This window comes from Solenopsis invicta, chromosome 11 (genome assembly GCF_016802725.1).
Source record: "Solenopsis invicta isolate M01_SB chromosome 11, UNIL_Sinv_3.0, whole genome shotgun sequence".
NCBI lineage: Eukaryota > Metazoa > Arthropoda > Insecta > Hymenoptera > Formicidae > Solenopsis > Solenopsis invicta.
The window spans coordinates 15,309,866-15,381,954 of record NC_052674.1 but is presented as its reverse complement, the minus strand read 5'-3'; the positions used below and the strand labels follow the sequence as shown (position 1 = coordinate 15,381,954).

At 37.6% G+C, this 72,089-nt stretch overlaps 5 protein-coding genes across 5 annotated transcripts; 2 read left to right on the top strand and 3 right to left on the bottom strand.

Annotated features, from left to right (window-relative positions):
* The first annotated feature begins 15,261 nt into the window (after window positions 1-15,261).
* On the top strand, window positions 15,262-17,189 carry LOC120356857. Its single transcript, XM_039455229.1, has 2 exons — window positions 15,262-15,639; window positions 15,723-17,189. Exons 1-2 carry the CDS (start codon window positions 15,599-15,601, stop codon window positions 16,309-16,311), a joined length of 630 nt encoding a protein of 209 aa, XP_039311163.1. The 5' UTR covers window positions 15,262-15,598; the 3' UTR covers window positions 16,312-17,189.
* A 26,213-nt stretch (window positions 17,190-43,402) lies between these two features.
* On the bottom strand, window positions 43,403-44,548 carry LOC120358926. The gene has a single exon (XM_039454809.1). The coding sequence runs from the start codon at window positions 44,546-44,548 to the stop codon at window positions 43,403-43,405; it is 1,146 nt and encodes a 381-aa protein (XP_039310743.1).
* A 16,156-nt stretch (window positions 44,549-60,704) lies between these two features.
* Window positions 60,705-61,487, bottom strand: LOC120358925 (uncharacterized protein K02A2.6-like). Its single transcript, XM_039454808.1, has one exon. It carries the CDS (start codon window positions 61,485-61,487, stop codon window positions 60,705-60,707), a length of 783 nt encoding a protein of 260 aa, XP_039310742.1.
* An 881-nt stretch (window positions 61,488-62,368) lies between these two features.
* LOC105202134 (uncharacterized protein K02A2.6-like) lies at window positions 62,369-65,451 on the bottom strand. Its single transcript, XM_011170522.1, has 5 exons — window positions 65,123-65,451; window positions 64,846-65,068; window positions 64,627-64,679; window positions 64,436-64,578; window positions 62,369-62,916 (listed from the first exon to the last, which is right to left on the bottom strand). Exons 1-5 carry the CDS (start codon window positions 65,449-65,451, stop codon window positions 62,369-62,371), a joined length of 1,296 nt encoding a protein of 431 aa, XP_011168824.1.
* A 3,524-nt stretch (window positions 65,452-68,975) lies between these two features.
* On the top strand, window positions 68,976-69,611 carry LOC120358924 (secreted RxLR effector protein 161-like). Its single transcript, XM_039454807.1, has one exon. It carries the CDS (start codon window positions 68,976-68,978, stop codon window positions 69,609-69,611), a length of 636 nt encoding a protein of 211 aa, XP_039310741.1.
* The last annotated feature ends 2,478 nt before the right edge of the window (window positions 69,612-72,089 follow it).

The following is a 72,089-nucleotide window of genomic DNA, read 5'->3' as shown; positions in this document are numbered from 1 at the left end:
AAATATATAATGTATATAAATTAAACTTCCATGAAAAGGAATAAGCCTTACACCTGCAATTCTTATAGAAATAATACTGACGGTATTAAATTGGTTAGTGATAGTAGTATGACTATGAGAGTTCTAACCCAGGTGCTCCGAGGGGGGGTGAGGTGCGCGGGGGAAATGTGGGTGCGGGGTAATGACGTCACCCCGGGACTTACCGTTATCTGTTTACATAAACAGAGATAACCGTCATAATATCTATGTAGATAGTAATAACCATATTTGTTTATGTAAATAGATAGCCTTAGGGGGGGGGGACCCTCGGTGTCTGAGTTAGAACTCTCATAATATATATTTATAATTCGCGTCGCGGGCCTGACGTCACCCGCGGACCTAAAATTCGCGGCGCGCGGGCCTGACGTGGCGTTCGCTGAACTGTCCGCCGCCGCGCGCACAAAGAAATAAATTTGCTCACTCCCCTCGACCTCCACTTCGTACTCACCTGTAAAGGTGGTGGTGCTCGAAGAGGATTACCCGGGGAGGCTGTCCGTGGGAACGAACTCCTTGAAGAAGACGTTCATCCACGTGCCCCACGTCATTTTTCTCACTCACAATGTTTGCTAATCGAGAGCACGGCTACGACTGAGGAACAAAGGGCTGTGCAAGAGCATCCTCCGTCGCACTGCGTATTTACAATTAATCGCATGTATATAGAATGACGAGTATCTTTTATACGTTCCCCGATATGTGGGGGTGGATTTTCATGAAACGATGATTCAAGGGATCGATTGCCGCTGCATGACGCAAGCTTAGACAAAGAAGATGTGGATAGGTAGGCAAAATATCGATGCGAATATAACCCGTTGTCAAATACACGATCCCCCGATATGGGGGAGGGGGCGGGGGTAGATTTGTTGGCAAAACGATTCAAGACAGGTATCAACCGCCGCTGCATGATGCAAGCTTAGACAAAGAAGTTGCAAACGTCGGTGTGAACATCCCTCGATATGTAGGATAGATTTTTATGAAACGATGATTCAAAACAGGCACGGACAGGTTGCATTAAACAAATTGCGAGGCAATGACGATGCTTCCCCCAGTTGAATAAAGGGACAAAGGAGTTGCAGATAAAATATATAATAAGTCAATTAGCGCTCAGACCTCAGTAGATGTCTTGGAAGCATACCGAATCGGCCGCAATATGCAGTGGTAAAAATGGCTGAGCGTATCGAAGACGTTGAGTTCGAAAATGTTGGGAACATAGATAATAATATGGACATTGATAATGATTCGTTCGAAAATATGCGAATGAATTTTGAGAATTTAATAGACGAAGAATCTGACGAAGAGTTACCTATGATAATGATTGCAATCAAAGTGAACATCCTGAGAATTTTGTGGAAAGAGTCATGTCAAATGCGCAAATCCATGCTTTGAATCAGAGTACAAAATATTGTATGATTCATGTTTATTATACATCGTATGATTCTCGATCACTGTGTGCAACGTGCATGATTGAAAGGGCGCAATACACATGGAGAGTAATGCGCATTATTCGAGATCATGAAACAGGTTCTTTTATTGCGCTAAACGGTCGATCTTGTACCAACTGCAGGCGATCAATGTTTGTGAAGATTCCATGTGACATGTGCCCAATATGTGTGTCTACACAATAAGAAAGACATTTATTATCAGTCAACGCATAGATGTCGATTTTTGAAGCAAAGTTTGCACAAGATCAATATCGCGTTCAAAGCATCAATCGATACTGTAATCGATCGTATAAACTATATACGTGCAAGTGCTGCTTGACATTTTATAGTGCGTGTTAATAATTAAAAAATGGAAAATAGTGAGCAAGTGGAACGCGAACTGCTCGAGCAATGCTCGCAGGTCGCAAATTTAGCAGAATGTTTTACGTGGTTGCAACGATGCGACGAGTGCCTTGCACAGCTCGAAGAATGTTGTAGTAGTGCCAAACGTCCACGGCTCACCGTCGGCTCTAAACAATCCATAGTGGCGAGAATCGCGCGACTCGCGGGTGCAAAAGCGCAGTTAGAAAAGCGTTTCATGCACTTTGGTGGTGGTGATGGGCACGCTAGTAGTAGCGCCGATGACAAAAAATCGCTTGTGTGGCGCGAGATCGACGTTGCGTTTGAGTCACGTATTCTTACGGGTGCTGTAATAAACGCGGATTATATTGAGCCGCGACATTTCTTGGAAGACGCTAGTGATTTAGTGATCGAGCAAGTGCGAGACGCTATCGCGAAACATGGAAGTGTAAAAGTGAACACTGTATTCAACGGTGAATTTGTAAACATTTGTGACGATCGCGATAATAAAAGTCTCGCGACGAAAAACTATGAATTGTACAGAGCATCAAATTTGCGCGAGTGGTATGAACGACGCGTTATTGAAGTAATAGTAGCAATGCTCGACGAGTTTCAGGAACGCGATAGTGGTTGGGCGTTACACCGAATACAGAACTTGATGGTGAATATAAACAAACTTAATCCTATGCACGCGGGATGTTGTATCAAAATGCCGATGGAAGCAAGTGACAAACATGCGGTAATTAATGTGCAATCGAAAGACAATGCTTGTTTTGCGTGGTCGGTGGTGGCTGCCCTATACTCCGCCAAAAATCATGCCGACCGGGAATCGTCGTATCCGCATTATTCGACTGTTTTAAAGTTTAACGATATACAATTTCCAATGAAAGTGAAAGACATTGGAAAATTTGAACGATTAAACGACGTGTCGGTGAACGTGTACGGTACCGAACTTGATAGAAAAGAAAAGATACAGTACGTTGTACCGTTACGTCTGACTGAAGATAAAAAGGAGAAACACATCAATCTTTTTTACGTGGAAGATAAACATGACGTCACCCACGGCCACTTTGCGTGGATTAAGAACCTGTCGCGACTGGTCAGCTCACAACTAAACAAACATAATGGAAGAAAGTACATTTGCGATCGGTAAGTGTAATAATAAAAAAATAAAAAAAAAGTTCACACTTTTAATTATTGTTTAGTATTGTTTAGTAAACAAAAAAATAATTTGTTTATTACAGATGCCTGCATTACTTCCACTCTGAAGAAAAATTGCAGTCGCATGTAGTGGAGTGCAAGAAAATAAATGACTGCGCCATCATTCTACCGAGAGAGGACCAGAAATGGCTAGAATTCGACTCATACAACAACAAGGAGCGCGTCCCCTTTGTAATTTACGCCGATTTGGAGTGCGTATTGAGGAAGATGGAGAATGAAACAGAGAACACGTTGAGTTTCGCGTATCAACATCACAAGGTATTTAGCATAGCTTACTATGTTAAATGCTCGTTCGACGACGCGTTATCAAAGTATCGCTTTCGCCGCGATAAGGACTGTATCGCGTGGTTCGCGAAAGAATTAGAAAATTTGGCGCATGACATGAAAGCCCGAATATCCAGGGATGGGAAGTAACTCGTTACTTGTAACGAAGTTACAGTTAGAGTTACCTGTTTTTGGTAACTGTAACTTAACTTCGTTACTTTTTTTCAACTGTAACTATAAACTTAACTTAGTTACATTATTTGTGTAACTAGTAACTAAATTAATAGTTATTTTTATAGTTACTTTATATATTTCAAACTCATTTGCCAATTTAGATAGCATTTGCAAACATCACCCGAGTGGCGTCGTGTATCATTTTATCTTTATTTAACAATCGGTAAACAACAAGGATAAAATGATATATATGAGGGTACTCAACTGATGTTTTCAAACGCAGCTTTAATGTAATTGGTGATTGGTTAGACCTAAAAGATTACACTAATAGCAGTAAGCGCTCACTCAACCACTGAGTTTGCTGAACGCAGCCACTGTTGCTCGATGCAGTGACAATTCTATGTTCTATGCTTCTTATGTGATCCGAGAGAGATGATATGATGAGAGATGATGTGATCCGAGAAAAAGTTCTGTCTAGAAAGATACACGTGACAATGAACGGTTATATGTTATACATTTGGCAGCCCCGTACCAGTAGTCATAGGTTACAAGTTATTTACATGTAGATACACGATTGTATGTACATACAGTCGTGAGCTAAAAGATTGAAACACATTTTCTTCGATGGTTTTTAAAATATAGACTTGCTCATCGAACGGCGAACGTAATTGGTTCTTACTTGTGGATTCAACCAATTATGTTCGCCGATCGAGGAGCAAGTCTACATTCTATAAACCATCCAAGAAAACGTGTTGCAACCTTTTAGCTCACGACTGTACTTGTAGGGCCCGGATATTCAAGTACGATTCCGGGATGCTCGCGAAGAATCACTGCGTGTTGTGTGATCGTCTGGCTGGTCTATCGTGTACATACGTGTGATAATCAGCCAGCAGAGAATTGGTTACTAAGAATGCCTTTGAGTCTAAATTCTATACTTAGTCTTAAAGTTAGTTTATAATAGCCGTTACCATAAGAAATTGATCAATCATAGTCAATTATTCTTTTATAAATCAACTATGATTGACCAATTTCTTACGATTACGGCTATTATAAACCAACCTTTATCCTCAAAAAATTTAGAACATAATTCACATAGTTTTCATCTGTACATATAGGTAATTAATATTTAATATATGTAAACATGTCACATGCAAATTATGCGTCGTCAATAAAGACTATAATAAAGACTTAAGCCTTTAGCCTTAAGAAATTGGCCAAACACAATCGATTATTCTTCTATAAATCAATTATTATTGGTTAATTTCTTAAGGTTAAAGGCTTAAGTCTCTATTGTAGATAACGCTTTACACAATTAAAGATAGAAAAGACTTTACGTGGATGCTCTTCAGTAAAAGTCTCGTATTTAAATTATTAATGTTTTATAATATTACCAAAAAAAAACAGAAAAGTAACTGAAAAGTAACTTTAAGTTACTTTTTCAATAACTGTAACTGTAACGAGTTATTTTTTAAAGTCAGTAACTTGTAACGGTAACTAGTTATTTTTTGGAAGACAGAAACTGTAACTGTAACTAGTTATTTTTACAAAGTAACTTTCCCAAGCCTGCGAATATCCATCAATGTTCCAATGGAACAATTAACAAGACAGCAACAAGAGGCATTCTTGAACGCGACGAAGTGCCATATATGCGAAAAACCGTTTGTATCAGATAAGCGCCTTATCCGTAACGAGTGGCTTGATAATCAACGGGTGCACGATCATTGTCATCTGACCGGCAAGTACCGTGGTCCCGCTCATAATAAATGTAATCTAAATTATAAGAATACGTACGTTATTCCAATCGTTTTTCATAATTTGAGCGGTTACGACGCGCATTTTATAATAAAAGAAATTTCTACCGCGTTCGAAGGCAAGATTGATCTACTACCGGTAAATAAAGAAAAATATATTTCTTTTACTAAACATGTCGCAGCTACTGGCGTAGGAACAAAATCAGGCGAAGTACGAAATTGTATACGATTTCGATTCATTGATTCATATAAATTCTTAAGTTCGAGTCTCGAAAAATTGGCGTCATTTCTAAATATTGAACAATTAAAAATTACTCGTTCTGAATTTTCATCGTTATCGAACGAGGATTTCGAATTGCTCACACGCAAAGGTGTCTTTCCGTACGAGTACGTTGATAATGTCGACAAACTTTTAGAAACGCGTTTACCTCCGCGTGAATCGTTCTACAGTTCACTCACCGAGCAGACGGTATCAGAGCATGATTACGCTCATGCCGAGAACGTATGGCAGCGGTTCGCAATTGAAACCCTGGGCGAATACAGCGATTTATATTTGAAAACGGATGTTTTATTATTAGCCGACATTTTTGAAAACTTTCGTGATAAAAGCATGCAGAGTTACGGTCTAGACCCTGCGCATTACTATACATTACCAGGCTATACATGGGATGCAATGTTGAAAAAAACTGGTATAAGATTCGAATTGCTTACGGACATAGAAATGGTACTTTACGTGGAACGTGGGATCCGTGGCGGATTAAGTCAATGTTCGGGCAGATATGCAAAGGCCAATAATAAGTACATGAAATCGTACGATCCGTCAAAACCATCAATATATTGTCAATATTACGATGTGAATAATCTTTATGGATGGGCAATGTGCCAACCGTTGCCATACGGTGAATTTAAATGGGTCGAAAACGTTGAAAATTTTGATGTAAACGCGATCGCATTGGACTCTAACACCGGGTATATATTGGAAGTCGACCTTGCATATGAGAATCATCTGCACGATCGACACAGTGACCTACCGTTCTGTCCTTCGAGCGATAAGCCTCCAGGGTCAAGGCAAAGTAAGCTTTTAGCGACAGTGCATGATAAAGAGCGTTACGTCATCCACTACCGCAATCTTCAACAGTGCACGCGTCACGGGCTTCGAATCGTAAAGATACATCGCGTACTTCAATTCGCTCAATCCACTTGGCTCAGAAATTATATAGAACTAAATACAGAATTTCGAACAAACGCGAAAAACGATTTTGAGAAAAATTTATATAAATTAATGAATAATGCAGTTTTCGGTAAAACAATGGAAAATGTACGTAATCATGCTGATATTAAATTAGTAACGCAATGGGAAGGCCGTTACGGGGCAGAGGCCATGATCGCTGCTCCGAATTTTCATAGTCGCAGCGTTTTCACAGAAAATCTGGTTGCCATAGAAATGCGTAAACTCTCGGTAAAATTTAACAAACCCATATATGTCGGCATGTGTATTCTCGACATTTCAAAAACCTGCCTTTACGAATTTTACTACGATTATATGCTACCATTGTATCAAGATAAATGTCAGATACTCTACACAGACACAGACAGCATGGTGATGGCCATCGAGTGCGATGATGTGTACATGGACATGAAACGTGATATCGCGAGATACGATACAAGCGATTATCCCGCGGACAATGTATATAATATGCCTCTCGTTAATAAGAAGGTTCCCGGGCTAATGAAGGATGAGAATTGCGGCATGATTATGACTGAATTTGTAGGGCTAAGAGCGAAAATGTATGCTGTGAGAGTAGAAGGGAAAAGACATACGAAAAAGGCTAAAGGTGTAAAGAATAATGTAGTAGCGCGAACTATTACTTTTGAAGATTATAAGCGATGCTTGCACGACGATATAGAATTAACTCGCCGCCAAACATGTATACGTTCAAAATTACATGAGGTGTATACTATTAATGAGAAGAAAGTTGCGCTTAATTCAAAAGACGATAAGCGATACGTTATCCATGATTCAACAAAAACATTACCGTGGGGACATTGGCGTATACCATTGTAATATATATTTAATGTGTCACGTTTTATTATAAGTTGTATCAGTATTATGCGATGTATTGTTATATGTTTTTATATTTAGAAGTAGTATTTACTATATTTTTTTTTTCATTAAACCTATTTTAATACGTTTCTTTATATTGAATGTACGTATGCCTCACGTTGTGTGTGTGTGTGTGTGTGTGTGTGTGTGTGTGTGTGTGTGTGTGTGTGTGTGTGTGATATCTTCTAATTCATGTGTAATAATTGTATTAAACGAGGACAAAGAGAGAAAATAAAAAGTATAATCATATATTTTTTTCATGTATTTATTGTTCACAATATATATGTTTCTTACAAATTAAATAACATCATTTTTATTTATCCACGAATTATGCGATGCATCGAATCCCAGCCATTTCACGTAAACTTTGTTTCCTTTCTTCTTTAAAATTTTCTGCACTAAATAAACATCAGGATATTTCGCTTGATGTAATTCATGTTCATAAAATGCACCCGCGACGCTTTTTCCACGATAATCTTCCAATAAATACGTGATGGGATTTGTATGCTGCACTTTAACGATCGTAAACACCTCAGTTGTCCAATTTGGAGTATTGTTTTTTTCAAAAATTGTCTTGTGTTTGCTCACGCGTACCTTAGCTCCAACCTTGAATTTCGCAGGTGCAGCGATCTTAACGTGGCTATACACCGTGTCGAGGAGTTTTTTAGCCAATTCTGGCGTTACATCCACGGGTCGCATGCTTATCATACGATAAAACGCGCGGTTGTAATCTGAAACCAGACGCGGTAGTTCGTCGACCCACTTGTAAGATCCTTGCAACGTAAACATTTTCCACATCTTCTCCTTCAAAGTTCTATTGAAGCGCTCGATTATCGATGCTTTCATCACCGAATACGTGGAATAATGATTAATGTTGTGCTTTTTCAAAAGTTTCTGCACATCGACGTTGTAAAACTCCTTGCCCATATCCGTTTGCAAGTTGCGTGGACATCTTCCGCTCTTCCGAATTATCTCAGCGATGATGTCAGCTGTCTCTTTTCCGCTCTTGCTCTTCATCACTACTGCCCATGCGAATTTGCTCAACGCATCAATGACCGTTAGTATATAATGATGACCTTTGTTAATATTTGAATATGGACGCATCTCGACGATATCAGCTTGCCACAGATCGTCGAATCCTTTGATTATAACACGTCTTCTTGGAAAATGTCGTCTCGCTGGAGCGTGTAATTCCTCGACGAGACGTCGTCTTTCGGAGCTAATTTTCTTTGATGAACTCATGTTTTTGTAAACTCGCGATGTAAATCAGCTTCGTTTATTTTCTATCATCCTTCAGTAACCATTCTTTGTCCTCCGGTTTCTGTCGATTAGATAATTTTTCATACTCATTCTTCATCCGATTTACGCTCGTTCGATAACCATCTAATACTCGATCTCGAGATTTTTCACAACGATCCTGAGCCGCGTGGTAATTATCCGTCAATCGTTCCCCAACCGTTCGATTTTTATTTAAGAACCGTTCAAAGTCATTCGTTAGACGTTCGTACCCGTCTTTTCGCTGTTCATTGCCGCTCATTTTTTTTTTTTATCGCACGTCCTTTTCGGACAAAGTCAGCCTCCTGTCTGACTCGTTTCGCGGGGTATACGTTTAATTTATAATTATACCGGCTTCGCGAAGTTCCTCGATGATGGACAACATCTCGTTGCCGTGAGCATCGTTGCCGGCTCTATATGAAGCGTCAAGCAACCGGAGTCGATCCACCAACTCATTGGGATCGTCCCAGTGCACGTAATCGATCTTATTATCGTTCAGTATCATAGCGCGAGGTATTCCCTTTCCGGATTTATTCTTTCTCTTTGGTCTTCAATTGACATCAATGGCGCAATCACGTATTTATACTTGTATCCTCTGTTGCCCCGTAGTCGACTCTGCGCGGGGAAATTTTTTCTATGTACGTTTGTAGCCAACAATATGCTCTTGTACTTTTGCAAATCGTCCTCCTTATAGAGAAAATCATCGGGCAATCTTTTAAAAATCAACTCATAAAGACCGGGTGTGCCAACGTATCGCACGCCGTCGATAATGATGTTATCATCGATGTCCACGTCAAACTTTTTATTACCAAGCATCATTTCGTCCCTGTCGAGACGAACGCCATATATGGTGTCTATACTTTTCTCCGATCCACCACCACCGCTGAGGAACTCACCGATGTACTTTTGACCGAGCGGACCCAAATGTTGCGACAACGTTTTTCGACCTTCCAACGTTTGCATCTGATGTTGAACAGTTGTTCCGAATGAATCGTCTGTGGTTTCGAAGACATCCTCGAGAACCTTATTCGTTGATTTTGCCGCTCCAATCGTAGGTGTTTTCGTCGACGGTCCTGGCGATTCTATCATTGTAGAATGAAGCACAGGTGAATCCAACGCGACGTTAGAACGTTTCCTTTCTCCCGATGGTAATTTTGAATATTTGTGAGATGCTCCATCATCGTCGTCGTCGTCGTCGTCGTCGCTATCCCTGTGTTTTTTCTTAATATGTTTCGACTTTTCCTCTTTGATATCTTTAACCTCTTTCTTAATCGGCTGGGATTCCTCGACAATCTGTTTCAGAGGTTCAACGATAGGCTTGAAACGTCTCTCCATAACGATCTCTTCCTCAATTCGACCAGTTTTCAGAGCGCGATGTTTCTTGCGTATCGCCTCGCTCGTTTTTTCAATCTCCATCGCGAGTTTTTCGCGATTACGCACATTAGCCATGATGAACGTCTCTGTTCAAGGGGAGAAACATCGAGAACAACTAATCGTTTCACGGTACCGCGAACTTGTTAAATCCTTTTCTGTATCGTCCATTAGTGAGCGAACTATCCTTGTCTATCACTAGAAATCCGTACTCACGCTGCCAACAAGCACGACATAATGCGCAAAATTCGTCGTACGACATGTCGTTGTTCACGTGATCGTTGTAAATATGTTTCAGGTTAGTACCATCCTGTTTAAACAGGATTAGGAGATTGGCATTATCGCGTATCAGATGTTTCGGTATCCTCGCGTACGTTTGACACAGGTAAAAGCAGTCGACATTCGAATGACGACCCATCGAAAAGTATTCTCTGATCGCATCCTGCTTATCGCATGCAACGTCGTCGAAGACAAAGATCGAATTCGGACGCGACTCGCTCGGTGGAACGACATCGCTGTTATTTGAGAATGTAAAGTATCCGATTTCATCGATCGATGTCAACAGATTTTCGAGATATCGATATTTTGGTTGCATTAGCGACTTGGAATAAATATAAACATTTTCAAAACGTACACCGTGCGGACTCTCGAGCAGGCTTATAAGAACATTAGTCTTGCCGCACGAGGATGGCCCCGCAATTATAGCGCGGATGGTACTCGGCAACAATTCACCGTGCTTCCTCAACGGCGCGCTGCCCCCAATCATTTGCAATTTTTCGTCACAGTTTGTGACGCGTATCGTACGCGACTGCCGCACGAATTTCATGATTCACACTAAACTCGCGTGACACGTCGAGCGCCTATTTATAGGCGCGCGGAACCGCGAGTTGCTCAGTAGTAAAAATGTTTCTCACGCTGTCACATCCCTGTGATATTTTAGATTTGAGCGCTGAGCAGTTGGAATATATACCGAAAGTCGTATTGTTACACGTATACGGCAACTACGTCGATCACGTGTGGGACAGGCTTCCGAAGCATATAAGAGCGGACCCGGAGGTTGGAACGTATCGTCGCTGCGACGAGCATCACAATCAGCCGTGGCAGAGAACGCACATTGACGGTCCCGCGCCGAGAATTAAAGATTGCGGCGAATGTCAGCGTCGAGCAAAGGTTGCGTCGGAGGTCTGCTGAATCGAGCGATAAACGCGCTTCCTTTCGAATTACATATTCCCGGCTATCAATTTTGCGGTCCGGGCACTCGGTTGAAGAAACGATTAGCTAGAGGCGACAGAGGCGTAAATCCATTGGACGCGGCGTGCCGCGAACACGATATTGCGTACTCTCTTAGCAACGAACTCGTCGATAGACACGCGGCGGATAAGGTGCTCGCCGATAAAGCGCTGGGACGCGTCATCGCAGGAGATTCGACTATCGGCGAAAAAGCCGCCGCTGCAGCCGTTTGGACAGCGATGAAGGCCAAGACCAAGATCGGCATGGGTATGAAGGCGAGAAAGAAGAAAGCAACGACAAAGAAAACGATGAAAAAACGAATACTTCCGTCGGCGAAACGAGGCGGTGTGTTACCGATCCTGCCAATGTTAGGCGTGCTCGGATCTTTAATCGGTGGTGCAGCCGGTGTAGCGAAAGCGGTAAACAACAGCAAAGCCGCGCGACGTCAGCTCGAGGAGCTGCAACGTCACAATCGCGCAATGGAACAAGGTCGTGGGCTTTATCTTGCTCCGTACAAGCATGGACGAGGATTGTATCTTGGACCATATAAACGCGGACAAGGAGTATCGGCGAAGAAAAAAAAAACGTCGAAAAAACGGTAAAAATGCCCGAGGGAGTGACCACCGATGTGCAATTAAACTGTCTGGCGAAACGTATGCGCATACCATATTTTAGAGGAGTGTACATGCGTAATGCTTTACCGACCAGTGGCGTACGAAGAAACGAAAGCGGTATTGTCAATCTAGACGATATCGCGGGCCCTGGGACTCATTGGGTCGCATACGTAAAAAGGAGCAACCGCGTAATTTATTTCGATAGTTTTGGTAATCTTCGACCGCCTCGAGAACTGGTGCGATATTTCGGAAGCAATGTTACGATTGAGTACAATCGAACGTCCTATCAGACGTACGATCAAAGTTTCTGCGGACAAATGTGCTTGCGGTTTCTTCAGACTGTCGACCTTTAAAAGACCGACGAGATACCGCAAAGTCTCAGTATTCGTCGAGCGCTTTTTCCATCATGTCGTTTACCCTAACGCTGAGCGGAAAGAGCAACGTTCTCGCTGCAAATTACTCTCCGGCGATAGATTTAACCGATGCCGAATACGAACTCGGTCTAACGCTTTTTGAAACTTACAACACGATACCGAACGTGAACGCCTCGAACAATAAATTCTATTTCGGCAAAGACGATGCGGAGATTACGATACCCGAAGGATCGTACGAGCTGCCGGCCATAAACAAATTTTTGAAACGCGCAATTTCGCAGAAACGTCCACGACGCAACGCACCCGATACCGGTGACGTTGTCCGCGGCGATATCGGCGTGTTCAATGATGACAAGGAGGAAGAAGAGTTCCCGATAGTGATTCGCGCAAATTATAACACAATGAAGTGCGAGATTAAATGTTCATACACAATAAACTTTAATAAACCAAACAGCATTGGATCGCTGCTGGGATTCTCGAAGCGCGTACTGCAACCGCGTAGATGGTATGAATCGGACCAGTCGATCAACATAATTAACGTAAATATAATTCGTATTGAATGCAGTGTAACTGCAGGTGCATACAACAACGGTGCGCGTGTGCATACGATTCATGAATTTTCGCCGAGTGTGCCTTCAGGATATAAGCTCAGTGAAAAGCCAAATCAGATCATTTACCTTCCAGTAATCGTACGGAGCATTACGACTCTCACCATACGAGTTGTCGATCAAAACGGACGATTGTTGGACTTTCGCGGAGAAGAGATTACAGTTAGGTTGCACGTTAGAAAGCGAGCGTGACACATGAGATGCTTGTGTTGAGTGGAGCCGAGCGCGCACGGAGAGATACCGCATTCTTTACAAGGACGGTGACATCATCGATTGATAATCCGACTCGGTCAACTGAGAAGAAAAAGCTCAGCGCATCAAACGTTAAATTTTTACAATCACTGGGATTCGCGGTACGAAAATCTTAAAAATGACTGATATTCTAAACGTCAGAGACGAGCCGATCTTTGACGATCGAATCGTCAAGATTGAAACCCACGCTTATTCGCCGTATGCAAACACAACGTACGGGCACAGCGATGAGATAAGAATACCCATACAATAACAAGATTTGTATACATTGCCGTACAAGACTTTCCTATACGTCGAGGGGAGAATTACGAAACAGAATAGACCTGAAGGGGCCAGCGGTGACGTGGTATTGGGAAATAATTGTGTTGCGTTTATGTTCGACGAGATAAGTTACGAGTTGAACGGCGTTGAAATTGATCGTAATAGAAACGTGGGCATAACCAGCACGCTGAAAAACTATGTAACGCTGTCATCCGACAAAAGCGTGATTCTGCGAAATGCCGGCTGGGAAACGCAGATGACTACCGCTGACGGATATTTCAATTTCTGTGTCCCGCTCTACGTGCTGTTGGGATTCTGCGAAGATTATAAACGCATAGTGATCAATGCTCGTCACGAGTTGATCTTGATACGAGCGCGCAACGATAACAATTGTCTGAAGGGTAATTCGGCGTTGGAGCCCGTTCTCGAGTTGTTTAAAATTCAGTGGCGAATGCCGCATGTGCTCTTGAGTGATATAAATAAACTTTCGATGCTGCGCACTTTGGAGAGCGGACGATATCTCAGCATGGCTTTTCGCTCGTGGGATCTTTACGAGTATCCACTATTGCAATGCACTACCAAGCATTCGTGGGCTATCAAGACCGCTACTCAGCTCGAGAAACCGCGTTACGTCATTTTCGCTATGCAAACCGGTCGAAAAAATAACATGTCTGAGGACACGAGCCAATTCGACCATTGCAATTTGACCAACGTGAAACTTTATCTGAATTCTGAATCTTATCCCTACATCGAAATGGATCTTGATTTTACCAAAAACAAATGGGCTATTCTATACGAGATGTACGCGCGTTTCTGCAAAAACTACCTCGGATACGAGTATCTCGAGCCGAATTTCACCGTCACCAACTTTCTAAACAGAGATCCGTTCTACATAATTGATTGCAGTCGGCAAGTCGAATCGATTAAGAGCGCAACCGTTGACGTGCGAATAGAATTCGAAACTAAAGATAACGTGCCGGAGAACACCGGCGCGTATGCACTCATAATACACGATCGCGTGATTCAATATAACCCGTTGACAAACATTGTGCGCAAAATCACCTAATTCTGCGCATATATATTATACGATACATCGACATGAACCACAGTCTTCGTTTCGACCGCGACATGTCCGTGCCGACGTTCGTGGATCTGCAAGGTTTTCCCCTTGGACGATTGAGAGGTTTCATCGTAAAAGAATTTGCTGCTCTTAGAGGGGGAAACGTTCTCGCGCATTATATCTTTGACAGTCCCCAGCCATGGGATTGGCTGATGAAATCCGAAAGATCCTGTGCTTCCTGGCTCACTGCCATGCATCATGGGCTAAGATGGGGCACCGACGGGGTGGTTCCGTACCGGAAAGCGAGACAAGTGATTACGACTGCAGTACTGGGTGCTGAAAATCCTGACGACAAGGAGATTGTGTACGTCAAAGGGCACGAGAAACGAGAATGGCTGGGAGAATTACTTCTGGACAGTCGACGAGAATACGCATACATCGAGAGCCTGGATGTGGATTACGAAGACGTGGATAATTTAAATAATCTAGATGATGCTAATACTTTTCAATGTGGACAACACCGTACGAATAAACATTGTGCAATGCAAAATGTATTCAAACTTTTCAATTGGTGGACACAATTACATGAATAAACATATGTAATATACGAGATACGTTTTATTCCTTTCCCCACCATTATATCAACGTTTCTCCAACGTTTTTCGTGTTTCATATAGGTTGTTCATGTTTTATATAGGTTGTTCATATTTCGTTTAACGTTCTTATACATGTTTCATTTAGTGTTTCACATTTCACGTACGCCATGTACGTTAACGTTATGTTTAACGTTTCGTTCTTGTACAACGTTGGTGCGAAAACGTGTCGTGACATGTAATAACGATGATGATGCAATTATTGAAAAAGGGGGAAGCATCCCCTCTCCTATAAAAAAATTCAGAAGCATAAACGTGTCGAGACATGTTCAAAGCTACCGATTAAATTATTGGAAAGAGGGGGAACTTCCCCTTCTCCTTCTTAGAAAATTCCAGTAACATTAATCACAAAAACGTCATGTGCAACGTTGTCGGACCGTGAAAAACGTGTCGTGACATGTTCGAGTGATAACAAAGAAATTACTGAAAAGAGGGGGACTTCCCCTTCTCCATTTAAAAAAACAAATTCAGAACTATTAATCGCAAAAAGTCTCACGATTTGCAATCAGTCTTGCATCAGTTGCTCGTGCGAACGGTTCAGACAACGCAACGCTCTTGAAATAAGCGCAATGGCACTTTATTACGTTCCGATCGAAGCGTGCAATAAATCGTAAGTATCATTTTATACATATAAATTATATTTTATTCAATTACTTTTTATTGTACGTTTCATTCATCTCCATTTCTTTTCAGCACGTCTTCAGATTCGCGGTATACACCGCGCATTCTAAGCAGAAGGTTCCCGTTAACCTTAACATCATACAAATGGATTGATATTGACATCAGCGTGACATCAGTTTCATGCTCCGTGGAGATATCGCTCGGCGATACACGCGGCAACCGGATTATTCTACCATACAGAACATGGAGAACTCTGATCGAGAAACGTGTTGTCATCGAGCGATTTGTCCAGTCAACGGAGACATCATCATCGATAACGATACACGACCTTAACGTGCAACTTGTTAAACTGAACGAACAAAGTATTGTTAAATTAACGTTGCACGATGCATGTATTTATCTCAAGCCTGCAACCGTGCTATTCTTATACAAGCTAGAGCATTGCGTTGAACATGTATATTTTACGTTGTATCAAAGCATCGCTATCGTGACTGAGAAATTTAAATATTTCGTAAACTTTTTGCGTCAAAACTGTGTCGTAAATAAACGCGAAGCTATACATATGTTGCACAAATCTTACGATAAGAGTTCGCAGATCGAGTGCGAATTAATTGCTTATGCTATTGATATTATTGTACACGATGCATTGCATACTGAATAAAATAAATGTATTTAAAACATACGCTCTAAAATTATTTTCTCTCATCATTTCCACATTATAAAATATTATATGGTTCTAGCTTTCCCTCTCCCAGCATCCTCCATCCCCACAGCGGATACATACCGCTGTATTGCGCGGGTGACTCCACCTCTCAGAAAGTCCCCGCGCCATTTTGCCTACCTATCCGCATCTTCTTTGTCTAAGCTTGCGTCATGCAGCGGCAATCGATCCCTTGAATCATCGTTTCATGAAAATCTACCCCCACATATCGGGGAACGTATAAAAGATACTCGTCATTCTATATACATGCGATTAATTGTAAATACGCAGTGCGACGGAGGATGCTCTCGCACAGCCCTTTGTTCCTCAGTCGTAGCCGTGCTCTCGATTAGCAAACATTGTGAGTGAGAAAAATGACGTGGGGCACGTGGATGAACGTCTTCTTCAAGGAGTTCGTTCCCACGGACAGCCTCCCCGGGTAATCCTCTTCGAGCACCACCACCTTTACAGGTGAGGACGAAGTGGAGGTCGAGGGGAGTGAGCAAATTTATTTCTTTGTGCGCGCGGCGGCGGACAGTTCCGCGAACGCCACGTCAGGCCCGCGCGCCGCGAATTTTAGGTCCGCGGGTGACGTCAGGCCCGCGACGCGAATTATAAATATATATTATGAGAGTTCTAACTCAGGCACCGAGGGTCCCCCCCCCCCTAAGGCTATCTATTTACATAAACAAATATGGTTATTACTATCTACATAGATATTATGACGGTTATCTCTGTTTATGTAAACAGATAACGGTAAGTCCCGGGGGTGACGTCATTACCCCGCACCCACATTTCCCCCGCGCACCTCACCCCCCCTCGGAGCACCTGGGTTAGAACTCTCATAGTCATACTACTAGTGATTAATTATTTTGTATGTTAGAAGCACTGTTGTTACTGCTTTTAATATTCAAAATTAGTAATTATTCATTGACCAACTTAATACTGCTAGTATTAAATTTTCGTAAGGAAAAATCCTATCAAATAAGCTTTCTTTTTAATGGCAACGGTCCTTCAAATTATTAACAACTCAGCGGATAAAGATTTCAGACGGAAATTGTTTCCGTCATGATGCCATGTGGTTTCCAAAAATTTATTGTATGTTTCGGTTTATAAGACGGCAACTGTTCTCATTACGTTGCTCATAAACGGTGGTAGCAATAAAAGCCGGTTTTCTAATAGGCAAGAGCGGAAGCCGCTTTCCCCAGGAACAAAAGCAACTTCAGCACAGCAAACCGACAGCAATCTAAGGGAAATTTGTTATCTGAGTAGTTAATGCAAAATATGTATTTTTAACTGCACATATTCATTAATAATAGGCTTATTCAACGCATTTTTGCACCACGCAAACAAATTCGGCAGAAAAATGTGTCGTTTGCCCCGCGAACCAAGATATTATTGACGATTCAGGTTACAGGTTAGGAAACTTGTCATACGCGCAATCATGATCGCGGTCACGTGATGCACATCACATGGTCACATAAATGCTCATAGTGTGGCGACTGGTTGGTTTCCCTTCTATCCGCCTAGTGAGTTAGAGTCTAGAGAAGCCAGACACGTTCGTTGCCTGCTTGCGCCGTTGCTCGCTTGTCTGAGTTAGTCGTGGTTACACACACTCTCTCGTCAGCTCTCGTTGAGTCTTCGCGTCTTTGCGTTAAGTAGTGTTAAGTTGCGTCGTTATATATTTCGGTTCTCATTAATAAACTTGTGTTGTTATTTAACAATCAGCGTACTCTTTAAGCAAATGTTCTAACAAACATTAAAATTATTGTGACTAGTCCCCACAATTGGTGACCCCGACGTGATGTCGGCGTTCGTGTAGTGCGTGATAGAGAACATTTTCGCAAGGTCCGTTGCGTGCTTTCCGCACAGAGGCGGGGAACACGCGACGGCTTTTCGTCTGTTTCAGATGAAATTGCAGCCTGTGCATGATCGTGACGCATAATTAGTGGTCCGGTTAAAACTTTTGTACCATTTTTCTAGACCACGCGCCGGCCGGCATAACCATTTATGCAGCGGCACGCCATTGGGCGAGGCCATCAGAGACGATTCTCTATTTGACGAGGTCGTTACCGCCATAGTGTTTCAACGGACGTCCCGTGCAACGATTTTCTTCCCTCGCGAGGTCGTTCCCAATCGTTCATCGGCTGGCCTCATCCGGTCCAGCAACTCATCGTGGCTTACTACAGCCAATCGCAGCTTATTGCAGCCGTCATAGCTTGTCGCGAACGGCGAGATCTTCAAGATCTTCCTTGGCAACAGGCGTCCCGCGCCATTGGCTGAGGCCATTCCCGTTACTTCGATGCAGAGGCAACCCGTCCACCGGGAAATCGTCCCCGGCGAGGTTGTTTCCTGTTCATCGGCAAGCCTCACCCGGTCCAGCGACTCATCGTAAACCTTTGCAGACAGCCAGACCTTCGTACACTGTAACGTACTGTCTCATTTTTCATATCAGGTGTGCGACAGCGCGTCTCCTGTAGCCGGCATTTCAAATCGAATCCCGCGCGAAGTGATCGCATTGCAACGTTACTACATCGTTGCATTTATAGTGCGCGTATTAAATGCAAGACATTGCGTGTGCTTTTTGCAATGCTTCCGGTCATATTGCTTTCGCCGCCCTTCGCTATTCTTTAACGTTCTTGTGATCTCACATTCTTTTGTTTTATACGCTCATGACAAACTAACCGCCGCGTGAAAATAGCGCCTAGCAACGTCTCTGTCATTCACGTTTGTACCTAACCAGCGTTTTCAACGCAATTTCGTGCGTGCTTTATGATAATGCTCCCTGTCATATCCGATGCTTCCGCGTAATATATCATTGCGCTCATTGTGTTATGCCATCGTAGTGCTCTTCTGCCAATTCGCGTTTGGCGTCACATTTGTTCTCGGTGTCCTAACCGCCATTTCTGTCGCCATGTCGGATCCGCCGCGAGTGGAAACATATTGCGTTCCCAAAATTCCGCCATTTTGGAAGAGCGAGCCGGAAGCATGGTTTTTACAAGTCGAAGCATCCTTGCGCGTGGCAGGAATTACTGTAGATCGAACGAAAGCGGATTATTTATTAACCGGTGTCAGCACCAAAGTTGTTGCACATATCGCCGCTTTGCTAAAGGCGGACCCGTCGCCCGACAATTCATTTGAGCGCCTCAAAGAGCGTATCCTCTCGGTGTATGCAACGTCGTCCGAATCTCGTTTGCGTAACCTCCTTAAAGGCCAAATACTTGGTGATCAGAAGCCGTCACATCTTCTGAATCACATGAAAAATCTTAATAATGGACAGTACAGTCCAGCGGTTCTCAAATCTTTATTCATTGAACAATTGCCTGATTCTCATAAGGCGATTTTAGCCGCGATTAATGAGCCAGACTTGCAAAAGCTTGCGGAAATCGCTGATAGAATTTCAGAAACTAGTAGTCCTAGTACGTCAATAGCACCATTGGTCGCTTCCGTTAATGATAAAACAGAAAACACCACACCTTTGTCCGGCGTGGAAAAACAATTAAAGCTGATAACGAAACAGCTTGCGGCCCTTAATAAAGAAGTTTTTAAGTCGTGGCGTAACCAATCTTCGTCTCGAGGTCGTTCTCCCGCGCTTGCGTCAGACGCAAAAAAGTCAGGCCTTTGTTTTATTTATAAGAAATACAGTGCGAAAACGACATCCTGTCGCAAGCCATGTATGTGGCAAGATAAACCGGAAAAGCCGGAAAACTAAAACCCTCTCCTCGCATGGAGACGGTTGCAGGAGACGGGGCAAACGAAAACCGTCTCAACGTTTACGATCGCGTTACAGGTTATCAAGTTCTTATTGACACAAGCGCTGAAATATCGCTTCTTCCTGCGTAGCTTTCCGATAGAAAAAACCCGTCGAATCTTAAATTGTTTGCGGCTAATAATTCCTTTATAAACACTTACGGCAAACGTCGCCTTACGTTAAATCTTGGTCTTCGACGACCCATCACATGGAATTTTTGCATCGCCGCGGTACCTCATGCGATCATCGGTGTGGATTGTCTTAAACATTACCAACTCCTGGTAGATTTACACAAGCGCCGACTTATTGATACGAAAACTAAGCTTTTATCTACAGGCAAAATCTGTTCTGGTTACTAGATTCTCTACAGTTAATCGTGACTCTGCTTACGCAAGCATCCTTCTGGAATTTCTAAGTCTGAAAAGAAATTACGGGAGTTAGTCAATTAGGTCCATCCGGAATTCGCGATGTGAAACACCACATTCTGACTACTGGTCCTCCCGCCGCAGAACGTCCTCGACGTTTGGCGCCAGATAAACTGGCAACGGCAAAAGCGGAATTTAAGCGTCTTGTAGAGCTAGGCATTTGTAGGCCTTCCAATATCCCTTGGGCTTCACTAATTCATTTAGTCTGTATAAAAAGCGGGGAATGGTGCATTTGTGGCGATTATCGCAGGTTAAATTTTATAATCGCGCCCGATAAATATCCGATCCCCCACCTCCATGATTTCTCCGCAAATCTAGCAGGTAAAACGGTTTTTTCGGTCCTTGACCTTTTTAAAGCATACCACCAAATACCGGTAGCTAAAGAAGACGTGCCTAAGACGGCCATCATTACCTCATTTGGGTTATTCGAATTTATCTTTGTTACATATTAAGAGTTTTATTGATCTTGTCTTATTATCGCATTTATCTCCTTGTGTTTATAATATATTCTAAGTATGTTATGCATTCCATGCTCGGTGCGCTGCGATCGTTTTCTTTTCTTGTACTGCATAAAAGTCCAGTAGTATGTGTGTGAGTGACATCTATCAGTTTTTTCGTTTTCTAAGTTCGTTCGTTCTGTTGCACACACGCTCTTGTACGTTAAGTTCTAATCGAACCAAGCTTTTCGTTGCGCAGTTGTAAGAGGCATAAATACTGTATTATTCTGTAATAAATACATTCTTACAACGAACTCAAAGAAATAACAACAGGTTATGGGCCCAGTTTTTGAAGGCGTAAGGTACTGTACAAGAATAAAGTAACGACGGCAAAAGTAAGGTTAGGTAGACTCTCGTAATAAAATTGAGGCGAAACATTGTTGTCTTGTCGAATTACAATGGAAGGTCTAAAGCATTTCCACATTCAGAAATTCGATGGGAAGAATTTCCAGCTGTGGAAGTATCAGATGGAAATAATTTTCCGGTCAGAACCAGGATTATTCGATGTCGTAAATGGCATAACTAAGCAACCGGACGAAGCAGCGGGTCGTACAGCATGGAATATCCTGAATTCTAAAGCAATGCTTTTCATATCTTCCGGAATGGAATATGAACAGCTTCAGACAGTAATCAATTGTCAAACTGCACCAGATATGTGGAACAAACTTAAAGCAATACATGAACAAAGATCTGCTGTAAATAAGCTGCAAATAAAGCAACAATTTTTTAATTACAGGATGCTTGAAACTGATAGTATAGCGCAACATTTAAGCAAAATCGACACTATGGCTCAAGCTCTAACTGACGTAGGAGAAAACGTAACCGAAATTGACAAGATTGCTAAAGCCTTAGGAAGTCTACCATTTAAGTATAATAATTTTATCACGGCATGGGATTCGAGTGAGGAAGCCAAGCAAACTTATGACAATCTAACATCTCGGTTATTAAAAGAAGAGCAGAGGTTAACTTAAATAGAAGAAGCATCTACAGCATTCGCATCACTCAACATAAGTAAAGGTAAATCACATTCAAGGTCAAATCAAGGTTATAGTCAAGCACAAAAGAAAAATAATGTTGCGGAAAAGACATTTGATAAGAAGGATGCAGAATGCTTTTATTGTCAAAAGAAAGGACATTTCAAGTCTGAGTGTAGAAAAAGGTTGGCGAAGTTATCGAGGCAATCAGGTAATCACTCAAAGGAAGTCAAGTCTGAAAATCATCATGCACTGATAATTGAACAAGAAAATGCATATGACGGTGAAGTAGACTGGCTGGGTGACAGCGCAGCATCGAAGCATATGACGTATCGTCTTGACTGGTTCACTACGTATCACAAGAATAATGGAGAAGAGTCATCGGTTCAAATAGGTGACAATTCAATGATGGAAGTAGAAGGATACGGTGAAATTAAATTATTAGCCTTAGTCAACGGACAGTGGGAGCCAAGGACGCTGGAAAATGTGTTGTACATCCCAAAGCTAAAGAAAAATCTTTATTCAATAGGATCAGCAACAAATAAGGAACTAAAGGTGATCTTCAAGGAAAACAAGTTGGAGATCTACAGTAACAGGCTTCTCGCTGTAGGAATCAAGCAAGCAAATAGTTGTTATAAAATGCTATTTAAAACTGTCAAAAATTCTCAGGCAAACGTGTCAACAACTAATTCCATCATGCTATGGCATGAGAGGTTAGGGCATGTCAACTTCCAGACACTCAAGAAGATGATAGAAAATAAGCAACTACCAGGTGTAACAAGTGGCTCAACCGATGAACTATTTTGTGAGGCATGTCAGCATGGCAAGTTAACTCGACTACCATTCAAAAGGACTATAAAAGAACGAATCTCAAGGCCAGGAGAAGTCATTCACATGGATGTCTGCGGCAAAATGACACATTCTTCAATTGGCGGCGCTCACTATTTCGTGCTATTCAAGGACGATTGCACATCATTTAGAGTTGCCTATTTTATAAAGAATAAAAGCGATGTATTTTCAAAATTTTTACAATTCGTAAGTATGAGTGAAAGGCAAACCGGAAATAAGGTACTCAGAATAAAAAGCGATAGAGGACTTGAATTTAACAATGATCAATTCCAACGATACTGCATCAAGGAAGGAATCATTCAAGAGTTTAGCTCTCCTTACACTCCTGAACAAAATGGGAGAATAGAAAGAGAAAATAGATCTATAGTAGAAGGAGCACGTACTATGCTTTTTGCAGCAGGATTGCAGCCAAGTCTATGAGCGGAGGCTGTAAATACTAGCATCTACTTACTAAATCGCCGTCCTCGAGAGTTAGACAAACAAATTCCATACGAATTATGGACTAAGAAGAAGGTTATTCTCAAACATTTAAGGAAATTTGGATCAGAAGTTTTTGTTCATACACCAAAGCAATTCAGATCAAAATTTGAAAGTAAAGCCAAAAAGATGATCTTCGTAGGATACGACGGAGAAAGTGCCAACTACAGGGTTATGGACCCTCAAACATTTAAGATAACTGTAACAAGAGATGCTGTAATAAATGAAAGGAGCAAAGTCGAAAGTTCTACAGAGAAATCAAAATACGCAATTATCTCAATTGAAAATACGCAGGAAGCAGAAGAAAATGAAATATTAAGCGAAGACGAACAAGAATATATATCAGCTGATGAAGATCTAGCTTTAGTTCCAGATATGAAACCAAAGGCACAACAAGATAATAGTATTGAATCGTCAAGAAATCTACGAGATAGAAGCAAACTGAAGAAACCAACACGTTATTCGGAATGTCATTTCGCATGTATGGCAGTAACTGCAGAGGAACCGCAAACATACGAGGAGGCTGTATCAAGTGATGATGCAGCAAACTGGCAGCAAGCAATGGAGGAAGAGTTCAAGTCCCTCACAAGCAACAATACTTGGTCTTTGGTGAAAACTCCGAAGAACGCAAAGATACTCAACTGCAAATGGGTCTACAAGCTAAAATACAAGTCAGATGGGTCAATAGATAGATATAAAGCCAGACTATGCGCGAAGGGATATCTACAAAAAGAAGGTATTGACTATAAAGAAATATTCTCGCCAGTTGTAAGGTATGATTCTATCAGAGTATTAATAGCCTTAGCGACAGAATATAACATGCATATTTGTCAATTTGATGTAAAGACAGCATTCTTACACGGTGATTTAACGGAAGAAATTTTTATAAAGCAGCCTAAAGGTTTTATAACTAATCCAACACTTGTTTGTAAATTACACAAAAGCTTGTACGGACTCAAGCAGTCTCCAAGGTGTTGGAACATTAAATTTGTCACGTTTCTAAAATCATTTGGTTTCAGGCAATGCGAAGCAGACAGATGTGTTTTAAAGGCACAGATTGATGGAAATCTTGTTTTTCTCGCAATTTATGTAGATGACGGACTTGTTATTTGTGAAAAGTCGGAAATAATTAACAAAATATTAACGTATTTAGATGAACAATTTAAAATATCCGTGAGTAATCCAAACTGCTTTGTAGGACTCGAAATACATAGAAATTCCGCAAATAAGGAAACCCTTATAAATCAATCTCATTATATTACTAGAATGTTGAATAAATTCAATATGCAAAATTGTAATCCTATACAAACACCGGCCGACTCAATTATAGTCTTAAGTACTAAAGATTGTCCTAAAAATGATCAAGAAAGATTAGAAATGGAAAGTATTCCATACAGGGAAGCTGTAGGTAGTCTTATGTTTTTAGCCATAGTATCACGTCCAGATATTATATATGCGGTCAGTCAAGTAAGCCGTTTCTTGAACAATCCCGGAAAAAAAAACATTGGATAGCTGTAAAGCGCATTCTGCGCTATTTAAAAGGCACTATGGATGTTGGAATAATATATAGTAAAACTTTGAGCGAACTTAAAGCCTATACAGATGCAGACTTTGCAAATAATGAAGATAATCGTAAGTCCATCTCTGGATATATTAGTGTGCTAGCGAGTGCACCAGTTATATGGTCATCAAAACAGCAAAGTTGTGTAGCTCGGTCTACAGCAGAAGCGGAATACGTTTCAGCTTCCAATGCAACACAAGAAATCGTATGGTTGCGTTTATTATTGTCTGAATTATTGGGGAAACAGCAGTCTCCTACTAAGTAACAAATAGATAATCAAAATGCTATAAAACTAATGAAAAATACAGAGCACCACAAATTAACTAAGCATATTGATGTTAAATATCATTACATTCGTGATTGCATTGAAAACAATGTTCTTATGCCAGAATACATTCCCTCTGAAAGACAACTGGCAGATTTCTTAACTAAAGCATTATCAAAGCAAAAGTTTTCATTAAATTGCAAAGCCTTAAATATAAGTTCCTTTTGTAAAAGACAGGATCAATAAAAGTGGGAGTGTTACATATTAAGAGTTTTATTGATCTTGTCTTATTATCGCATTTATCTCCTTGTGTTTATAATATATTCTAAGTATGTTATGCATTCCATGCTCGGTGCGCTGCGATCGTTTTCTTTTCTTGTACTGCATAAAAGTCCAGTAGTATGTGTGTGAGTGACATCTATCAGTTTTTTCGTTTTCTAAGTTCGTTCGTTCTGTTGCACACACGCTCTTGTACGTTAAGTTCTAATCGAACCAAGCTTTTCGTTGCGCAGTTGTAAGAGGCATAAATACTGTATTATTCTGTAATAAATACATTCTTACAACGAACTCAAAGAAATAACAACAATCTTCATGACATTTGACTTGCGTAACGCAGCCGAGTCTTTCCAGCGTTACATTAATCGCGCTCTTAAAGACTTAGATTTTGTTTACGTGTATATCGATGACATTCTTATTGCTTCTTCATCCGAGGAAGAGCATAAGAATTATCTTCGCACGGTGTTCCAAAGGTTAAAAGAATACGGATTATTTTTAAATCCTTCTAAATGTATTCTAGGCACGCATCAAATAACTTTCCTAGGACACACGGTTAGCCGCGATGGCATTAAGCCGATACCTGGAAGAGTAACCGCCATTCAAAACCTACCGAAACCACGTACCATAGTCGAACTTCGGCGATTTTTATGTGCGTTAAATTTTTATAAACGTAGCTTACCTTAAGCAGCGCGCGTCCAAGCTCCACTTCATATTTACCTTAAGGATTCGCGTAAGAATGATAAACGTGAGATAACATGGACTCCTGATGCTGAAAATGCGTTCGTTTCAGTTAAATCACAACGGGCTAACGCAGCTTTCCTAGCGCATCCGTCCGCTAATTCCGAGACTCGATTAGTGACCGACGCCTCAAACTTCGCGATGGGGGCGGTGCTCAAGCAAAAATGTAACAACACGTGGAAACCTTTATCTTTTTTCTCTAAAAAGTTCACTAAGCCTCAACTTAGTTACAGTGCATATGATCGCGAACTTACTGCGATTTACAAATCGATTAAGTTCTTTCGACACTTTCTTGAAGGTCGAGATTTTAAAATCTTAACAGATCACAAACCTTTAATCTATGCTTTTAAGCAACGCTCGGATAAAGCCTCCCCGAGGCAACTACGATAGTTATCGTTCATTGCTCAATTTTCCACTAACATCGATTTCCTTCCTGGTCCCGATAACGTGGTAGCAGACGGTTTTTTGCGTATCGAAGCCCTTCGATTACTCACCGAGTTTGAATTAATTGATCTTGCCGCACGGCAAAAGGAGGATGACGAGCTTAAAAATTTATTAGTCTCTGATACGTCTTCCCTCAAACTTAAGAAATTTATCTGGGGTGATCCTAACACAGAGCTCTACTGTGAACTGTCGGGAGATTCCATTCGTCCGTAGATTCCAGAATCTCTTGAAAGACAAGTTTTTGAACTCTTCCACAATCTTGCCCATCCAAATGTAAGGTCACAGACCGCATTATACGTCAGCGATACATTTGGCCTAACCTACCTACATCGTGACGTCACTAAGTGGGCACATGAATGCGTAGACTGTCAAAAGTCTAAAATTTCGCGTCATGTCGAACAAATTCCTGCTCTTTTCGTCGCTCCCGACGGACGCTTTAAGCATGTTCATTTAGATATTATTGGTCCTCTACCTCTGGTTAATGGCTATAGATATTGTCTTACCCTTATAGATAGATTTTCTCGCTGGCCCGAAGCTATTCCAATTAGCAATATCACGGCCAAAACTTTTTATGATCATTGGCTCGTTCGGTTTGGTTCTCAAAAAATTCTAACTACCGACCAAGGAGCTCAATTTGAGTCTCAGTTTTTCACAGCATTATTATCTTTCATTGGTTGCAAACGCATTTGTACGACCACATATCACCCGCAATCGAATGGTATGATCGAGCGGTGGCATTGCTCTTTGAAAGCAGCGTTAATATGTCATAATTCGGAAAATTGGTTCAACACCTTTCCAACCATTCTTCTTGGTCTGCGAACTCACATTCGATTAGATACTCAGGCTTCTCCAGCCGAATTTTTATATGGCACCACGTTTAGAGTGCCCGGAGAATTTTTCCTCTAGGAAGATTTTACTCCAGATCCTCAGATCTTTATCAACGATTTTAAAGAATATATGTGTCAGGTCAAACCAGTTCCCGTAACTCACCATTATAAAAGACGCCCTTTCTTCTTTAAAGAACTGAACTCTTGCTCTCACGTTTTTCTCCGCCACGATACGATTAGAAACCTTTGGACCGGCCGTATTCTGGTCCTTTCAAGGTTATCCAACGGAATACCGACAAGGTTTATACGATTGAAATTAATAATCAACCCGTAAGCGTCTCGGTGGAACGGTTAAAACCCGCACACTTCTTATTAGATAACGTTAGTAAAATTCCTTCCGCGAATTTCCCTTCAACTTCAACTCAACCTAACGATCGTTTCCCTGCGGTAGAACGTCAACCGAGTTTAATTAAGACTTATCCCACGCAGAAAAAACGAGTGCGATTTAATTTAACTAAATAGTTATATAACTCTTTTTATTTTATATCCTTGATGTACAGCGTTTCTCCGAAACCTTTTTGTAATTAGCCGTTAAGTCTAACATTAGTTTTAACTTTATTAGTTTGTAAGCCTTGCACTACAACTATATTGTAATCCTTTAGTTAGCATTTAAACTCATACTTTTATGTATTACTCTTCCGTTAACACTCGGGGGAGAGTATGTGGCGACTGGTTGGTTCCCTCTCTATCCGCCTAGTGAGTTAGAGTCTAGGGAAGCCAGGTACGTTCGTTGCCTGCTTGCGCCGTCGCTCGCTTGTCTGAGTTAGTCGTGGTTACACACACTCTCTCGTCAGCTCTCGTTGAGCCTTCGCGTCTTCGCGTTAAGTAGTGTTAAGTTGCGTCATTATGTATTTCGGTTCTCATTAATAAACTTATGTTGTTATTAAACAATCAGCGTACTCATTAAGAGGGCTTTTACATTCGTCGGCTTCAAAAAATCGATTTTTTTTTTTTAAGAAGCAGAGAATTTATTATATGGCCCTGGTATTGCAGAATAACCGTAAATACCTTGAAATTTTAGTTATTTATAAAAAAAGTCAAACTAAAACTTTAAACGTGTTTTTCTTGAAACCATGTTTTTCGAGCTGGCGGAAGTGATAACTAAAAAACCAATAAAGATAACATGCTGGGGTTTATTTTTTCTTGATCTTAATACTTTTGCGCATGTCTGGTACCAGAATTAAAAGACGCGGTAGCGTCTCGCATTAAGTATACTTTTTCTTTAATTTTTGTTTAACCAAGTAAATAAAAGACGCTACCGTGTATCATTTACAGGAAGGAACTCAGTTTTTTACAAATAAATGGTTGTCCTTTTTAAACAAATTAATGTTATTAAAAAATAAATGTAGCGGGGGTAAGTGTCGATTTTTCCGAGCACAATGACACAAGAATGATGCCCGTACGTGCATTTGATTCTGATCTGAGATATGAATTATGCATGTATTTTTTAACCCGATTTATGTCATTCAGATACGTCGTCGTCGTCGTCGTCTTCCTGTTCGCAAAATTTCAGAATTGTCCCCTTTGGCGGTAATTTTGAAAAGCTATATGAATATATATAAAAAATATTTCAAAAACTTGGTCTCTCTCTCTATTTCTCACTCTCTCCTTTGCTTGCTCTAGTTCTTCGACTCTTCCCCCCCCCCCTCTTCCATTCTCTCGATTTGTACCGTTCTTTTTTGCTCTTTACCGTTCTTCTACGCTTTTTTTTCTCGCTCTCCCATGCTTTCTCTCGTTGTCTATCGTTTTTTCTTACTCTCTCTCGTTCTCCTTCGTTCGTTTTTACCATTCTTTCTCTCATTCTCTACCGCTCTCCCTTGTTCTCTTCCGCTCTCTCTCTCTCTCTCTCTCTCTCTCTCTTTCGCCCTCTACTGCTCTCCCTCGCTTTCTACCGTTCGCCCTTGCTTTTTTTCGCTCTCCCCCGCTCTCTCTTCTTCTCTACCGCTCTCCTTCGCCCTTTCCCGCTCTCCTTCACTCTCCCTCTCTCTCTATCGCTTTCCTACGCTCTCTACCGCTCTTCCTCGCTCTCTACTGCTCTCCTTCGCTTTCTGCCGTTCGTCTTTGCTTTCTTTCGCTCTCCCCCGCTCTCTCTCGTTCTCTACCGCTCTCTTTTGCCTTCCCTCACTCTCCCTCCCTCTCTATTGTTTTCCTACGCTCTCCACCGCTGTTCTTCGCCCTCTATCGCTCTCTCTTTCGCCCTCTACTACTCTCCCTCGCTTTCTACCGTTTGTCCTTGCTTTCTTTCGCTCTCCGTCGCTCTCTCTTCTTCTCTACCGCTCTCCTTTCCTCTCCCCCGTTCTCCTTCACTCTCCCTCCCTCTTTATTGCTTTCCTACGCTCTCTACCGATCTTCCTCGCTCTCTACCGCTCTTCTTTGCCTTCTATCGCTCTTTCTCGCCCTCTACCGCTTTTTCTTACCCTCTACTGCTCTCTCTCGCTTTCTACCGTTTGCTTTTACTTTTTTTCGCCTTCCCCCGTTTTCTCTCGTTTTCTACCACTTTTCTTCGCCCTCCCTCGCTCTCCTTCACTTTCCCTTCCTCTCTATCGCTTTCTTACGCTCACCTACGCTTTCTACTGCTTTTCCTCGCTCTCTACCGCTTTCCTTCGTTCTCTCTCTTGCCCTCTACTGCTTTTCCTCGCTTTCTACCGTTCGCCCTTGCTTTCTTTTGCTCTTCCTTGCTCTCTCTTTTATTCTTTACCGTTCTTCTTCCCCCACCCTCGCTCTCCTTCACTCTCCCCCTCTTTCTATCACTTTCCTCCGCTCTCTACCGCTCTTCTTTGCCCTTTCTCGTTCTTCATCGCTCTCCACTCTTCTACGCCCTCATCCCTTGCTTTTTATCACTCTCCTTTGCTTTCTTTTTTGCCGTCTGCTCTCCTTTGCTCTTTATTGCTATCCCTCGCTCTCTACCGCACTCTTTTGTTCTTTCTTTTTCTTTGTGTCCAGATAATTACTTTTGCAACTATTTACAAAACATATACATTTTCTTTTGTGTCTATATAACCTTACTATGTCTATGATATATTATTACTGTAACAAAATATTTACCAAAAATTCGTGAAATAGCACATACCGTTTTGTGATTAGTTTGTGATTTCTTAAAATAGACCAATGGAGGTATTTCTACTACATAATTTTAGCATAGACTTTCAAGCATGTAAGATTATTAGATTTCAATAACAACTAAACTGATCAAGTTTAAGTAATCTGAAACAATAGCTTGGATAAAATGGCATTATAAAAGTCTTCTTATTTTTTCTTTTTGTACCATACGTGTAGTTTTTATTTATACAGATAGAAAAACGCACTTAAAAAATATTAAAAATGTAAAGAAACCCCTAAGTATATTTTTTTGTAATATTATTAATGTAACAAAATACTTAGCAAAAATTCGTGAAATCCACTTAAAAGAACATTAAAAATGTAAAAAAGAGCGTTAAGTATATTTTTTTGCAATATATTATTGAAATAACAAAATTCTTTGCAAAAATTCGTGAAATTCGCCTAAAAAAGACATTAAAAATGTAAAAAAAAAGCGTTAAATATATTTTTTTGCAATATATTATTAAAGTAACAAAATTCTTTGCAAAATTTGTGAAATCCGCCTAAAAAAAACATTAAAAATGTAAGAAAAGTGCCAAGTATATTTTTTTAAATAAAAAACCCAATTAAACCAAGCCAAAACTGCAATGAATGCAATCAAATATAATACCATCAAAAAGAAGTGAAATCAAAAATATTGAAAGTATATTTATTACCGATGGTGTGGAAATCTTTTGACCACGTTGCGATTGACCACCAGCCACTTACAGTGTTAAACAGTGGAAAAACTCTAGACACCGGTCGCTCTATGACTGTGATCAATCGCAACGTGGTCTAACGGGACACTCCCGTACCAATGAGCAGCAAATTATGTGACAGATAAAATCAAAGATGGGCAAAATCTCTAGCAGCAGCATACTTAACGCGCCCGTTTTTTTTTTATATAACTAATACCGTTAAAGTTATCTTTTATAACGATTTAGTAATAACTTTATAATTTTTTATAACAATAATAATTATTTAGAACTTAACAAGTACTGTTTTCTTATTTTTTGTAATGCTCTAGTAAATCACGAGATTTTTAAATTACATTATTTGACGATTAATATTAAATGTAATGATAAATATTGTAAAAATTTAAACTAAACTATTCTGTAAATTCAACAAGCTTATCTTTATATTAAACTTACCTAATAATTTTCTTAATAATTTTTTAGCATACTGCATTTTATAACGTCATTTTTACCAGAATTTGGATTAATTTTGTTAAATATTAATGTTATTATTAGAACTATGTTCCAATCAATGCCAGTACTGAAAATTGATTTAATCATTATTTAACAAGTTTTGTAAATAATGATTAAAGTGTAGGTTATATTTTAAATTAATATGTATATATGTATGTGCACATGCGTGTGATGTAAGTCAACATACACGCACACATACACACACACAGCTCATTTTACTATTGTTACTCCTTAAATAACAAGGAAAATAGAATGACCATCATTTTATGTCTAAATTGAAAAGATATTTATTCCTAAACTTTATTATGGTAAAAATAGAAGTTATTATTTGACATAACATTTCTATTTTTTAAGTAGATTATATTGCTTTATACAAAATACAAAATTTCGTATTGAATACAAAGTTTAAATAATATAAATTTTACTGAATGAAGCATAAAGAAGTAATGTGTGAACAATTTGCTTACTATAAAATTTCTTCTTTTATAAAATAAACTTTATTACAAGTATAAACATAATATTTCAAAAAAATTTTGTTAAATAAATTTTAGGCTTACAATGAATCTTAATTTGAATAAATATTTAATAAGTTTGTTAGTGCATTTAAATGAACTTTATATGACATTTTCTGCACTAATAATCTTAGTAAAGATTGTCGTTATTTTATAATTATTATTATAGTAGTAAAAAATTATTACTTGTCGTAAAACGTTATTACTAAATCGTTATAAAAGATAACTTTAACGGTATTTGTTATATAAAAAAAAACGGGCGCGTTAAGTATGCTACTGCTAGAGATTTTGCCCATCTTTGATTTTATCTGTCACATAATTTGCTGCTCATTGGTACGGGAGTATCCCGTTAGACCACGTTGCGATTGATCACAGTCACTTAAAGCGACCGGTGTCTAGAGTTTTTCCACTGTTTAACACTGTAAGTGGCTGGAGGTCAATCGCAATGTGGTCAAAAGATTTCCATTCCATCGGTAATAAATATACTTTCAATATTTTTTATTTCACTTCTTTTTGACGGTATTATATTTGATTTCATTTATTGCAGTTTTGGTTTGGTTTAATTTGGTTTTTTATTTAAAAAAATATACTTAGCGCTTTTTTTACATTTTTAATGTTTTTTTTAGGCGGATTTCACGAATTTTTGCAAAAAATTTTGTTACCTCAATAATATATTGCAAAAAATATATTTAACGCTTTTTTTTACATTTTTAATGTTTTTTTAAGTGTTAAGCTTTTACAACATAAATATGGTTTTTTATAAGCAAAAAGGTAATAAATTTTTGGGGAAAAAATCAAACTTTTTTTTGCAGTGTTGTATTTTTTATAAATTTTATGCTTTCAACTTCATTTTGGTACCATGAAAGCACTCATATAATTAATAAAAATTGTCGGTTTTTTGATTTCAGATTATTTGCAGAAGCTCTATCACTTCCGCCATGGAGGCGTATTTTTCTGATGACCGCTAATTTGATCGCCATTTGGAGGCATTAAAACGTGTCTTTTTATAAATAAAAAATATTTTTTTGTAGTTTAAATGTTAAATAATTCCATGAAAAAAACCGCATATTCCTATACAGGGTGATTCAGAACGACCCATGTGTCCCTGTAAAGACGTGTTCTTGAATAAATTCTGAGACGATTTTACAAAAATTTTGTCCAACGCTTACTTTTTGAATAATAAGAGGATAAAGTGGGCGCTTACCCGTGTCGGACGGTTAGTTGCGCCGCCTTTATCTATAATGTGTACACGGTCTGTGATTCGCTAACTTTATCCTCTTATTATTCAAAAAGTAAGCGTCGGACAAAATTTTTGTACAGGAAAAATCGTCTCAGAATTTATTCAAGAACACGTCTTTACAGGGACATATGGGTCGTTCTGAATCACCTTGTATATAATAGATTTTCTTTTAAAAATTCGTAAAAATAGCCTATTTTTTCGGTCGGCGAATGTAAAAGCCCCCTTAAGCAAATGTCCTAACGAACATTAAAATTATTGTGGCTAGTCCCCACAATAGTAGCGAGCACCACACTGTATCGAAAATGTAAAAGGGAGAATTCCTGAGGGCGATGACCAAGAAAGAGACGTATCTTACAGAAAAATGTAGAGAGATTAAAATTTGCATCGCGATATCTCCGCTCGTAAGGCACGGAGAGAAAAAATAAAAACACTTTTATTATGCAATTTGTTCCCAAGCTATCAATTGAGACTACTCAGAACTTGATCGGTTCAGCCGTTGCTAAAATCTAATAATCTTGTTATGCTTGAACTCGCTGACTCATTCAAAAGAGACTCGGTCTCTCTCGCTTTGTTCGTTCAGAGAGATTCAGAGATAAGAAAAAAAAGGAAAAAAACAAGCGCGTGTCGCGACCGCGCCTCTTGATTAACGATGAAATAAATTGACATTTCTGATTATCTTAGAAGAACGTAATCTTTGATTTTTTTTTCAATAATTGTGGCTACCAGTACTCGCTCTTTTCTCCTGCACTTCGAAGTATTAGTGTCAATTGCACGTAACCGATGTCTCTCTCTCGCTCTTTCTTTTGAGCTTCCATCTATTCTCGCACGCTGCCTGTCTATCGCTTCATTGGTTTTTGTACAGAAATCTATCTCGCCCTCTTGCGGAACGAACCCGGTATCTCATTTTACCCAAAATCATTCACCAGCAATTTTGAAGCGTGAACATAAAAATTTAAAATTATTTACGCAAGAAAAAGGTTAAGTGTTCTACTGAAACGTCAATCTTCTTTATTTCTTTTTTTTTCTAATGAAAATACCATACTAACTTTGATCTGCATCGATATAGATTTGTATTGAGGATTTTGGTGAAAAATAGATCATTAATTTATACCTTCAGATTCAGCAGAAACTATATTAAGAGCAAAGAATAATCGTATTAAAAAATATTATAATTGCTGTTACAATGCAATTTCTTTTGAACCATTGGTCGGACTCTTATTCCTAGGGATTTAATTAAGCACTAGCTTAAAACTTAAAAATGAATTCCGCCCATAGAAAAAATATCGAATATGCGATATTATCGAATATTTGATGTAAACGAGTTGAGCCATCATTCCTGTCAACTTTATCCAACGCATGTATTACGTTTATATATATTTATATTTTTATTATTTCTATACAACGTTAAATTATTGGATGAAATAGTCCTAATTACGAAGTAGTTGAGTTAGTAAAAATGGAATTATATGGAAAAGATAAGACTAGTATCAATTTATTACATATTCAGTCAATTAATTTTGACGAAGCAAAATTGAAAACTATCATTATTAACACGCAAAAGTGTTTTTATGACTTAAAAATTGCTGATATTAATAAAAGAATTCAAAGGTATTTATTTAATAAAATATTTGTATTATTTTATTATGAATATGTGTATATGTGTTTGATTGTACATTTATTCACTTTATACTTTATTTTTTTTGCTTTTTATAATTTATTTTTGTTTTTATTAGTAAATATGCATAATTTAGTAATCTTGTTCTTTGCCGAATATTTCAAAATTACATCTATATAGATTTTTTACATAACAATATAATATATGATGTTTACATGAACTTTTATCATGTAGATAATTCAAATATGTAAAATAGTAGGGTATTAGATAAAATATGTAAATTATTTTAAATTTGATAATACAGAGAACAATATAGAAAGAAGTAATTAAATTTTAAAATTATTAATATATCTAATTTTAATGTATTAATAACAAAAATGTATAATTAAATATATAATATTAATCTATATAATCAAATACATAATATTAAAAATTAAAAAGTTAAGAAAATAATATCATATTTTTATTATATTACAAATCAGGTTTAAAATTTTCCATGATCCATAGCTTATACATAGTAAGCAAAATACCATTTCAACAACGTTACAATGATATTTAACAATATGTAACATTTTAGTTACGTACTTTATAACGTTGTATTCATCATTTCCTAATCTGAATCATCAATAATGTCGCTTCACGAAGCAGACGACACTTTTTTCTGCCAAATCGCGATTGTTTCGTGTAAAACTGCGTTAAATGAGTCTATAATAAATACATGCAGTTAAAAATATACATTTTGCATTAACTAGAATTAATATTATACTCTTACGAGTGCTATGCATCAAATTTACCAAGTGTTATAAAACATGATTGACAAAATGTATATGAATATGGTAAAGAAACAAAGCTAATGAGACAGAATGCGCATTATTAAATCTGTTTTTGTCTTCCTATCTTTCTCCAATGCGTATCTCACTTTTTTCAGGAAAAATGTGTTTTGCTTTTTTAGATCTGCCTTTTTTTAACTCTAGCGTTATGTAAATGTATATTTTGAATGAATTGACGTTTAAAACAAGTGTCAAATGATTGAATGAAGATAAAATGTTTCTAATGCCTGTTGTATGTTTAATTTTACATATTGAGTCTTAGAGACCTTAGCGCTGCGGTTTCTCTCTCTGGTTTCAAAAATGTGTAACTGGATTAATAATTAAGTAAGATAAGTACATTTTGATTTCTGTTTATTAAAGTTAATAAAGTTATGTGTAACTTTTATAATGTATATAGAGTTCACTGAACTAGTTAAAATAATACATGATATTAAATATGTGTTAAAGATGAATAGTCTTTTATAAGCGAGAATACCTTTTATAAGAGGCTCGAAAACATTCCCACACAGAACATAATATCTATTAGATGTCTACTGGATGTTCTTGCTGGGTATTAAGGTTATCCATGAATATCAAAATGACAGCCACTGGACATGTTTTGGATACCTAAATGTCCGCTTAAAAAGAGCTGTTGGATATCTATTGGATATTTAACGCACAATATCCATTAAACATCCATAGCATATGTATTAGATATGTGATTGAATATTCACTACACATCCATGACATATCTATTGGATATGTGTTACTTAATTATACAAATAAAGTGTAATATAAAAAAAATATTTTTTCAGTTTTTTTACAGATCTTATAGTTTAATCTGTTATTTACTGTTTCACATATAAAATTCCTAATTTTGCTAATTACAATTACGCATTATTTTACAATTTTTGAAAACGTATCGACAACGGTGAGATTCAAACCCAAGATTTTCGAAACAATAACTTAATACGCTAATACTGAGCTAATCGTACACTTGTGATATCGTTAATAAAAAGTTATATTTGAAGTAAAGCTGATTTAAACACGAAGGAACTTGTATCTTGAGTATCGTGCAAACACTTTCACTAGCCCTTTGATTATTTAGCGTTAGATATTTTTAATATAAGTTATATAAATAGCACTCAAAACAAATTCAACATTTTTTGGCTTTAAAATAAACAAAGTTGTTTCTGATAGATATTGATGCACTGATTACGAATCTGGCCTCAAAAATGTCGTATCACGTCAAATTTTCGAGAGATTTTAATTTAAAGGTACAAAAAATGAGATTTTTGTTGATTTTCTATGACTTATAAAATGTCTAACAATTTTTTTCAGCATTCTGGATATCACATTAAAGTGTTATTTTTATCCTTTTCAACGCATATTTGATTGTTATGGTCCGACTTTTTTTTACTGAAATAAAGCAAATTAAAGTTTTTTTAATTTTTAACTTTTTGTGTCACATTTATTTGCATCAAATCGATTTGAAAATTTGTATCCAAGGGTTTTCCGGGTCGCTGTTACGAATATGAAGACAGATTTTTAAAATTCAAAATGGCCGATCTAATATGGCGGATCCAAATCTCAAAAAAAAATAAAAAAGGATTTAATTTGCTCTACTTCAGCAAAAAAAATTGGATTATAGCAATCAATCATGCGTTGGAAAGTATAAGAATAACACTTTAATGTGACATCTAGTTGGATGCTGAAAAAAAATTGTTAAATATTTTATAAGTCATTGAAAATGACCAAAAACCTCATTTTTTGATTCTTTAAGTTAGAATATCTCAAAAACTTGACGTGATACGACATGTTTGCGGCCAGATTCGTAATCAGTGCATCAAAATCTATCAGAAACAACTTTGTTTATTTTAAGGCTAAAATGGTGTCGACTAATGTAATTAAAACTTGTTCTTGCCCATAGCTAGACTAATAAAGATAGTTACAAAATAATAATTGGAAATAGTACCGGAGCATGAAAAAACATTATTAATGTAAAAAGCCCGTTGCAAAAATTAATTTTGCAACTAATTGTTATAAACAAATTGTTAAAAATTGACTGTAGAAGAAAACTGATTGCGCCAATTGATTCAACTGGAAAAATTACGGTAAATGTTAAGAATACTCCCACCACTTCCAATTTTGATATAGATATTCAGTCGATATCTTCTGTAGATATTCGGTTGACATGGATACGTGAACAACGTTTGGGTATCCTTTGTAGTTATTTGATGGACATGAATATGTGGACAACAAGTGAATATCCTCCCTAGTTATTCGGTGAACATGGATATATGGACAACACTCGAATATCCAGTGGATGTCCTTCGTTGTTATTCAGTGAACATAGATATGTGCACAACACGTGGATATTCTCCATAGTTATTCAATGGACATGGATATGTGGACAACACATGGATGTCCAGTGGATGTCCTCCGTTGTTATTCAGTGAATATAGATATGTGCACAACACGTGGATAGTCTCCATAGTTATTCGATGGACATAGATATGTGAATAACAGGTGGATATCCAGTAAATATTCTCCGCAGATATTCGGTGGATATGGATATGTGGCCAACACGTAGATATTCAGTAGACCTTCAGTAGATCTTCTGTAGATATTTGGTGAATATGGATATATGGACAAAACGTGGATATCCAGTGAATATCTTCCGTAGATATTCGATGGATAAGGATATATGGGCAATTTATTATATATCTACTGGATATCCATAACAGATATGGATGTTTCATAGATATGTAGATATCCATTAAATATCTATTGCATATTTTGTTTTGTGCGAGATTATTAAACATCAGGTAACACAGCGAGCATATTTAATGACAGAGATTATTTTAACTAGTTTAGTGAACTCTATAATATATACATTGTAAAAGTTACACATAACTTTAATAAACAGAATTTAAAGTACTTACTATACTTAATTATTAATCCAGTTACACATTTTTGAAACCAGAGAGAGCACGCAGCGCTAAGGTCTCTAAGACTCAATATGTAAAATTAAACATACAACAAGCATTAAAAACATTTTATCTTCATTCTACCATTTGACACTTGTTTCAAACGTCAATTCATTCAAAATATACATTTACATTAACGCTAGATATAAAAAATTATAATTTGGAGGCAAATGTAAGAAAGCGAAGCACATTTTCTCTGAAAAAAGTTAAATACGCATTGGAGGAAAGTAGGAAGACAAAAACAGATTTAATGATGCGCATTCAGTCTAAATACCTTTGTTTCGTTACTATATTTATGTCAATCATGTATCATAACGCTTGGAAAATTTAATGCACTCTTAAGGGTATAATATTAAATCTAGAGTCCGAGAAATCAAAGTGGCGTCACGGCGTGGTTAGGCTGGGTCGATACCGCCATTTTTTTTTATGGGTACTAAAATATCGATTAAGTGATTCTTCTCTATTAGAACTCATAAGGAGAAAAAAAAATTAAATCTAAAATATTTTGATTCTCTGAATAATCACAACATTTGATATTTTTGGACATTGCGAACAGAAAAGAAATTATTGTAAAATAAAATACTGTTTATATCATGTACGAACACTTTAAATATTATACATATATGTATATAAATATGTATTATTTTTTTTCAGAAAGGGTGGAAATAAATTACATTTTCAATAACTTTCAAATATATTATATTTTATTAAGTCCTAATCAATTTAATGTACATACTTACATATGACGAATAGTTTGTATTTTCGATCAAAAAAATGAATCAAAAACAGTATCTGATAATTGAAATAGAAAGAAAAGATTATTGAATAAAAAAATAAAAAAATTATAGGAAGGATTAATTACTAAATATGCAAAATACATAACAAGAATATAATATTTATTGATAAAACAAAGAATTAAATACAAATAAAATACAAAATATGATTTATTGAACTATATTACATTAATAATATACAATAATACAAAACATAATAATATTACATTAACCATTAAATTATTCATGAACATTCAACAGGCTTATATAAATAAACATTTAACATAAACATTCAATATATTGATAAATGTTAAACATAAATATATTCACTTTATAGTATAAAATATAATATAATATGACATATTTTTCAATAAAATGAAATACTAATGTAATGTCTATTGAATCAAAAAGTGCATAGCCATAGTTTTGCTGTTAAAAATGAGTTTATTTAATCGTCCTGGCTGACAACTTTTTTTGAGTTGAAATTTGATAAATCGAGTTTTTATTTTATCGGATAAGTTGTGGTAATTTTTTAGTATATTGCATTTAATGTTCTCCATTTTTTTAATAAAAAATTTAACAATATCACAATTTATTTTCTTAATATAAGGTAAATATCTTTTAATAATAATATATAATCTAAGAAAAAAGTAAACGTTTTATCATTGACATTAAATAATGTATTTTTTCTGTAACATTTGAGACTAACAAGTCGTCAATATTTTATCTCAGAATCTATTTTGGATCCAGCAGAATCAATATATTTTCTGCAAGTTTTTTTATTCTTACAAATACTATTTATAATATATCTACATAAATAATATAAAGAATTCAATTCTAGAGTGTCTAACTGTATTAATTTGTTTTGAAGTTTAGGTTGTATTACAGACATCTCTTCCAATTGTGTATTAATACATTTTTTTACAGGACGTTTTAACAAATTAACTAATAAAACACCACTATCTGTTTCATAATTAGTTGTTGGTATACCTTGTAAATATTGGGAAACTGTAATATTCTTCAAATTTTGTTTGAATTGTAGTGCATTAGGTATAAAACATTTTTGTCTAATATTTGAAAAGAAATCTTCAACCAAATTATTGGAAAAACGAGCTCCTAGTACATATAAAAAACCGCGTTTTTTGTTAAATAATCAGTTAATTGTATGATTTTGTTGTAATTATAACACCAGTTTGAACAGGTTTGAATATACTCTTGTTTCTAACTTGCATAGTATAAAATAAATCAATACAAGACTCTAAAAAATCTATAGTTTTATTATATAATTTTTCATGTTCAGGTTTTTTTCCTAGAGCAAGTACAGCATGGCGTGAAGTAATGATACTAAACCATTTGGCAATAATTTCTATAAATTTTACTGTTGTTGGATATTCATTATTATTTCATTCTTCGCTTAAAAAATTCAAAGCACCGCTTACATCTCGACTAAACATGTTTACTGCTTTATTAACTCTCATTTTGTTAAACCGAGTTATAGTAATAACTTCTTTAATTAATTTAGGAGCAATTTTGAAATGTAAATTTTCTTGTTCATTTACTAATTCTTGCAAATGTGAAAATTTAACAATACACGATGATAATTGACAAGTTTTTGCAAATTTATTTGGCAATGTTATGAGAGTAGATGTACAGGGCCGATTCTAACTCAATTTGGGGTGGGGGAAGTCACGTGACACGGGGGAAGAGTGGGGAGGGGGAGAGCCCCCTTATTAATTAAATTAATTAAATTTATATTAATTTTATATCAAACTATTGATTAAATTAATTATATTTATATTAATTTTATATCAAACTATTAATTAAAATAATTTTTATATCAGATTATTAATTAAAATAATTTTTTTATATCAAATTAATAATTAAAATAATTTTTTTCCAAATTGTTATTTGTTAAACTAATTTTTAATAAATTAATACAAATTTTTATTATGTTTATATTAGGTTAATATTAACCTAATATCAATTTAATATAAATTTTATATTAATTTATTAAAAAATTAGTTTAGTAAATAACATAATTTGGGAATAAACGTATCACTCTCTCTCTCCCTTTCCCCTGCTCGTTCTCGCTCGCATTAAATTTATATTAATTTTATATCAAACTATTAATTAAATTAATTATATGTATATTAATTTTATATCAAACTATTAATTAAAATAATTTTTATTTTCGATTATTAATTAAAATAATTTTTTATATCAAACTAATAATTAAAATAATTTTTTTTTCCAAATTGTTATTTGCTAAACTAATTTTTAATAAATTAATATAAATTTTTATTATGTTTATATTAGGTTAATATTAACCTAATATCAATTTAATATAAATTTTATATTAATTTATTAAAAAATTAGTTTAGCAAATAACAGTTATTTGGGAATAAACGTATTGTTTTCTCTCTCCCTCCCTCTCTCTCTATCACTCTCTCTCTTTCTCTCTCTCTGTCTCCCTCCCTCCTGTGCGCTCTCGCTCGCACAAGTTATGGCTATTGTACATGGTTTTCTCTCTCTCTCGCCCACACACATTGTTCTCGCTCGCATAGTATGATTAACGCTTTATCTTCTATGGCAATAATATATACTCAAACAATGATTAAACATTAATTGAACATCAATTAAACCACGTTGTTCTATGATCGAACGTCTATTGAACCACATTGATCAATAATTGATCGAACGTCTATTGAACCACATTGATCAATAATTGAACATCAATTGAACGTCTATCGAACCGCGTTGTTCTATGATCGAACGTCTATCGAACCACATTGTTCCATGATCGAACGTCTATCGAACCATGTTGCTCCATAATCGAACATCAATTAAACTACGTTGTTCCATGATCGAACATCTATCGAACCATGTTGCTCCATAATCGAACATCAATTAAACTACGTTGTTCCATAATCGAACGTCTATCGAACCGCGTTGTTCCATAATCGTACTACTATTGAATCATTATTATACCACTATTGATTCTTAACTATCGGGATAGGGAAAGAAAAAAATATATATATATATTTATGTATTATATATTTTTATTTTTTCAAATAATACAATTTTTCTTTTGGCGTTGTGACCACCAATTATACATTTTAAATACATTTTGTAATGCGCAATTCTTAACATGTTTTCCACATTGTATAGTGTTAGTAGCATCTAATTTATTCAAAGATTCTATGTCTTCATAATCAGCATCCATGGTCTTGATGACTACATTATCTCTCGCATCAGCATCCAGCATATTCTTTAACCACTCTTGTTTTTCATGCCCCTTAACATATACAAGATCTTCATTGTCGTCATCGCCGTCGTCACCATCGATGTCATCATTCTTTATCATTCCATACACAGCTCTCGTAATCAGATCTTTCGCCATCCAATACGGGACCATCCCATCGTGCCATTGCAATCCATGATGATAAGCAGTCAACCAAGAAACGCAAGACTTTTCGGATTTTAGCAATGCGTCCCATGGTATAGAATTTGTAAAAATGTAATGTGAGAGAACGTTCTTCTATCTCAATACCGCCACTTCGTTCACGACAAATCTTCTAACAATGAAACCTTGCAAGTCTACAAATGTTGGCACGACCATAACGAGTAATTTTTCGAGACTGCTTCTTATTACAAAACATCTTGATTTTTATATGACAGTATTTTTACATGATTTTGCGCACTACGTTGGTCAATGGGGAATATTCAATCACGCGATCGTGTATAATGAGACAGTAGGCGCTAGTATTTGCCGGTGCATTCTCTTTCAATTCAAATTCCAATCTTACATCAACGGTAGCGCTCTTAATAGATTCGTTTTGTCGCGAGCAGTCAATGACAGCCATAGCATAAGATCTAAATGCTGCTACGTCAAACATCGGTTCCAAACATTTATGTTGATAATAAGACGGACGAAAACGTGCATACATGTCATACAAGAGAGCATATTTGCCTTTACCAAAGTCAAGATTCAGATCATCGTAAGGATAAAATTCAGAGATTAGATAAAGTTTTACATTGCTTATTTTACTGGTATCGAGGTATCTCTTGTCAGCTCTCATAATATTTTTTCTATTAGTCTGCAGAGCAAAAATGACATATCGTGGTTTTTCTAGCTGAGTTGCAGTCTTGACTGCCCAGGAATGCTTCGTCGTACTTGGCAATAAGGGATACTCATATAGATCCCATGAACGGAAACTCACACTCAGGTATCGCCCGCTCTGCAAGGTTCGCAACATGGATAGTTTGTTGACTTCATTTAACATTACATGAGACATACGCCATTGCACTTTGAATAATTCAAGTTTCGGTTCCATCGCTGAATCTCCCACAAGACAATTGTTATCATTGCGCGCTCGTATCAAAATTAACTCATGACGAGCATTAACTATCACATGTTTGTAATCTTCACAAAATCCCAATAGCACGTTAAGCGGTACACAAAAATTAAAATATCCATCAAATGTTTCTATTCTATCCCCATATGGAAATCCAGCATGTAATAGACTTCTTATGTTTAACTCCGACATTGATACATAAATTTTCATCATACTAGTCATTCCAACGTTTCTAGAGCGATCAATCTCCACTCCATTGAGTTCATATCGAATTTCATCAAACATGTACCCCACACAATTAAAACCAAGCACTGGCGTATTGGCATTTGCATTCTTTGTCGTCAATCTTCCTTCGATGTAGAGAAAACTTTCACACGGTAACGTATATAAATCTTGCTGCTGTATTGGTATCCTTATCTCATCGCTATTCCCAAATGTTGTGTTGGCATACGGATTGTACGTGTGAGTTTCCATCTTGATGATGCGATCGTCAAAGATCGGCTCACCTCACGTTCAAGATATCAACCATTTCGTACAGTGAATCCCAATGATTTCAAAAATTGTATGTTTGATGCGGTGAGTTTCCTTTTGCCAGGCAATTGAATATTCTTGATTGGCGTCGTCGTCGTCGTTGTCGTCTCTTTGTTATAACTTGTGTTTCTTGATTGTTTTACCTGCTCGTTGAACACGAGCATGTCACGTTATCGTCTCTGTCTCCGTACGTGCAGTCTAACAATGATTTCCTCTCCCCGAAAATCGAGCAATCGACCGTCTTGAGCCACAATGCGAATCGTTAAGTCTGAAATGCTCCGTGCGATGACTGGAAGGTAAATGATCTGTGATGGCGTTTCCGATATCTTATATCCTGGTGGCACCCTCGGTGAAAACTCGTGTATCGTGTGCACGCACTTATCGTTGCTGTACGCCCCCGTGATTACGTTGCATTCTATGCGAATAATATTTACGTTGATAATATTTATCGGTGCATCTGATTCATGCCACTGTTGAGGCTCTAGTATACGACTCGATGAAAATCCTAGCAGCGAGCCAATGTTATTGGGTTTGGTAAAATTTATTTGATGGGCACAGTTGACCTCACTCTTCATCGTATTGTTATTCGCGCGGATCATTATCGGGAACTCTCCTTTCTCACCGTCATCGAACACCAAATCACCGCGGACAACCGGCGTTGCAATCGAAATACCATCGACATCAAGATGATGAGATTGTAAAATTGCACGTTTCAGATACTTGCTTATGTCACGCAGTTCATACGATCCTTCGGGAATGATAATTTTCTTATCATCCTTGTCATAGTAAAATTTATTATTCGATGAGTTTACATTAGGTATCGTGTAGTAGGTTTCAAAGTCTGTCAAGCCGAGCTCGTAATCATCGTCGCTCAAATCGACGGCTGGAAAGTAGCTTACCGCGAGGATGCTACTTTTGCCTGTCAGTGTAAACGTCAGTGACATATCTGAGCGAGTACTGAATTACAAGCAGTGCAATGTCAGTTTTTAAACTGATTTTCAACGGTTTGTAAAAATTGCAGACAAAGTTGTCCACAATTGCTTTGATCGTAACGTTGATAAGCCTTGCGATTGTACTCAATTTGTGTGACGTTTAGATATCGCACCAATTCTCTCGGTGGACGAAGGTTACCAAAACTGTCGAAATATATAACGCGATTCCCTCTCTTTGCATACGCCACCCAATGAGTGCCAGGTCCCTTAGCATTGTCCAAATTCACGATACCGCTCTCGTTTCTATATACTCTATCTGTTGGTAAGGTGGTACGCATGAAAACACCTCTGAAATATGGAATGCGCATACGGTTTGCCAGTTGTTGCAGTTGTACGTTGGTAGTCGCACCCTTTGGCATTTTTAATGCTTCTTTTTTGACGTTTTTTTTTTTCTCGAGATTCCTCGTCCGTGCTTGTATGGAGCAAGATAAACTCCACCACCTTCTATGACACGATTATGGCGTTTCAGTTCTTCCAGTTGACGCTGTGCCGCTTTATTATCGTTAACCACTTTTGCGATTCCAGCCGCTCCACCAGCAACTGAACCAAGGACTCCCAACAACGGTAGAATTGGTAGGAAACCACCGCGTTTCGCCACCGGAAGTATTCGTTTTTTCGTCGTTGCCTTCTTTTTCTTCTTCATTTTTTTTTTCAAACCCATGCCGAGTTTTGTCTTAGCCTTCATAGCTGCCCAAACGGTTGCAGCAGCAGCTCTCTCCCCGAGAGTCGAATCTTTTGCAGTAATGCGTTTTCGCGCTTTTGTTGCGAGTATATCGTCGGCCACGTGTCGTTTAGCGAGATCTTTGCTTTGCGAATAGGCTATATCGTGCTCACAACACGCCGCATCCAACGGATTAATGCCTCGGTCGCCTCTAGTCAATCGCTTTTCTAAATGTGTTCCCGGACCGCAAAACTGATATCCGGAGATATGCAATTCGAAAGGAAGTGCATTTATCGCGCTGTTCAATAAGCCACAACCCTTACGTTTCTTCGACATTCAACACAATTTTTTTATCAATCGTTAAACTGAGTCTGTAGCAGTTATCCAACACAAAACATTTTGTATACTAAGCTCTTTCGCTCAACGCGCTTCTATAAATAGGCCAGCTTTCGGTATCATTTTTCATTTTCTTTTTTATCGTTATAGAGAGAGAGAGTGTAAGAGAGAGAACAAATATGCGGTTCGTGCGACAGTTGCAGGTGATTGAAGTGATAAATTTTGATGATAAAATACAGTTAATGTCTGAGAAAAAGATGCGTAAGCATGGAAACATGTTACCGATTTCTATACGCGGTATCATCTGTGGTCCATCAAACTGTGGCAAGACAAACGTGTTGATAAGCTTAATGGAAAGTCCACATGGTGTGCGCTTCGAGAACGTGTATGTGTACTCAAAATCACTGCAACAACCAAAATATCAATACTTGGAGAACTTATTGACACCGATAGATGAAATTGGTTATTTTACATTTTCCAACAACAACGACGTCGTTCCACCGAACGAGGCGCTTCCAAATTCCATTTTTATCTTTGATGACGTGGCATGTGACAAGCAAGATGTTATAAAAGAGTACTTTGCAATGGGTCGTCACATGGATGTTGACAGCTTCTATCTCTGTCAGACGTATGCAAAGATACCGAAACATCTTACGTGACAATGCGAATTTGTTAATCTTATTCAAACAAGATGGTACCAACCTCAAACATGTATACAACGATCATGTAAACACCGACATGTCGTACGAAGATTTTTGTGAATTGTGTAGTACTTGTTGGCAACAAAAGTATGGATTCCTAGTAATAGACAAGGATAGTGCGCTTAACAACGGGCGATACAGAAAAGGATTTAACGATTATGCGGTACCGTAACGTGGTTAGTTGTTGACGATACGTTAAGTAAGCAACGTTTCTCCTCCAACATGAACAACAACAACAGTATCGAGGATCGTAAGAGAATAGCAAAGCAGATTGCAAAAACGAGCGATTTGATTCGTAAAAAATATCATGCTTTGAAAACTGGTAAAATAGAGGAAGATATAGCGTTGAAGAAACAGTTTAAACCCATCGTCGAACCTCTAAAACAGATTGTTGAAAATACTGAGAAATCTCAACCAATTAAGAACAATGTCAATTTTGTTAAAGACACCGAGAACTCTCGGCCGATTAAAAGAAAAGTCATTGATGCTGTGAAAAGAAAAATTAAGAAAGAAGTCAATGTCGTGAAAGATGTTAAGGAAGAAGCTAATGTTGCGAAAAAAATCATTAAAAGAAAACATGAGTTTAGCGGTAATAGTGATAGATTGTTTGAATTAACACCACCACCAAGAAAGCAACGCAAGATACAATTGAATGATGACTATGGCGACGACAAGGACACCTTGGATTCATCAACGTTTAGTTTTGAACCAACGTTTGAATCTACACCGATAAAACCGCAAAACCCACCACTACTACCATTCATACCGGAGGAAGAAGATGTCAAAATGAAATCTACATTTGAAACGTCTGTCAGAGAGGCTTTGCAACTACCAGAAGAGCGTGATGTGTTGTATAGTCAGCTGGGATCATTGGGACGAAAGTACGTGGACCTGCTCTTTGCTAACGACAAACAAAACGAGGTTGATTATGTGTACGGTGTATTTTTCGGGAAAGATGGTATGAGGCTCGGAGACAAACGATTTGACATCAACAAAGATGACAAATTAATCATAGGTAAAGTAAAGTACAATGGTACACCAGGATTATACGAGTTGATTTTCAAGAGACTTCCCGATAAAGCTATTATTACCGAGGATGACAAACAAACGTATAAAAATATACTGTTAAAAACGAATGCTCATAGACGTAGTTGGAGCGCCGATAATCCCATCATGGGTAACAAGGGATACAAATATAAGCAAATCATCGCTCCGCTTATGGGTCCAAAAAAGGGTAAAGGCGTGATATTATCCACCATGAGGTTGACTGATAACAAGATCGATTACGTTCATTGGGACGATCCTAACGAACTAGTGGACCGCCTTCGATTGCTCGACGCTTCTCGTCGAGCTGGCAACAACGCTCATGATAATGAGATTCTGTCAATAATCGAAGAACTTTGCGAGGTCGGTCTTATTATAAATTAAAACCGCACGATACAAAATCATTTAGTCAACGTCGAAATGCCAATAAACAAGTTTGGAATATCACTCGGAAAAAGTGGAGCGGAGCCATACTACCAATGGAATGGATCACTCAGAAATTACGTGCGTGACAATGCTCTTTGCGTGGTCGCAACCGACTTTGATGCAAGATCGCGCAAGATTCGACGTGTAGCTCTACCTGTGGACGATGATGATGCTGCAAACAAACGATACGTGCAACAAAGCATACAAATTTTGATAAATCGACAGGAAGAATTCGAGAAGAGGATGATAGAGTTCCAAAATAACATACAAACTGCGCTACATAAGCCTGAAATAATGACGCTTTTTTCTGATAAGACAAAATAGAAGAGAGAGTAAACATCATATTTCTGCGTCATTCGTGTGTCATACATCGTGATCAAACATGTCTAAGAAGAAAAGTTCCGAGAAACAACGGCTGGTTGAAGAACTGCATGCCCCTGCAAGAAAAAATTTCCCGCGAAGACATGTCATAGTTTACGGATACGATGATCTGTGGCAGGCAGATGTGGTCGAGATGCGTCCTTATACGCGATTTAACAAAGGTTACCACTACATTCTCATCGTTATCGATGTGCTGAGCAAGTATGCATGGGCCGTGCCGTTGAAAACTAAGAGTGGAACTGAGATGGCTACAGCGATAGCAAAGATAATTCGAGGCGATGGAAGATGTCCAAAAAATTTGCAAACCGACATGGGAAAAGAATTTTACAACGTAAACGTGCAAGAACTTTTGAAAAAGCATGACATTAATCACTATTCTACATACTCTGTAATGAAGGCGTCGGTGGTTGAACGGTTCAACCGTACGTTGAAGAACAATATGTGGAAACAGTTTACACTCAATGGAAGCTATAAATGGATCGATTTGTTGCCACGTCTCTTATCGGAGTACAATATGAGAAAGCACCGAACTATTGGTATGCGACCCATCGATGTTACTCCCACAAATGCTGAAAAACTCTTAACCACGGTGTACAACCACCCTAAGATTGCCAAATCAGCGCGATTCAAAGTGGGTGATTCGGTACGTGTGAGTAAATTCAAAACAACTTTTGAGAAAGGTTACACACCAAATTGGACGACGGTGGTGTTTAGAATCATCAAAGTGCAGAAAACAAATCCTGTGACGTATCTCCTGGAAGACTACCGTGGAAAACCTGTTGCCGGAGGATTCTACGAATACGAGTGCATCGTGTCGCTAATCCTGATGTGTATCTTGTTGAAAAAGTGTTGCGCAAAAGTGGAAATGAGGTTTATGTGAAATGGCTGGGATTCGATGAATCACATAATTCTTGGATACATAAGGATAGTGTGTTGTAAATAAATTATATATAAACATATTATTACATTATAAAGCATTTTGTGCTTACATTTATTAAAATATATAAAGATATAAAATACAAAATGAGTTGCTTATTTCTAAAACATGTTATAAAAAAAAAATGTTTTATTTATAATATTTGCAATATTTACAAAAATTAGTGTTTTATTTGTAATGTTCGCAATATATACATACATATTAAAAAAAAAAAAAAAAAATTCAGTATTTTATTTATAATGTTTGCAATATACAGGGTGTCCGTCCATAAATGTCCGAGCAAATATCTCGTAACTGGTTGAAGTTAGAAGAAAGTTTAATAAGGAAAATTTACATGGTTTTTAGTCGGCTACAAAATGCACGTAAAGAAATTTTTTTTACTCGCCACCTTTTTGAGTTATGAAGGTCAATGTAGGTTTTTTAAATGGGTATCTATAATTTTTTTGCATATTTACATAGTAGAGGTAATTTTCAATCAAAATTGTATTAGAAAAAAAATTGCTACGACGCATCGTTTACGAGATAATCGGCATGCAAAGTATTAAAGTAATAATTTGGATCGAGTATTGTTGAACAAATTTGGAATATCAAATAGATTGAGAAAGTAAACATTGTTTTTTCATGAAATATTTATTAACAAATTAATTAAGAAATGGTTCGAAATTGTTACCATCATGATCGATACAGCATTCAACGCGTTTTATAATGTTTCTTATTGTTAACTGCAGCATTTCTGTTGTAATACTTTCAACAGCTCTGGTGATTTTATGTCGTAAATCTTCTTCATTTTCAGGAATAGTTGCATAAACAATATCCTTAATATACCCCCAACTTCTGTTGTAATACCACATCTCGAGCATATCACACTTTTCCGTAATTGTAAACATTGTTCTCACGCGCTCGTATGAAGTCTGTTATATCGAACAGGATCGCTGACCTTCAACTTTTCAAAATACACGACTGTTTGATTTGTAAATAAAGTATTTGTATAGCACGTAATATGAATTACAGGGTAGTATGAGTCTGTTAGTCAATCGTCTACATACGAGCGCGTGAGAACAATGTTTACAATTACGGAAAAGTGTGATATGCTCGAGATCTGGTATTTAAGTATGCGTAATGAAAATGAAGCACGATTACTTTATCAACAAAAATATCCAGAACGAAGAATACCAAATAATCGTACATTTCGACGAATTGAAGATCAATTGCGTCAAACAGGATCGCTAATAAGACAACGACGTACAATCAAAACAGATGAAGAAAAAGAGACAAGTGTGCTATTAAGTTTTATTGAAAACAGACGTACATCCATAAGAACAGTAGCACGTAATTTAGAATTATCGAAAAGTTACGTACACGCTGTACTAAAAAAATTCAAATTCAAACCGTTTCGTGATAATTTAGTACAAGCTTTACATGAAGGAGATGCAGATCGCCGATTAATGTTCTGCCACTGGCTTCGAGTTAATTATCGCACTGACTTTGGTTTTCTTAATAAAATATTATGGTCTGATGAATCTTGTTTTTCCAATTGTGGTATGGAAAATCGACATAACGTGTATACTTGGTCCGATGTGAATCCACATGCGAAAAGAGATAAAGGTTTCCAACGCAGATTTTCGGTGAACGTATGGTGCGGAATCATCGGAACAAAAATTATTGGACCTTTCTTTTTCCATGGTCATCTTAATGGTGACAAATACTTGGAATTCTTGCAAACAACTTTCTCAGATTATTTACGCGATCTTCCATTATCAGTTTTTCGAAATATTATTTTTCAACAAGATGGTGCTCCAGCACACAATACACGTACTGTAATTAACTTTTTAAATAATAGATTTCCTAATTGTTGGATGGGTACTAATGGTCCTGTACGATGGCCACCGAGATCTCCGGACTTGACACCTTGCGATTTTTTCCTTTGGGGGTATATTAAGGATATTGTTTATGTAACTATTCCTGAAAATGAAGAAGATTTACGACATAAAATCACTAGAGCTGTTGAAAGTATTACAACAGAAATGCTGCAGTTAACAATAAGAAACATTATAAAACGCGTTGAATGCTGTATCGATCATGATGGTAACAATTTCGAACCATTTCTTAATTAATTTGTTAATAAATATTTCATGAAAAAACAATGTTTACTTTCTCAACCTATTTGATATTCCAAATTTGTTCAACAATACTCGATCCAAATTATTACTTTAATACTTTGCATGCCGATTATCTCGTAAACGATGCGTCGTAGCAATTTTTTTCCTAATATAATTTTGATTGAAAATTACCTCTACTATGTAAATATGCAAAAAAAATTATAGGTACCCATTTAAAAAACCTACATTGACCTTCATAACTCAAAAAGGTGACGAGTAAAAAAAATTTCTTTACGTGCATTTTGTAGCCGACTAAAAACCATGTAAATTTTCCTTATTAAACTTTCTTCTAACTTCAACCAGTTACGAGATATTTGCTCGGACATTTATGGACGGACACCCTGTATACACATTATACAAATTAAGTGTTTTATTGAGGTATTTTATAATGCCCCCATGGGAGAGTGTTAGTAGAACCGGGTACAATATATCGCTTATCGTCGTATGGACTTAGAGCAATCTTAGTTTCAAACACGGTATATACTTCATGTAATTTAGATCTTATGCATGACTGTTGTCGCGTCATTTCAATTTCATCATGCAAGCATCGCGTATAATCATTGAAAGTTATCGATTTTGCTACAACGTTCCTCTTAACTCCCTTGACTTTCTTTGTATCTTTTTTACCATCAACGCGCAAGGCATACATCTTTGCTCTAAGCCCTATGAATTCAGTCATAATCAGACCGTTATTTTCATCTTTCATTAGCCCCGGCACTTTTTTATTAGCGAGCGGAATACCATACACATTATCAACTGCGTAATCGCTCGTGTCGAATTTATTAATATCACGTTTCATAATTTCATATACGTCATCACATTCAATGTTATATATTAAACTATCCGTATCGGTATACATAATTTTACATTTCTCGCGAAACAATGGTGCCATGTATTCATGATGAAATTCATACAAGCATGTCTTGGATACGTCGAGTATACACATACCCACATAAATTGGCTTGTTGAACTTCACCTCGAGTTTACGCAATTCGATTGCGACCAGATTCTCCGAAAAGACGCTACGACTGTGAAAATTTGGTTTCGCGATTATTGTCTCCGCACCGTACCGTCCATCCCATTTAGTTAATAATTTTACATTGACGTGGTTACGCACATTCTCCATAGTTTTACCGAATACCGCATTATTCATTAATTTATACAAATTTTTCTCAAATTCATTATTTGCACGAGTTCTAAAATCTGTATTTAGCTGAATGTAATTGCGAAGCCATGGAGATTGCGTAAATTGTTGTACGCGGTGAATTTTTGTTACGCGAAGACCGTGGCGCGTGCACTGCTGCAAGTTGCGGTAATGGATGACATAACGCTTTTTGTCATAAACCGTCGCTAGAAGTTTATCCTGCCGCTTTCCGGGCGGCTTATCACGCGTCGGACAGAACGGTAGATCGGCGTGCATGTCATGGAGATGTTGCGGATACTCCAAGTCCACCTCGAGAATATAACCCATAGGTGAATCCGGAGCGATTGCGCTCGCGTCAAAGTTCTCAGCGTTTTTGACCCATCGAAATTCATCGTAGGGCAATGGTTGACACATTGCCCAACCATATAAATTATTAACATCATAGTACATTAGATACGACGACGGTTTCGATAGGTCATACGAACACATGTACTTGTTATTGGCCTGTGCGTATCTATTGGAACATTGACTTAGACCACCACGTATACCGCGCTCGATAAATAATACCATATCAATGTCCGTCAGTAGTTCAAATTTTATTTGAGTATATTTCAACATTGCATCCCACGTATAACCGGGCAATGTGTAATAATATGCAGGATCGAGTCCGTAACTGGTAACGCAACTGTCGCGAAAGTTCTCAAAAATATCGGCCAATAACAATACATCGGTTTTCAAATATAAATCGCTATAGTCTCCGAGCGTTTGGATGGAGAACCGCTGCCACACGTTAATGGCGTGTGCATAATCGTTTTCCGACACCATTTCGCCTGTTAATGTACTGAAAAATGAATCGCGCGGTGGTAATTCGATCTCCTCTAATTTTTCAAAACAATCAACGTATTCATATGGGAAGACGCCTTTTCGCATTAGTAAATCAAAATTTGCTGCGGATAAATTATAATATTCACGTTGCATTATCCGTAGTTTATTTTTGTTTAGAAATGATGCTAATTTATCAAGACTAGAAGCGAGAAATTTGTATGAATCAATAAATCTTAATTTTATGCCTGTCTTATTTTTTTTATTCTCGGTGCTTTTAAAATGTTTAGTAAAAGAAATATATTTTTCTTTTGTTATAGGCAGCAAATCGATCCTGCCTTCGAACGCGGTAGCAATTTCTTTAATAATAAAATGAGCATCGTAACCAGCTAAATTGTGAAAAACTACGGGAATGCAATGTGAATTTTTATAATTTAAGTTACAGTTTGAATGGGCAGGGCCACGGTAACGACCGGGTGACAATGATCGCGTACCCGCGTGTCGTTCAGCGCAAACGGTTTTTCGCAAACATGACAGTGCGTGGTGCTGTTATGTGTTGCCCAATCGTCTCGTGTTAATTCCATGGGGACATTAGTCGATAAAATATTATTTACATTATGTGCTAAGTTTTTTAATTCATTAATGAACCACGCAACGCAATCTTTACCACGACGAAACCGATAAAATGATAACGCATCGTCATACGAGCATTTCACGTAATATGCTACACTGAATACCTCGTGATGCTGATACGACGCCTCTTTATCTGGATCCATCTTGCGCAGAACACACTCCAAATCCGCGTACACGATGAATGGTAAGCGCTCCTTGTTGCGATAGTTACTAAATTCAAGCCACTTGTCCTCCTCGTTCGGCAGTCGGATGGCGCAGTTATTCATTTTTTTGCAGTCCACTGTGTGAGCCTCCAATATTTCACAGGAACTAAAGTAGTGCAGACATCTGTGAAAAAAATAAAGAAACAATTTTTAAATATTTTTAAAATATTTTTTTTGTACACAAAAAATATGCCTTTCTTCTTATGATTATACTTACCGATCGCAAATGTATTTTTTATGCTGCTTCTTGCTTAATTGTGAGCCCACGAGGCGTGACAGATTTTTGGTCCATGCATAGTGGCCGAGATTATCGTTTCGTGGATCTTGCACGTACAGCAAGTTGATATGCCTCTCCTTCTTGTCGCTGGTGAGCTGTATCGGAAGAACGCTTAAACTCTTTCCTTCCTTTTCGACAATGTACACGTTGATCGAGACACTGTTCAGACGTTCAAATTTTGCAATGTCTTTTAGCGCCACTGGAAACTCTATGCCGTTGAAGTGAAGTACTGTGGTGTAATGTGGATAAGAAGATGTTCGGTCCGTATTACGTTCGACTGGATGCAGAGCAGCCACGACTGGCCACGCAAAACACGCATTGTCTTTAGATTTCACGTTGATCACTGCTCGTTTCAGCATTATTTCACGTGGTAATGTGATGTCACACCCCGCGTGCATGGGATTATGCTTGTTTATGTTCACCATCAAATTTAAGATTCGCAACAATTTCCATCCGCTATCACGTTCCTGGAACTCATCGATCATCGCTAACGTGACTTCAATGACGTGTTGCTCGTACCACTCGTGCAGATTTGAAGTGCGATAAAGTTCACAGTTTTTAGTGGCAACATTTTTATTGTCACGTTCACCACGAATGTTCGTAAACTCACCGTTGAACACGGTGTTCACTTTTACACTATTATGTTCTCGTATAGCATCCCCAACTCGCTCGATCACAATTTCCCGCGCATCTTCAAGAAACTGACGCGGTTCAATGTGTTTAGAATTAATTACCGCACCGGTCAGAACACGATTCTTAAACGCGGTATCAATTTCTCGCCAAACGAGTCTTTCCACGTTATCACTAGTGCTCGCGTAATCACCAACGTGCACAAAACGTCTCTCTAACAAAGTCTTTTCACCCGCGAGTCGCGCGATCCTCGCTACCACAGATTGTCCTTGTCCAACGGTGAGCCGAGGACGCTTAGCACGACTAAGTTCTTCGAGCTGCTCGATGCACTCTTCACATCGTTGCAGCCACGCAAAAAACTGCACCAAGGTAGTAATAGCACGGCACTGCTCCAATAATTGAAGTTCCATTTGTTCGAGATGCTCCATTTTTTAATAAATCGGAGAAAAAAACACAAACGAAAAAAAAATAAACACTGATAAATATATAATTTTTAAATAGTTCAATTTGTACAAATGTAGCACAAATTACATGGCATAATTTGGTACAACGGGTTTCACATTCTGTACAATATCTTTTGCGAATATCTGCAACTTTGCGAATCCTGTGTCTACGAACAGCACAGGCACCTTCAAATTCTGCACGCAAACTTACTACACATTTGGAGCAGTATTTATGAATTGGGTAGTCTCTCTCGATGAAAAAAATATATATCACGCACATTTTTTTAGAGTCATCAAAGGTGTTTATCTCTGTCTGTTTGAAATCTTGAAACTTTCCTCCTTGAAGCTGTTTGTCAAACGTTTCTTCATCAGTATCACTTTCATAATTGGAATCGTCAGAAAGAACGTGGTTGAAATCTTCTTCTTCTTCTACTTCAAAATCTTCGTCAAAATCTTCATCAAAATCATCCATTAATTCATCTTCTATTTCCTCTTGCAGCACTATATTTTCTTCTTGTTCCATCTTTGTGAGGAAAAAAAAAGGAAAACTAACATTTGAAATCTTTTTCTTATAGAACTTCTCACAAAACTTCTTACTGATCTTCTGATGAAACTTCTTGCTGAACTTTTCACTGAACTTTCAACTCAAAACTGACCGAGAGTAGCTCAGACTTCTCAGTTTTATACTGAGTTAGGACAATTAAAGTACACACTTTTGAAAAAATGTATGACTCATCTTGACGTTGTCAAGATAAAATAAATTCAATGTTTTTCAGAAAGATAACATTCGACACGGAACAAATCTTTTTCAACTTTTATTAATTTTAAGAGATAGTCATATATCATTATATGTTTTATAGTAGGGTCTGCATAGAAAAGTAACCCATAAAAATAAGTTATGTTAATCTTGGAAAAGAGCTGATTTCTTATCTCAAGATAAAATGATATAATACAATATTATTTTAAAAACCATTGAAATAGTATATTATCTTGCCTTTTACAATTTTATCAAAAATTTTCTTTTAAAAGCAGATATTCACATGTCATTTCATGTTTTTGTGGGGGGTCTGCATTGAAAAGCACCCCATAAAGATAAATCATATCAATTTTAAAAAGAGCTGATTTCTTATCTCAAGATAAAATGATATAATACAATATTATTTTAAAAACCATTGAAATAGTATATTATCTTGCCTTTTACAATTTTATCAAAAATTTTCTTTTAAAAGCAGATATTCACATGTCATTTCATGTTTTTGCGGGGGGTCTGCATTGAAAAGCACCCCATAAAGATAAATCATATCAATTTTAAAAAGAGCTGATTTCTTATCTTAAGATAAAATGGTACAATAGATTTTCCATTATTTTTACTTCTTATGACTAAGTTGAATAAAACTTCTTTGGAGATTTTCTTTTCAATAAGTAATATCTATGAGAAATTTCTAGGTTTGAATGGTATCACTTTAAGAATTTTCTAGAATGTACGATGTGATATTGCTAGCTCTATAAATTAGGAACACTGAGACTACAGCGAAGATAAGAACAGATTGTTTTGCTGTTCCCTACATCATGGTAGATACAATTATCATACATTTATAGACATATCAAATTATAATAGTAACTGTGACCATGATACAATTTCAAAGCTTTATACACGCAACCATGTGATTCATTGCAAGCTTTCTGACATAGTGAAACTTCACCAGTGGACCTTCATTATGATAATCTGTACTAAATACGAAGAAGTGTCGTAAAAAAAATTTATTTTATTAAATATGTGGAGGGGATTACAAAGTAGAAGAGGGGATTATAAAATAAAGGAGGGGATTACGTAATAAAAAGGAAGCAAGAAAACTCTACCGCATCAGTCGCTCAGTGAACAGTTGAAAACTCTCAGAAAAAAATATATACGAGAAGAAGATGGACTACTACGTTCAGCTTCAACAGGACGAAATGTGAAAAAGTGTAAGTATTTATAATTTTTATACATTTTTTATATTTTGTTTCCGTTTTTGCAACTAACTTATCCATATTTTTTTATTTACAGAACATTGTCACGGTATACGCCTCACATTTTGGGGAGGAGATTGGCATTGACGTCCACAGCGTATAAATATCTCGACATTGGAATCAGCGTAGGACCAACATCGTTTGTGGAGATACTTATTGGTGACAACCGAGGCAATCAAATAATTCTGGCTCATGCAACGTGGACAGCACTGTTCCAGAAACGTACGGACATTGAGCGACTCGTGCAGTCGACTTCGCCTTCCTCAGCATTACCGATTCAAGATCTTATTGTGCAACTCATTAAACTGCGTAATGAAAATATTGTTAAATTAACATTACGCGATACTTGCATGTATTTGAAACCAAAAACTGTACTTTTTCTGTTTGAGCTCGAACAATGCGTCGAGCATATATATTACTCTTTATATCAATATACATATACAGTGAGCGAAAAATATAAACATTTTGTATCCCTTTTACGCCAAAATTATGTTAATAATAAATGCGATGCGGCAAAACTTTTGCGAGAAAAATATGATAAAACTTCGCTTTTAGAATGTGAAATGTTAGCTTACGCTTTAGATAATATTGTACATGATGCATTACATGACAAATAAATAAGAAAAAATTGAAATTTTGTAACGATGTCTTCAATATTGTCTTTTCCTATTCAACTATTGTCCCTTAAAAGATAAAGCATTAGTCACACCATATTCAAGCGAGAACAATGTGTGCGGGCGAGAGAAAGAGAAAAGAATGTACAATAGCTGTAACGTATGCGAGTGAGAACGCACACAAAAAAGGGAGGGAGAGCGATACGTTTATTCCCAAATAATTGTTATTTGCTAAACTAATTTTTAATAAATTAATATAAAATTTATATTAAATTGATATTAGGTTAATATTAACCTAATATAAACATAATAAAAATTTATATTAATTTATTAAAAATTAGTTTAGCAAATAACAATTTGAAAAAAAAAATTATTTTAATTATTAATTTGATATAAAAAAATTATTTTAATTAATAATCTGATATAAAAATTATTTTAATTAATAGTTTGATATAAAATTAATATAAATATAATTAATTTAATCAATAGTTTGATATAAAATTAATATAAATTTAATTAATTTAATTAATAAGGGGGGGGGCTCTCCCCCTCCCCACTCTTCCCCCCGTGTCACGTGACTTCCCCCACCCCAAATTGAGTTAGAATCGGCCCTGTACATCTACTTATGAGTTTGTTATTAATAATGGCGGCTCTTAGATTTTTTAAAAAATGAGGATCATCGGCAAAAAAAAATCTACGATTACAATCCATTGAATGAGGTACAGAATTGAGTATTGATGAATATCTATGGTGTAATTGTTATGCTTCCGTGGGCCCGAGGAGGGGTTCAGTGACAGGCACAGCGTATTTATTCTTATCAAATTCTAAATGTATTTCCTCACCTTCTACATGTGCGATTCTTCGCGACACGCGTAACGGAAGTCGTCCCACCGCGGATACAAAAGCCGCCCGTAGCGCTCTGGCGAGCTTCGGTCACGCCTCTAGCGTTCCTATTCCTATTTACTAACGGCGCGCAATGCCGGATATCCTAACACCCTCTTTTCTCTAATGAAACAAAAGGTATGCCTGACTTTTAAACCTTCCCATAGAAATCAGGAGGTTGTCGTTTCCTATTCGATTTCCGCATCTCTCTCTGTTCTGGCTCACCTCGCAGGCTGCTAGCCGATACTTGAATTTCTTAAAGGCGTACGCTTACGTCCTCCTGTGCTTTTTCCGGCGTCTTAAACGACAGCTGTGGGTGCTTTGGGACATCATTTGAAACGTTTTGTAGTTCCTTATTTCTATTTGTATTATCGGCGTATTTTACGCCCAAGGACTTTGATTCTGTCCATGGGGAAATTTTCCAAACTGAGAAGTCGCTATCTTCCTACATACTTACAGTTCATGATTAACGACCAATAAATATAGTCGTTTCATTAATCACGAACTGCGAGTATGTAGAAAGTAGTGACTTCTCAGTTTGGAAAATTTCCCCATGGACAGAATCGAAGTCCTTGGGTGTACATAGCTTACGACCTAAAAATAATTCCGCAGGCGACACGTTCGTCGCTGTATGCGGCGTACATCTATATTGTAGTAGAATGTGACTTAATTTCTCTTTTACATTAGTTCCGTTCGCTCCGGAACGACGTAACGCATTTTTCAACGTCCGTATAAAGCGCTCTGCTTGACCATTTGTAGCAGGATTGTAAGGAGCAGTGTATTTGAACTTAACGCCATTGCGTTCTAAAAATCTTGTAAATTTCGCCAACGTAAAAGTTCTACCATTATCTGTAACAAATACTTGCGGTACACCATACGACGCAAAAATTTCCTTGCATTTGCTAACAACTGTTTCTGCCGTAATGTTTTTAAATATGCGGACCTCTTCGAATAAGCGTCGAAACCGGCCACTAGTACGAAAAACCAATGTCCTAAAAATGGTCCCGTAAAATCCGCGTGTACTCTATGCATTGGGCCTGTAGACGGTTCCCAAAAATGTTGCTTCTCTTTAGGCGGATTATTTTTGTTTGCATTGCATGGAGCGCAGTTCTCCATTAACATTTGTATATTTTCATCTATTTCAGGCCACCAACAGTAACCTCTCGCTAATGTTTTCATTCGGTTTATCCCGAAATGCCCTACGTGTAATTCTTTTAATATCAATGTGCGTAACGCTTGCGGGATTACTACTCTGTGCCCGCGTAGTATTACATTGTTTTGAAGACTGAATTCTTTCTGATCTAAATTAAAACGTTCTGAGGATTGTAAACGTTCTCCGGATTGCAGTGCGTGTAATAAGGATTGTAAACCTGAATCTTTTTCTGTTTCCCTCGCGATTCTCTCTGCCGTAACAAGCAATGTTTCTACTATACTTAATTGAAATGCGTCCACCACATCCTGTTGTAACATATGCCCTGATATGGGTAATCGCGATAAATAATCAGCATTACTATGATCTGAAGATTTCCTGTACTTAATGTTGTATTGAAACCCTTGTAAAAATATAGCGTAATGCTGCATACGCATAGCACTGTACACCGGTAATTTCTTTGAAGGTGCAAATATTTGAACTAAAGGTTTATTGTTTGTAAGTAGTGTGAATTTATTCCCGTATAAATACTGATGAAATCGTTTCACCCCGAAAACTAGGCTTTCTTGTCAATTTGCGCGTATTTTTGCTGTGTACTAGATAGGGTTTGTGACGCGTATTGAAGAACTCTTTCTGCACCGTCCTGATGTGGTTGAGATAATACCGCCCCTACTCCGTATTTACTCGCGTCCGTGGCTAATATTAATGGTAATTTTGGATTGTAATGCGCTAGGATTTCCTCTCCTAGAAACGCTTCCTTAGCTTTCTTAAAAGCTTTCTCTTGGGCTGTAACCCAACTAAATGCTGTATTTTTATGTAGTAATTTATTCAACGGCTGTAAGGTAGGACTCAGATTTTGTATAAATCTGCTATAGTAATTTATCATTCCTATGAATATACGAATTTCGGCCACATTTCGCGGACGCGGCATTTTTACAATTGCCTCCATTTTTGACCTATCTTTTTGTATTCTTTTCTCCGACAATATGTATCCGCAATATTTCACGTTTTCTGCAAAAAACGTTGATTTTCTTAAGTTTATTCTTATGTTGCGATCTTGTAATCTATGTAAAACAATTTCTAAGAGCTGCAAATGTACGTGATCCGTTTCGCCCGGTAATCACGATATCATCGAGAAATACCGTTACTCCGGGCATGCCCTGTAAAATTTGTTCGATCGTTCTCTGCCATATTGCAGGAGCCGATGCGATTCCATACATTAATCTATTTACTAAAAATAGTCCTTTATGCGTATTTAAGGTTAATACCTTGCTACTCTCTGAATTCATCTCCAGTTGTAAGTACGCTTGCCGTAGATCTATGAGAATCTTTTGCCACCCAATAATTTCACAAATAAATCATCCGTAGTTGGTAACGGGTGGTTGTCTACCATCAATTGCGGATTCACGGTGGATTTATAATCGCCGCAGATCTGTACCGTTCCATCTGCTTTTAGAATGGGCACGATAGGCATCGCCCACTCGGCTGTTTCCGTTTTAGTTAACACTCCCACTTTAACCAATGCGCCTATTGCTTTATCGACTAATGGAGTCAATTTAAAAGGAACTGACCGCGCTTTCAGAAATATGGGTTTAACATTTGGTCGTAACGTAAGATTAGCCTGTACCCCTACTATTTTCGTCCACGTATCCGATCCTAATTCTTCGTATTTTTCTAGAATGCATTTCAATTTTGTATGGTTATTTCCACGGTTATCTATTTCTAATGCACTGCACTCCAGAAAATCGTATACACCTCCCGACGCTTTTAATTGACGGATCCATTCCCTGCCTAATAAAGGTTTTCGTTCAATTTCCGAAATATAAATATTTAGTTTCTTTTGAATTCGATTACACTTTACTAATACTGTAACATAACCTTTTATCTGAACTTACGTTTTACAATACGCAAGTAGATTTAAATCGGTTGGATGTATGACTGAGTTTGGAAACAGGGCATGTACACGAACCGACATAAATGGTGTCTCTCCGCGCTGACGCTCGGTTGCCGCACACACGCGAGCTACGCAAGGCGCGCACGTACGTGTTTCGTGGCAGCGTGGCGGAGGTCGGGGTGTCGGCAGAAAGTAGTAGGGGGGCGTTTCGATACCACATCTTCCTCGCTCGACGCTGGATCGAGAGAGAAGACACGGAATCGAGGCGTTCGAGAAACTGACAGAAATGGTATCCCTTGCGCCTATACGGCCGGTATACGGGATACCGCGGTTCGCCGCGCGCTGTTGTAATTTTTAATTGCATAAAGAAATTACTCGGGTACGAGTATTTGTTTGAAAAATAATGTAAATAGAATTACGATTTTTAATAATAAATTAAAATTATGTCATCGCGGCAATACAGCACTTACACGAAGAAAAAAATTTTCTTCATCTAAGCAAATTATGTCTGTTTAAGATCATAAATTTTTTCAAGAAGATTTTATATTGTTGCTTACATATGAAACAATGAATTGTTGAGTTGACATTTAATTTTTTTTTGTACTGTAATTACTATAATTGGCATAAAACAATACTCTGAGAGAGGAGCCGAATAAACGTCTGATTTTTCTTAAATTTCGTACACAGTAATTTGTAACGTCAAAGTATGAAGAAGTCGCTTCTCCGAGTATTGTTTTGCCTCTATTACAAAGTAAACTGGCTTACCCGATAATATTAACATATCTATAAATTAATTGAATTAAAATTATTTTCTAATACAGATTATTTTAATAAGTAAGTAAAGAGATTTACATTCATTAATTAATTAAAATTATGTCTCTATGTAAAGTAATAGTCCCACAAATTGAAGCTAAAATATATGACATAATTGTGATGACATAATTTTAATTTATTACTGTACAGAAAAAAATTAAATGTCAACTCAACAATTCATTGTTTCATATATAAGCAACAATATAAAATCTTCTTGGAAAAATTTATGATCTTAAACAGACATAATTTGCTTAGATGAAGAAAATTTTTTTCTTCGTATAAGTGCTGTATTGCCGCGATGACATAATTTTAATTTATTATTAGAAATCGTAATTCTATTTACATTATTTTTCAAACAAATACTCGTATTCGAGTAAATTTCTTTATGCAATTAAAAATTACAACAGCGCGCGGCGAACCGCGGTATCCCGTATACCGGCCGTAAGGGATACCATTTCTGTCAGTTTCTTGAACGCCTCGATTCCGTGTCTTCTCTCTCGATCCAGCGTCGAGCGAGGAAGATGCGATATCGAAACGCTCCCCACTACTTTCTGCCGGCACCCCGACCTCCGCCGCGCTGCCACAAAACACGTACGTGTGCGCCTCGCGTAGCTCGCGTGTGTGCGGCAGCCGAGCGTCAGCGTGGAGAGACCATTTATGCTGGTGCATGTACATTACTTTCACTCATTACGGTGACTCCCGAACCGCTATCTACTTCGAATTGGACTAGTTTTCCATCCACGTTCAACGTACTTGTAAATTTGTCTCTGTATTGCTGTTGTTCTAAAGAGAGAACCTCCTCCAGTTCGTTTGTTCTTTTTCTTTAAAGCAAACACGTTTCAAATGTCTTTTTACACCACAACTTGTACAGCGTATCTCCTGGTTGAGGGTACATTGTGAAGCTAAATGAGCTTTGCCGCATCTGTAACATTGTATATTTTGTATATTCGCCTTAACATTAACATTAAATTTTTTTCCCGTATTTGTTGCATTCTTAGAGTAATTATTATTATTATTATTAAACGCAGTTTTCTTGCTACCCGGCTTTGTGTACTTCCCACCAGGCGCCTTCCGCGTCGACTTCTTACCCGATTGTAGGAGTCCACGGAAATGGCGTTCCTTACCAACGCCTCCTGTAACGATTCCGAACCTTTTTCTGATAGCTCCATCGTTGTTGCAATTTTGAGAGCTTTGTCGTACGTCAGGTCCTTCTTCTCCAGTAACCGGGTTTGCGTCTTTTTGCTCGCCAGGCCGAATATCAATTGGTTGCGTAAAGCCGTCTTTAAGTAATCTCCAAACTTGCAGTGTATGCTTAATTTGTGCAATGCTGCTGCAAACTGTTGCACCGTCTTTCCTTCCACTTACCTTCGTTGGTGGAATTTAAAATTCTCCGCAATTTCCAACGGGGGTAGGGCGTAGAATTCTTCCAGCTTAGCCGTCAGCAGCTCGAATGTTTGTTTGAATAGATCCTTCGGATCTAGCCGATCGCATAGGATATCGAACGCTGCAGAGTCCACATAATGTAATAAATATGGCACTCTTGCATCACCCGTAATGTTAAAAATCTTGAATGCCCCGAGTAATCTCTGCAACCACCTGCGCCACATGGTGACATTCGCATCGAATGCTTTTGTCGTAAATAAATTTGGTATTGCAGTTGTAACTGCTATTTCCTGCCCTGCGTTTGTAGGCATTGTGATTTTGATACCTCAGTTGATCTTGTTAAGGATAGCGCGATCTAACGTCACATTTGGTAGTCACGTAGTACGCCCTCTTTTCTTTTCTTTGTCTTGCGTATACGCTCTCTTACTAAAGTCGTCTCCCGCCTTTTGAAAAGTATCACTGTACTTATTACATAATAAAGTATTTCTTTATGCACAAGAGCAGTCGATTCACGTATAACCTCCAACAGGTTATGGGCCCAGGCTCACGTGCCAGTGTATAAAATTTTGCAGTCTCTCGTGTCTTCAATAAAAAGAGGATAGTTTTCTCCGAGTCACAAAATGACCATGGAAGATTTGAGGTTATCTCCGTTGACTAAAGATAGTTATCAGCGTTGGAAGTACAAGGTACGTTCCTGTCTGAAAAGCATTGGTGCAACTGGTCTTGTTGACGGTACGGTAAAGTGCCCAACGGGGTCAGGCAGCGAGAAAGACACCGAAACGTGGATTAAGACGGATGGTAAGGCACAGCAGGTGCTAACCTGTGCTCTTTCCGACGACGACCACGCAGCAATTCGAGACTGCGATACTTCGCGGGATGTCTGGTTAAAAATTCAGTCGATTTACGAGACAAAATTGAACGAGAATAAGTATCTGCTAAACCAAGAGTTTCATCGAATGCGTTTCAATGAAGGTCAGAGCGTTACAAGCTATTGTGCTCAATTAGCAGTAATTCGTCAGAAATTAAAAGCAGCCGGCGAGGAACTCTCCGATTCAGGTTTGATTGCTAAATTAGTTAATGATTTGCCTTCAAAATTTGACAATTTCAGGTCAAATTACTACATACAAGCAGCCTCCGGAACGACGCTTACGTTTGACAAATTAAAGGAACAGCTTATGCTGATTGAGGCTAATGTATTTAGTGCTGCTGCTAATACAGATACTGGTGATGCTGTAGTAACGCAAGCAAAAGAACAGAACTTAAAGGCGAAGCGAGAACAACATGTTTTCATTGCAAGAAGATTGGACACGTCAAACGTGATTGTCGAAAATGGAAATCTGAGCAAGTTAAAGAACAAGGAAAATCAACAACCTCAGTAGCTTCAGGTCAAGCATTTGTAACAGCAAGTGGATACGCTCGCAACATGCAAATACAGGACAACTGGCTTGCCAACTCAGGAGAAACACATCATATGACTCATCGACGCGAATGGATGTACGACTTTGAATCGATTACAAAAGGACAGTTTGGAGTAACTGTTGGAAATGATCAAATTATTTACGCACTCGGACGAGGAAGTATCGACATTATCGCAACGGTTGATGGTCAAAAGGTACAACATAATTTATGTAACGTTTTGTTTGTACCCGATATAGGCAAAAATTTACTGAGCGTAGGCGCAGCAGCTGACAATGGTGTTGAAGCTCGACTAAGCAAAACTGGTATCAAGTTGATGTCTAAAAATGGAGTCATAGCGTATGGAACGCGTGTAGCACACGGTCTTTACTCAGTGGATTTTGAGACTGTTGTCAATGCGTCAGCAAATGTAGCTTCGGTAGCGGCCAACGAACAGGTATGGCACGAAAGATATGGCCATGTTAATTACAAGGCAATTCGACGAATGGTTAAAAACCCAGCAGTCGATGACATGCAGATGATTGGTAAATCAAACACAGACGAGGAAACCGATCAGTTCTGTGAAGCGTGCATTTTTTGCAAGCATAGTCGAAAATCGTTCAATGACTCAAACACTCGAGCCGACAAACCTGGTGCACTCATACATTTTGATATCTGTGGCCCGATGTCAATTGAATCGTTCGGTGGAGCTCGATTTATGGCACTCTTTGTTGACGATTACACAGGAATGGTATTTGTGTATTCAATGAAGTCGAAGGCTGATATCGTTAACTGTCTGAAGGATGTCATCGCTAAAGCTAATGCAGTTGGACGCAAGATTAGACGAGTACGTTCGGACAACGCAAAAGAATTCGTTGGAAAGAACATGAAGAAGGTACTTCGAGAGCATTCCATCCTCTAGGAGACATCAACGGCGTATTGTCCAGAGCAGAATGGTCGTGCAGAACGTCAGAACAAAACTATAATCGAAATGGCACGAACAATGATAGCTGGAGCTGAATTACCAAAAGGACTATGGGGTGAAGCAGTACACACAGCTGCTTATATTCGAAATCTTGTTCCACTGGAGAGATTAGATGGCAAAACTCCGATGGAATTGTGGACCGGTAAAGGGCTAAACGTCTCATATCTGCGCATCATAGGTAGTAAGGCATACACGCTGACTAACGAGAAGCAATCGAAGTTCGAGAAGAAAAGTCAAGAATTGATATTAGTCGGATACGCGCCGAAGCAAAAGGCCTACCGTGTCTGGAAACGCGGAACTCGGAAGATTGTTGTAAGTTGCGATGTAATCATTGTTGAGTCTAAACCTAAGCAACAAGCTGCTATTGTGCGAACGACAGAAGACAATAATGATGGCTCATTGGACAATAATTTACAGAGCGAGAATAAAAGTCAGTCCGATCTGTCAGCATAAGCAATTAGCAAAATTGAATCTGACGAAGCTGAGTCTATTGATGATATTAGTAACAGGAAATGCAATAGATCAAAGGAAGTTAATACCGACAACATCGCGAACCGCACACGCAGCAAGGCTACCCTGAACATTGTTACCGCAGCAAGTGCCTTTATAGCAGATGTTCATATTCCAACTACAGTTGAAGAAGCAAAGTTGAGAAGTCACAAGAAACAGTGGGAGTCAGCAATGAAGAGCGAATATGATTCTCTTGTTTAAAATAACACTTGGACATTGGTCGAGTTACTAAAGGATAAAAGGTCAATCAAGAATAAGTGGATCTTCAAACTGAAGACAAAAATTGATGGATCGATTGATCGTTTTAAAGCACGCCTCGTAATAAAAGGATGTTCGCAGAAAGCCGGAGTTGATTACATGGAGACCTTCTCACCAGTCGCAAGACACGATTCCATTCGTGCATTGCTGTTAATTGCAGCGGTCAAGGACTATGAGATCTATCAACTGGATGTCAAAACGGCGTTCCTGTATGGGGATTTAAACGAAACTATTTTTATGGATCAACCGGAAAGTTTTAACAACGGCTCAGGTCGAGTATGCAAGCTGAATAAAAGCCTGTACGGTCTCAAACAGGCACCTAGACAATGGAATACAAAATTCGACAAGCTTATGCAACAATTTGGTCTAAAATCTTGGCCTAGTGATTGGTCATACAAAATCAAAAATTGATAAGCTGTTAGAAGTAATACAGAGCAACTTTGAAATTACAAGCTCAATTGCAACATGCTATTTAGACATAGAAATCATACGTAATCGTAAGCTGAGAACAATTAAATTGTCACAGACAGCCTATACGAAATCTGTACTCAAGAAGTTCGTATGTTGGAGTGCAATGGCGTAACTGTGCCTGCTGATCCAGGCGTTTAATTAAAACGCAACTTGGACGATGACGGAAAAACTGGAGAAATTGCAGACGTACCCTACCGGCAGTTGATTGGCTCACTCATGTACCTATCAGTCGGAACACGACCTGACATTTCGTACCCTGTCAGTATTTTGAGCAAGTTTCTTGAAGTACCATTAAGGGAGCACTGGACAGCAGCGAAGAGAATTTTAAAATATTTGAAGTCAACGCCCAACTTGGGGATAGTCTACAATAGAATGACTTCTAAGCCCAATCAATTGATTGCTTATTCAGATGCCGACTACGCATCATGCTTGGATACACGCAAGAGTACCAGTGGAGTCATACTTATGCTGAACGACGGACCAATAATATGGTCATCACGCAAGCACATTGTAGCAACATCGACAACTGACGCAGAATATGTGGCCGCCTATGATGCAACTAAGGAAGTTGTCTGGTCACGACAATTACTCAAGGATATTGGAGTCGAACAATTTGAACCGACTACTCTTTTTTGTGACAACGCAGCAACTCAGAAGCTAATCGAAAATCCTATTTTCCACAGGAAGTCAAAGCACGTTGACATAAAATTCCACTATACTAGAGAATTGGTCAAACAGAAGCAAATTAAGATTCAACACGTGTCAACACAGTCGCAACTAGCCGACATCTTAACGAAGCCCTTGGCACGGGGAAAATTTGAAATTAATCCAAATCAATTAAATTTGATGTAATTGTTGACTGTTATCTCGAGTGGGAGTGTTAAGGATAGCGCGATCTAACGTCATATTTGGTAGTCACGTAGTACGCCCTCTTTTCTTTTCTTTGTCTAGCGCATACGCTCTCTTACTAGAGTCGTCTCCCGCCTTTTGAAAAGTATCACTGTACTTATTACATAATAAAGTATTTCTTTATACACAAGAGCAGTCGATTCACGTATAACCTCCAACAGATCTTTGTAGCGATCCCGTGCCGTACCGTACGTGTATATGGTAAGTAGTATGTAGTATGTAGCTGGCCACGCGCTCGATCGAGGTTATGGCGTATTAACTTTCTTCTTCTTGTAATTATTACTGTTTTATTCTTTCAGCATCCGTCGCCACTTGTTGTAATTGTTATGCTTCCGTGGGCCCGAGGAGGGGTTCAGTGACAGGCACAGCGTATTTATTCTTATCAAATTCTAGATGTATTTCCTCGCCTTCTGTACATGTGCGATTCTTCGCGACACGCGTAACGGAAGTCGTCCCACCGCGGATACGAAAACCGCCCGTAACGCTCTGGCGAGCTTCGGTCACGCCTCTAGCGTTCCTATTCTTATTTACTAACGGCGCGCAATACCGAATATCCTAACAATCTATGTACACCGATGTTGGAGAAAGCTCTCTACATAGCTTGATTTATACTCCCTATATCAGAAGTAACGTTGTGTATCTTAAAACCTATATTTTTAACTCTTTCAATGATCTTTTCGATGATAAATTGCAATCGCGTTCCATCAAATCCACTAAGTGTAAATTCGTAAGCTACAATCTGTTTCCACCGCTAACATATTCCACCAAGTATAAACACTAAATTATGCGTTGCCTCTACTTGTTCTCCTTCAAAACAATTAAAATTTTTTTTATCAGTTTACATACAGTTAAATAACAAAAAATTTATCATGATTACATACTAATAAATTTTTAGTAAAATTAAAAATATCACGGTGTTTCATTTATTTTATTCGCCTTAATATCTTTGCTATTTTTAATATAATAAAGATATATATTATCATAGAAATATATTAACAAGAAATGATTTACTGTCGGAAGAACAAAATATTACGATTAACAAACTTTTTTTTTATAAATTAACTTTTTGTACTTTTGTGTGCTATAAGAATATAAGATAATGAAAATAATAAAAATCTGCCCGGGAAAAAATTTTTTATACATAATCATATATAATAATATATAATATATAATATAATATATAATATATAATACAATACAATACAATACAATACAATATAATATAATATCTCTGCCGTTGAAAAATAAACAAATTACATCAAGAGAACAAAAGTTATTAGTTAGATGATAAAAATTAATTGAATAAATTAGGACAGTGACAATTAAAAAGAAAATAATATAAATAAATTTGTCAATATAAAACTTTTGCAGTTCATCCCGAGATTTGTCCAAAATTAAAATATCATTAAATAAACAAATTGCATAAGTTAGGTCGATATAAAAAATCCCGAAATCGAATCACAAGATACAACTACAAGATTTACAATTTTTCTAGCAATGAAAGATAGGCATGATGCAAGCATTCAGTGTCCGATTGTAGATTTAAACTATTCTTTTGCATCTGGATATGAAGCATTTCAGATCCAGTTTAGTTGCTAAATACCTGCCCAAATATCTCTTCGAATCCAAAATTTAAATACTCTCCTAATCGAATTTGTAATTACAATTAATCCTGTGTTCTGTGATTACTGAGACGTGTTATTCCGATTAATGTTAGTACGGTGTTCCGCTATCCTTGTTTTCAATCTTCTGCCTGTTTGGCCAATGTAAGAAGCATCACAGTCTTTACATACAATTTTATATACAACATTTTTTTTCGAATTTGATGGGAGAGCGTCTTTCTGTACTCTAATAATCCTGCCCAATTTATTGAGACTAAAAAATGCCATTTTTGCATTTACTTGGCGCTTTCAGAATGTTTTTCGATAAAATTGCGTGCAAGAAGGTTGCCAAGTCGTACGTCGGACTGTCGATAGACGAGATTATAATTCTAATTTTCTCCTAAAAAAAACATTCAAAGTGCACCTGAAAAGATATAATGTGTTATTATGAAACAATCAGATCTCATAACAAATATTTAAATTAACTTACAGAGCATATGAATGACAAATTAGTAGGGTGCCAAGTTAATCCATTTATTTTTCTTATGTTACAAATCCAAATATTTTTGATATCAGGACTTTTAGGGAAATAATGGAATGAAAGAAATAAACCATTTTCATCTTTTTGAATTCTCTGAGTCTTCTTTTTTATCTTATATATATTTTCACAGCCAGATACACAGCACTTTATTCTATATAAAAAATAACCTTTAACAAAAGATTTCCAAATACAATGCATAAGTTTCAAGAAAAAGTTAAATTTGATTAGTTCAATATTAAATATTTACACAAATAGGAATAGTTACATAATAATAACTGA

Excerpts from the sequence above, each read along its gene's own strand:
- LOC120358925 (XM_039454808.1), bottom strand. The coding sequence starts at position 61,487 with ATGCGTATGCAGCATTACGCTATATTTTTACAAGGGTTTCAATACAAC.
- LOC105202134 (XM_011170522.1), bottom strand. The coding sequence starts at position 65,451 with ATGCCTACAAACGCAGGGCAGGAAATAGCAGTTACAACTGCAATACCA. Across the intron at positions 65,069-65,122 it reads TTTAAATTCCACCAACGAAG|CATACACTGCAAGTTTGGAG; the intron begins GTAAGTGGAAGG and ends GCACAAATTAAG. Across the intron at positions 64,579-64,626 it reads CCTCAACCAGGAGATACGCT|AAAAAGAACAAACGAACTGG; the intron begins GTACAAGTTGTG and ends TTTGCTTTAAAG.
- LOC120356857 (XM_039455229.1), top strand. The coding sequence starts at position 15,599 with ATGGCACTTTATTACGTTCCGATCGAAGCGTGCAATAAATC. Across the intron at positions 15,640-15,722 it reads ATCGAAGCGTGCAATAAATC|CACGTCTTCAGATTCGCGGT; the intron begins GTAAGTATCATT and ends ATTTCTTTTCAG.
- LOC120358924 (XM_039454807.1), top strand. The coding sequence starts at position 68,976 with ATGTACCTATCAGTCGGAACACGACCTGACATTTCGTACCCTGTCAGT.
- LOC120358926 (XM_039454809.1), bottom strand. The coding sequence starts at position 44,548 with ATGGAAACTCACACGTACAATCCGTATGCCAACACAACATTTGGGAAT.